Source organism: Pipistrellus hanaki, assembly GCF_964339955.1.
Source record: "Pipistrellus hanaki genome assembly, chromosome: 5".
NCBI lineage: Eukaryota > Metazoa > Chordata > Mammalia > Chiroptera > Vespertilionidae > Pipistrellus > Pipistrellus hanaki.
Window position 1 is genome coordinate 85,417,534 of NC_140507.1, and position 70,790 is coordinate 85,488,323.

At 50.0% G+C, this 70,790-nt stretch overlaps 1 protein-coding gene across 3 annotated transcripts; it reads left to right on the forward strand.

Annotated features, from left to right (window-relative positions):
• Positions 1-870: 870 nt before the first annotated feature.
• Positions 871-42,924, forward strand: SLC25A37 (solute carrier family 25 member 37). Of its 3 annotated transcripts, XM_084884461.1 has the most exons (4): positions 871-1,215; positions 36,521-36,749; positions 39,208-39,264; positions 41,464-42,924. In XM_084884461.1, the coding sequence occupies exons 1-4, from the start codon at positions 997-999 to the stop codon at positions 41,982-41,984; spliced, it is 1,026 nt and encodes a 341-aa protein (XP_084740587.1). In that variant the 5' UTR covers positions 871-996; the 3' UTR covers positions 41,985-42,924. The 3 variants fall into 3 exon arrangements, with proteins under 3 accessions (XP_084740587.1, XP_084740589.1, XP_084740588.1); XM_084884463.1 differs by lacking the exon at positions 36,521-36,749 and having other exon boundaries at positions 1,085-1,215; XM_084884462.1 differs by lacking the exons at positions 871-1,215; positions 36,521-36,749 and adding an exon at positions 36,756-37,235.
• The last annotated feature ends 27,866 nt before the right edge of the window (positions 42,925-70,790 follow it).

The window sequence follows — 70,790 nt, forward strand, 5'->3', positions numbered from 1 at the left end:
TGGGGAGTAGTTGGGACGATCAGGCAGGGAGGCAGAGGGATTTAGGGGCAGGCAGGCAGGCAGAGTGGTTAGGGGTAATCAGGCAGGCAAGCGGTGAGCAGTTAGGAGCCAGTGGCCCCAGATTGTGAGAGGGATGTCTGACTGCCAGTTTAGGCCCAATTCCACAGGGATCAGGCCAAAATTGGCAGTTGGGCATCCCACAAGGGGTCCCCGATTGGAGAGGGTGCAGGCTGGGCTGAGGGAGCCCTCCCATGCTGAATTTCATGCTCTGGGCCTCTAGTTTCAAATAAATGGGTATTCTCCCTACCAAGCAGCCTATCACAGGGCCTTGAGGTTCAACTCTGTCCCATGTGGAACATGCCCTCGTGTTGCACAAAAGTAGGTGCATCACTGCTATGGCACAGCATGTCCTCAATGCTCCAACTCCACTCCCTTTCCCATCCAGCCGCCACAATCGCTCCATAAGTGACACTTGCAGTCACCTCAAGGCCTGAGGAATGCCAAAGCTTGCTGAGCAGTAGTACCGTTTGCAAAACCTTGGGCTCTGGGGGCCAATTTCCCCTGAGCCTCTGTCCCTGCTCCCCCTGCAACCCCATGTCAGCACAGGCTGACCCCTCTCCAGGGACCGCCCACTCCCGCCCCCCTTGCCTGCCCCAGGGGAGGCAGCACACCCCTTTGAGGTGGTACAACTTCCCGGGACGCCCCAACGCCTCTCCTCGCCCCCTTCCGGTTGCTTGGAAATCTGCACTGGACAGTGACGTCACACAGGGAGGCGGGCCCTCACCGGCCCGCACACCAATGGCGCGGCGGCCGCCGGCCCCTTCTTTTCCCGTGATTGGTGCCCGGGGCCGCTCCGCTCCGCCCCAGCCCGCCATGGCGTCAGGCGCCGTGGCCCCGGGGAGGTGGTTCCCACTTTAAGAAGTGAAGTTTTTCACCCCCTCCCCCTCCCTCTCCCTGCCCACCGCCTGCAGCCTCCCGCGGCCGCGCAGCCGGCGGATGGAGCTGCGGCGCGGCGGCTTGGGCAGCCAGGCTGTGGGGGGGCGCAGGATGGATGGGGACGGCCGCGATGGCGGCGGCGGCGGCGGCAGCAAGGACGCCGGGGCGGAGGACTACGAGAACCTGCCGACCAGCGCCTCCTTGTCCACCCACATGACAGCCGGAGCGATGGCCGGGATCATGGAGCACATGGTCATGTACCCGGTGGACTCCGTGAAGGTGAGGCGCGCGGGGGCGGGAGGGACGCGCGGGCAGAGAAGGGAGAGCGCGCGCGCGTGCGGGGTCCCCCCGGGGAGGCGATCGGGGCCACTCTGCACGGTCCCCGCGCTGCCCGCGCCGTCCGGGGGCGTGAGAGCCCCGGCGCATCGCGGCTCCGGCCGGCGCGCCCGGCGGGGGTCCGGGGAGGAGCGCGCCGCCCGCGCGGGGGCCCCCGGCTGCCCACACGTGCGCCGCCTCCGCGGGAGCCCGCCGCCCGCAGCGCTGGCCACGCGCGCGCCTGGAAACGTGTCTCCCGCCGGGCCGTGTGCCTCCCCGTCCCGGCGCGTGGACATCCGCCGACCCCAGGTGCTTTGGGGATCTTGGGGGTGACAAGGGAGAAGTTCTCTTGGGTCTTCTTGGCGGCTCTCTTGGGGGTGCCCTGTTGAGATCCCCTTTCCTTAGTGTTTCTGCTTCCCTTCCCCTGGAGTTTGGGCAGCGGAGCAGCGGGGAGGCAGGGAGACCCGCAGTGACGTTTGCCTTCTCTTTTTGTCTCGGGGCGGCCGGCAGGTGGGGAGGAAGGAGGCTGCGCAGATCCTTGGCGGTGGGTTGTGCAATAGGCACCCAGGTAGTTTTTAAGGCGTTTCTGTAAGGAGGCGGCCGGAGCCAGGCAGACCCAGAGCTGCTGTCAGTGTGTTCAGGGCACTGCATGCCCAGGGGATAGACTGGCGCAGGAAGTCATGCTCCTCCTGACACATGGCATTGGTGCAGGCATAACTCATCCAGTTCGTACAGCAGCCCTGGCGATGAGCAGATGAGGAAACTGAGGCACAGAGCAAGGGGTGAACCGATTCACTTGCCCGCATTGAACCTCTGATTCCAGCCCCACTGTGTTCTGGGAGATGGGGGGCCCTCTCTCGCTGACAGTTACCTTGAATGGCAGGCCCACAGAGGTCCCCCTCACCCCCCTTCCCGGTGGCTGTATCTTATTGCTGCTGCTGGCCCCACGTGAGCCGTGTGAGGGCCAGAGTGTCTAACTCAGAGGGTTTCCCTGCCCTGGGCAGCGCTCAGAGCTGGCAGTCCCTGGCTGCAGAGGCACAAGTCCAGTGAGACATGGCATGGGTATTCGTGGTAAGGTGAGAGTCTGTCTGTGCCACTGGGTCTGAGCCATCACCGTCCTGTCCCTTCAGTGTCCCCGTGGGGAATTAGAGCAACGGTCCTTGCCTGCCAGGGTTACGGAGGGGGTTGGAGGTGGGGTGAGTCTTATCTCTTAGGTTTTCAGAGCTCCTCCAGGAAACACTCTGGACAGATACCAGGTGGCATTTGCAGCGGAAAGGATCCCTCCCATGTAATAAAATTCCCCATATTTGCAGCTGTAGTCCCAAGTGCCTTGGACAGAGTGGAGGGAAAGTTAGGAGCAGGGAGATGCCATCTGAGCAGGCAGCAGCCCTGCTGGGTCCGGGAGATGAATGTGGCAGCGAGGAGCCATGCCCCTTCGCAGGCCCTGGCTTCTGTGCTCGGAGTTTGGTTCAGAGCATCACGTTAGCTTACCTTGTAGGATCAGTGAAAATCAGTCCTGCCTTTTGAGCTTCCTTGGACCCTGGAAAGAGGCATTCGTGTTTAGTTTCCTCTATGCCCCTTAGCGGCTGGTATTTTGTGTAACTTTCTGTGGCGGTTCTCGCCAGTGGAGGGGTTAATACAGTGTGTGAAGCAGGATCTGGTTTGGCTATCCGTCACCTTATAGGGCCTGACTATAAAATGAAGGCCTGGGTCCGCTAATGAGGAAGGCCTTCTGGGTTCTGGGACGCTAACTCTGACCCTGAATGAATGACCCTCAGGGGTGCTTCTGTTTCTAAGCATGCAGGTTTGGTTTTAAGGCACCTTTATTTATTTTTATTATTTTTGGTACATTTTTGGCTTATTCTGTCCTGAGAAGAGGCGCAGAGAGAGTTAAGTGTGCGAGCGCCCCTTTGCAGGACCCCAGCGAGGCTGCGCAGAGCGCCAAGGTCGGCCGAGATCAGCCCTGTTGTCCATGTCCGTGAGTGATCAGGGCCCCTCCACACTTCCGTCATGGCAGAGCTTCCCTCGGAGAGACCTTGACCGTGCTTTTAAATGTTTTGGATCATGGAGGCTGTGAGTAATGGAGTCAGGAGCCCTGCCCCGAACTTGCTTCATGCCTCAGGCGCTGTTCTGTCTCTTAGTTCTGTCACTCGTAAGGAAAGTGGGGGCCGTGGACCCGTTCAATATTTCTCCCCGTTTTGAACCTTATCCCCCGTCTCTGTAAGCACAGAACACCCACTGCCCTCTTTGATGTTCCTTGAAATTTCAGATAACTATGTCAACTGAAGCCACATCCACATAAATTGCATCTTGGAAGAAAAATGTTCTTAATTTCTAAGGCATTTTCTTTGATTTTTCCCCCCTCACTTTGATGATGTGAAGTTAAATGAGTGGTGGGTGAGCCTGCTTTCTTTTTTCAATGTTTCTGACCTGGATAGTGTGGACTAGAGAGCTCAAGCACCCTGCTTGGTTTTCTGGTTATAGATGCCGAAAGCTAGCCTCGCCGATGCTTAAAATTATAATATTCAGTACTGTTTCCCATCCCACCCCTGTGTTTTTTTAAACTTTGGGCGGTGACCCATTAGCAGCATCAACATTTTAAAATGACAGATGGGTGAGAGTACAGGGTAGAAGCATTGCATGGCATGCAGTGAGGAAGTGTTGCTCCATGAAACGCTGGTTTCGTGTGTGTGTGTGTGTGTGTGTGTGTGTGTGTGTGTGAAGTGCTCTTTAGGCTGGGGGTTTTGGCCAAAATGGAGAGACCCTGAACCCGATGATCACTAATCCCTGAGCTCCCCGGACTAAATGGGTGTTGGACGACCTTTGACCTTCAGCAACTTTTCTGTCCCTTCCGTGTGGTCTCCTGGTTTCAGGGCGGTGGGGTGTGAGTGCCAGGCTCCTGTTTTCTCCTGTCAGCTCTGAGTCCCACGGTGGCACGAGGGAGAGCGAGTGGCCACTCCACTCCCTAGGGCTCCGGGCTTCTCCAGATGGTTATTAGCAAGCACTTGCTCCTCTCCTCGGGGGTTCGCAGCAGGTTTTCCAGGACCTTCTTCCTGGCGCTCCATAGGGACGAGTGCCCACGGGGCGAGTGGCCAGGGCGTCTGGCCCGGCACTTGGGGTGGCCGTGGGAACCCCTGGCCGGGAGTGCTCATGCCTGTGGGGAGAATGCCAGGTGGGTGGAGGAGGAAATTCCAACCGGATTAGGCACGCCACTGGTGGACCACGCTGCTGAGTCCCCGTGGTGGGGAAGGCAGGGGTGAGAGGAAACAGGAAAGATTCGAAGCGAGGGAACTTCCGCCGACCCCTTCAGCCCTTCTCTTGCTTGGCTGCCCTGAGCGCTGAGAGGAAGAGCCTTCCTTCCCAGCAGGGAGCAGAGGGGTGGGGGGCAGTGTTCTTTCCAGGGGCTGTGGGTGCCGAGCCGCTTGGAAGCCTTGGGTTGGTCTGGGCTGTAGCCGGCCGAGCTCAGCTCTGAGCAGCCCTGAGCCAGGCAGGTGCCAGGGCGGCCCAGCATCCCTCCGCGGCCCAGTCTGGGGTTGGCTGATAGGAAGGGTGCTCAGGGCGGGGAAGGCAGCTGTCAGAGTCCCCTCCCACCCACTGCATTGCTTTCCAAACAAAGTACAGTGGGGTGGGCGCCCTTGAACTTCAAAAGGGTGTGAGATTCCCAGACCGCTGTAGTTCTTGCCATAACATGACGGCGATTTTCCTGTCTTCTCTTCCCCGGCCTTGTCTTCTTCAGGTTCCTCCTCTCCTTCTCTGTCTGTCCTTCAGTGGGCCGTGCTTCTCTAAAAGGTGGATGTTGGAGGGGTGTGGAGTCAGAAAAGGAGCATTCTAGAACTTTTGTCTTAGTCTGTGTGTCATGAACTCGAAGGCTGTGGGCTGGTACCCAGTGTGGCCCCTAAGCCCTACAGGCCTGCTGCTGAAGTAGTGGGGGTGGGCATCTTACGGGGGGGGGGGTGGGGGGGGAGCTTACAGGGCCACTCTCCTGCCTGCTGCTGGCTCCCTCTGCCTGCAAATGGGGGAGGGGAGGCCGGGGCAGAGGGCTTGGAGGGAAGCCCCTAGCATTTCAGTGGCCAGCGAACTGGCCGCTGAAATATATATTCAGTACTGAAAAATATATTCAGTACTGTTTCCCATCCCACCCCTGAGTTTTTTTTTTTTAAACTTTGGGCGGTGACCCTTTAGCAGCATCATCATTTTAAAATGACAGATGGGTGAGAGTACAGGGTAGAAGCATTGCATGGCATGCAGTGAGGAAGTGTTGCTCCATGAAACGCTGGTGTGTGTGTGTGTGTGTGTGTGTGTGTATGTGTATGTGTGTGTATGTGTGTGTGTGTATGCGAACGTGGTCTCAGGTGACTTCAGCTCATCTATCCATGGGGAGAGGCACTTGGGCTTAAGGGGGGGGGGGTTAAGGGCCTGCGACCACGCCAGGGTGTGCACGTGGACGTTGGGGGTTGTCACGTGGACGGAGAGTGGTGCTCTGTGCCAGTCCTCCCCATCCCTCTCCTGGTTTCCACTTGGGCACCTTTTAGCCCCCGTGGCCTCTCCTCCACGCACTGCTCTTTGGAGCAGCGACCGGTCTCAGGACTCCAGTCCCACTCCCTCGCCTGTGTTGAAGACTGTGAATGTCTTTTGAACTTGTTGGCTTGTGTTGTATGAAGACTGTGAATGTCTTTTGAACCCTAGCATGGCCTGGGGCTTTTTCTTTCCCTCTCAGAGACTTCTCTGCGTGTGTGTTCTGCATCTTCCGCCAGTGCTGGTCCCGTGGGTGCTGACCACAGACGTGTTTGCTGGAGCACTGCTGGCCGCTGGGGAGGCCTGCTCCTCCCACATCCCGCCTGCCCGCCCCTCCCCACCTCCTCCTTGAATGCTCACCGAGGACATTCTTCCTGGGGGTGTGGGGTGTGTGTGGCTAATCACCTTCTCCTCGTGGAACTGTAATCCTTCCCTCTAGCGCCCTCAGAGCTGAGATTTCTCACCCTCGGAGAACTACCTTGGGGCCCACCTTTGACTTCCTGGTCAGGCGGGACACCCGAGCGTTCCTGAGATCTGATTCCCTTCCCTGTAAAGTTTTCTTCCTGCTTTCTCTCCCCGGACCCAAGGTGCCCTTTGCTTCCTTCTTCCTTTGTTTTCCACTGTACCTGTGGGAGTTCCTGTGACCAGCTCCCTTCCGCCTCCCTGTCCCGATAGGAATCCAACTAAAGGTGGTTCCCATAAACTCAAACCCAGGCACTTTCAGGTCTCGGACGGGGGTGGGGTCACTTCCTTCTCTCCCGTGCACCTCTCCTTCCCCCGGAGGCTCCCGCCACCCACTTTCTCCAGCATCAGCCACTCTTCTCTCTCTTGTCATCTACTTCCCCCGAGACTCCAGCCGGCTTTCTCATGCTGAGGGGCAGGGTAGTAGAATGGTTAGAGCAAGGCCCCTGGGTCATAGACCGGACCCCGACCCCGTTCCCACTTAGGTTTCTTCACCTCTCTGTGCCCAGTTTTCCCATCTGGGAAAGGGGGAAAAGAGAGCGCTGCTGTCCCAGGGTGGCTGTGAGGGTCACGTCCTGACAGCCCTTAGCACAGGGCCTGCTGAATGTGTCATCATCATCTTCATCATCTGCGTTGTCACCTTCGCCATCATCGATGGGCAGTCACGCTTCCTCATTCTCTGCGGACGTTGGTGTTGGCTCACAGGCTGCTTCTCCCCAAATCCCGGCCTCGCCCTGAGAACGTGACCTCTTGTTCACCACCTGACCACCGTGCACATCTCTCTGTTCTTGACACCCCTCAGCCTGATGGTCTTTACCTCCCGGGGCCTGGCCCTCATTCAGAGCCTTCTGCCTCTGGAATCCTAAATTGGGACATCTCACAGGCTGGCCATGACGCTCTCACGGTCATGCTAGGTCTTCCCCCCTCATCCTGCGCTGTCCTCCTCACTCTCGCCGGGACCCTGGCTCATCACTGCTGCCACTGGGCCTTCAGCGTCTTTGTCTTTGCTTCCTGGCCTGCCCCAACTGGCCGGTCCTGGACAGTCTGGCCGGCTACTGGGCGGTGAGAAAGCCATGACCACAGTGACTCTCCGTGTGTCCATGCCTCTGGGCCTGCAGCCTGTCCTTTGTCCTTCCAAGCGTGTGGTCAGCCTATTTCCATCCTCCCAGGCTCTGCTCGGTAAGCGGCCCCTACCCCTCCGCTTTTTCAGCCCCTGCGTGGCATCTTGCTTCCTCATTCACAGAGGAACCAGGACCGCAATCAAAGTCACCTTCCTGTGTCTGCCTCCCAACTCGCCCTCTGTCCCCTGCCCTCCTCCGAAAGGCGGAGAGGGTCCTCCCTGCCTCTTGGCTGACTCAGGGCGGGCAGGGCAGGGCGCTGTGCGGGAGCCACCCTCACACCTGGAATTGAATCCTGGCCATGCACCTGGGGCAGCCTGCGCGACCTCTCCGAGCTCAGCTTTCTCGTGTGCGGAGCGGGTCGTGAACACCAGCACCCGCAGTCCGGTGCTGGGAGAGCCGCCTGCGGCGGGTGCAGAGCTCTGGCCGCAGTGCTGGAGCCCCCACTCGGCGGAGGGCCGCAGCGGAGTTATTTTGGTCACCTCTCTCTCTCTTGAGTAACCCAGTTCCAGGATCTTCAGCTTCCCCCGCATCGGTTCCTTCGTGAAATCATTTACCCGGGTCCAAGCCTGTCCCGTGATAATTTCACAAACAGACCATAGACATCTTACCTTAGCCCCATGGGCCCCAAGGGCCGCCCTCTTTCTTCCTGGAAACAGACAAACTCTTGTGTCTGTCTGTCTCTCTCTGTCTCTGACTGTCTCTCTCTCTCTCTCTCCTTAAAATAATAGATGTTAAAAAGGATCATTGACACTTGGTCTCTACTCCCTGACTTTGTCACCCCCTCCCAGTGGCTTTTGAGCCCCCCATCCCACTGACACCTCAGGAGGCCGCTAGCGATCTCCAGGATTGCTGCCAGCTCCTGCACAGCCTTCTCTCTGTGGAGGTGCCTGGTGACCCTGTGACCCCTGAGCTCTTGGTATCCCCTTTGGGTCGCCGCTGGTCTTCGGCAGAATGCTGCCCTCCACTCTCTTTTCTCCCCCAGGACACGGTTCAGTTTTCGCCCGGGTCCTGATAACTCGCAGATCCGTGTCTGTGGCCCAGTGTCTCCAGGAGCTGGGTATCCAGTTGCCTTGCAGACATGTCCACTTGGCTGCCTCATGGGCCCCTTGGCCTTGGTGTGTTCAGTGTGGACACACCTCCTCTCGGCCCAGGTCCCACATGGTGTTCCTCTTCATTTTCTCTCTGTCCCCTGCCCCCTTCCTTCTCCCCACCGCAGGCTGCCTAGACCCAGCCATTCCTGCATCCTGTAACGCCTCTTCAGTTTGTTGTCGTCTCCCTGTCCCTCTGCTATGACCTCGGTTCGGGGGACACTGTGGTCTCCTTTTCATTGACAACTTCCCATTGAGGCCGCTGCCCCTCACCCACACTTCCCTAGGGTCTGGCCCTGCTTTTATCTTCTCAACAGCATTTATTACCTTCTGTAATATGGTACCTTTACACACACACACACACATATATATATACATATACATATATATATATATATATATATATATATATATTTTTTTTTTTTTTTTAAAATATATTTTATTGATTTTTTTACAGAGAGGAAAGGAGAGAGATAGAGAATTAAAAACACCGATGAGAGAGAAACATCGATCAGCTGCCTCCTGCACACTCCCTACTGGGTGTGTGTCCGCAACTAAAGTACATGCCCTTGACCAGAATTGAACCTGGCACCCTTGAGTCCACAGGCCGACGCTCTATCTACTGAGCCAAACCGGTTAGGGCACCTTTTACTTATATTTAGTATTGATATTGCTTATGCGTTTGATTGATGTTTATGTAACTTCCATGTTTTATTTATACCTGTCATATTGTTTATATTGTTCATGGCCTGTCTCCCCTCATTCACATGTAAGCTCTCTTTGGGCAGGGGTTTTGTGCTCTCTTGCTCTCATTGCCAGAAGCGGGCGCGGGCACATAGCACGTTGCGCAGTGAGGTGTTTGTATACTGAGTTACTACAGGGCCTCGTGGCCAGCCCTGCTCACGCCCGCCTCGCAGCCATCCAGCTTCCCGGAGGCCTGCAGTTTTCTCTTCTATTTAAGGGTGGAACAGTGGTTTTCAATTGGTGTGCGCAGGAATTTTTAAAATGTGCACTACCTGACTGTTTAGCCAGGGGCACTGACCTCTTTTCCCTTAGATTGTCAGATAAAAAAAATGACAACAGCCAATACAACAATAACTGTCAGGTATGAATGAGTCAAAAGTATACCTATTTTTTTTTTTTTTTGTCAGATTGGCAAAAACTATTATTTTTGGCTGTGCTGCAGAACTTTAGTAATTACCGTATTTTTCGGACCATAAGACGCACCAGACCATAAGACGCACCAGTTTTTAGAGAAGGGAAATGAAGAAAAAAAGATTCTGAAACAAATAGTGTCCTAAAATATTTTATGTGCATTAAAACCCAACATCACAGTCATAAACACATGTAATCAACCCTGTAAAGTAAACAGCAGCATTTTGAACCATTTTAGAGCCGGGCAAGCACACAGAGACCACACAGAGCCGGGCAAGTAAAAAAACTTTTTTTTTTACAGTATATGTGTAGGCTATATTTGGACCATAAGACGCAGGGACTTTTCCCCCCCACTTCTGGGGGGAAAAAAGTGCGTCTTATGGTCCGAAAAATAAGGTAGTTTATATGTGCCAGAGATGAAAAAGGTTAGACATTTCTGGGGTAGATTAACAATGCTTTATCCTGCCCATTTTCTGCATCTAGGGAAAAGTGAACAAACCTCTCTTCTGTTTAAAAAGTATAAGGGCCTGGCCCATGTGGCTCAGTGGTTGAGTGTTGACCTATGAACCAGGAGGTTACAGTTTGATTCCTCATCAGGGCACAGGCCCGGGTTGCAGGCTCCATCCTCAGTAGAGGGCGTGCAAGAGGTGGCCCATCACTGATTGTTTCTCATCGTTGATGTTTCCATCTCTCTTTCCTTCTCCCTTCCTTGCTGAAATCAATAAAAATATATCTATATATATAAAAAGCCAGTGTCCATGATGACCAGCATGACCAAATGACCGGTCATCATAAGGTGCGTTGAGCACCTCTTGGTCCCTCCTCTGCAGCCCACAGGCTCCGATTGCAGCAAGGCGGGTGGCGGGCAGGCTGGGCAGCAAGCAGTGGTGGACTCCTGTGTGTGATATTGCGCGCTGGGCCTTTAGTGTTGAAATAAAAGTATAAGGCTCTGTGTAGGTGCCAGTTCATGGTGTTTATGACCAAACTGGGATCCTGCTCACGGAAAATCCAGGCCCTTTCTCAGGGTGTAGCAGAGCCTGGGACGGGGGGCCATGGAGCAACTCCGCATCTGCAGTTCACAGCGGGTGGGGTCCCCTCTAATATTCCCCTAGCTATCCCTGCTGCCTTTGTAATAAATCCTGAACTACCTCACATGGTGCTCACAGAGACCCAGACACCCCCGTACACACACAGACACAGCTTGTCCACCGGAGCGAGACACAGGGACCCGTGGGTGGTGGGTGAATGAGTGAAGATGCTGTAGTTTTCAAGGGATGTGAAGGAGAGAGCCGTTAAAACTGCTGTTAGACAGATGCTCCCTCTTATTTTGTTTGGGTTGTTTCTGTTGATTTCATAAGGTGTCTTGGCCACAGAAAGACTTTCTCTGCTCTTTCGTTTGTCCTCCAAGTCACAGTTACATCCCGATGAGACTGTGGGTTCACCTGGCCACCCACTTCACTCATCCACACGTGCCGGGGCCCCTCCCTGCAGGCTCTGGGCTGGACGCCAGGCAACAAAGATAGGTCCCTGTCCCCAGAGCGTGCTGCTCCCTATAATTAGACCCTTTAAAGCAGCGGCTCTCAACCTTCCTAATGCCGCCACCCTTCAATGCAGTTCCTCATGGTGTGGTGACCCCCAACCATCACATCATTTTCTTTTTCTTTTTTAAATATACTTTATTGGTTTCTTACAGAGAGGAAGGAAAGGGATAGAGAGTCAGAAACATCAATGAGAGAGAAACATCGACCAGCTGCCTCCTGCACACCCCCTACTGGGGATGTATCTGCAACCCGGGTGCATGCCCTTGACCAGAATCGAACCTGGGACCCTTCAGTTCGCAGGCCGACGCTCTGTCCACTGAGCCAAACCAGTTTTGGCGATAGCATTATTTTGGTTGCTACTTCATAACTCTAATTTTGCTACTGTTATGATTCATAATGTAAATGCCTGTGTTTTCCGATGGTCTTAGGCTCTACAGCAGTGGTTCTCAACCTGTGGGTCACAACCAGGTTGAGAACCACTAGCAGGGTCGCCTAAGACCATCGGAAAATACAGATATTTGCTTTACGATTCATAACAGTAGCAAAGTTACAGTTACGAAGTAGCAACGAAAATAATTTTATGGTTGGGGGGTCACCGCCACATGAGGAACTGTATTAAAGGGCCGCGGCATTAAAAAGTTGAGAACCGCTGCTCTAGAGAGAAGATTGGCCCAAAAAGTGATCTTCACTTTCCAATGGGCACAAGGTCTGGGGTGCCTGGCTTCGGGGTGCTCAGGCTGCCTTCCTGACGGTCCGGAGCCTGTCAGGAGCATCCCTCCGGGCTTCTCTGCCGGCCACGCTGGAGCTGGCTCCTGGCCCCGTAATGAACAGTGGCCCTCAGTTGTGCACCCTCCCTGCCCCCCCCCCCCCCATCCTCCCTCCTGAGGTGATTAGTCATCCTGGAAGCCACAATTGGCTCATAGAAGACGGCTTTGCAAACATTCCCTAGCCTACCAGTAAGCCCAGACAAGTGGGAAGGGCCGTTGTCTGGTTCCTGCAAGGTGTTACGGCCTCACACTCATGCTTCCTCTCCGAAGAGAAAACAGAACGTGTTGAAATTGGGAGAAATCCCAGCAGATGGTTGCGTAACAGGTTTAGGGAACGTCTGGCCATCATGGGTCCGGTTGGGGGGCTGCAGCTTCTTGTCACTGAGAGGACTCCTCTGGGGCCGCCAGCCTCTGGATCTGTTGGACACGTCCCGTGGGAAACCCAGAAGCTGTGGTACCCATGGTCTGGCTGGCTAAAGCCCCTGACCTGATGGCTCGTGGTAGTCACAGTTACCCTGGCATGGTCACAAGGCTAATTGGAGATGCTCCTGTGAGCAAGGGCAGGGGAGGGTGTGTGAGTATCGGGCTATGCTGGTGTGGAGGCCTGTAGAAAGGGCTCCAAAGTGGGGGAGTGGGGAGAAAGCCCATGGTGGTCCAAGTTCCACCATGAACCAGTTTTGAATCCTTGGATGAGGTCGTTCTCTGGGCTCCTGTCTCCTAGAATAACGTCATTTGTTTACCTACTTGTTGAGAAGCTCAGGTTGGATTACGTATGTGGGTGGCTGTTGTAAACCTTAACATGCCCAGCGAATGACTGATAGTATCAGAGGCATTATGCTTATCTATATATATAAAAGTCTAAGTGACCGTTTCACCAGGAGCTATGACGGGCACTGACTGCCTGGCATAGAAACATGGAACAGACTGATGGGTCTCAGAGGGAAGAGGGAGGGGTAGGATGGGAAGAGATTAACCAAAGATCTTATATGCATTCTAGAGGCCCAGTGCCATACAGGGATCCGGCCGAAACCGGCAGTCCGACATCCTCTGAGAGGTCCCAATTGCAAGAGGGCACAGGCCAGGTGGAGGGACCCCACTGGTGCACAAATTCATGCATCGGTCCTCTAATCAATTAAGAAAAGGACAGCTCAGGTTAGCAGCCTCAGGTGCTGGGGCCAGACTGCCTGGAGCGGCACCTGGTCAAATTACTGAAATCTCTCTGTGCCTTATTTTTCTCATCTGTGAAATAGGGATAATAACAGTACCCCCCCTGTTGCTATGGGAATTAATTATGGCACACCTAGGATGTTAAGAATAGTGGCAGATACATGGTAAGCACTCAAATAATATTAGCTTCTATCATTTCTAAAAGTCTTATTACTTGGATGCCCGAGTTTGCTTCTATGTTGCTGTTGCAATTGTATATTGCAATACTTTTGTATTGTTTCAACTTATACTGCCATTCGATCCTCTCAGTTCTCCTTTGCAGGTGGGAAACGGCATGTATTGTGCCTCATTGCATAGATGAGAAAACTGAGCTTCAGCATAACAACATGCTCTGGGATTCAGGCCTCTTTCTGCTATCCCAGTGCTGAAGGGGGAGTATCGAGGAAGGGAATTAGGTGGGAGCACGCGAGTGAGGTGCTGGGGTGCCAAGACAGATATTCATGACGGCAGAGCCCTGGCTCTGGGTTCTGAGGGAGAAGATAATGGGGCCCCCCAGCTGCATTCTTGAGAGGGAGGATCTGGAGTGGAGGGAGTGCCAGCAGGAAATCAGAGGAGGGCATGGAACTTAGGGCTCTCACATACAGGTAGGAGTTTCTTGGTCAGATACTTGACTATTGAGGGAGTGGAGCACGGCTGGTTTGCTCGATCTTGGCTTGGTTCACAGACATGTCTCCACTGAGGCAAAGGGATGATGACAAACAGTTATGGCCTCAGGCTGTTTTTGACCTTGTCTGGCTTCTTTGCAATGGCACCTTCTCAATTTGTCAGGGGTCAGCGTTGGACTCAGGATAGTGGTTTGAGTTTGGACTGGCTTGAGGATTCCTTTCCAGATCACAGCAGAGAAATGACCTTTTGGGAAGAGCACCTCTAAATCGAGTTCCTGTTAGGGCTGCAGTTTCTCTTCTTAAATAGGGAAGAGTAACAGTGCCTGTCTTGCCCACCTCTCAGGGCCACGCACTGAATCCAGGAGGAAATTGCAACCAGGTTTGCGGAGAACACAGTTTAAAAGTTATAAAGCTCCCTGTAGGGGCCAGCTCACGGTATTTATTATCCGAGTGGATCCTGTTAGAGGGGCGAGGTTAGCTCGTTGGAATGGAAAGTACAGGCTCCCGGCCCGGGAGACTGTAGGATCCACTGCAGCTGCGCAGCCTCGGGTGCTTCCCCTCTCTCCTTACACAGCGTCTCCCATCTGTTGGGTAAGGACCAGGGTGGCCGTCTGCCGCCGCCTCTTCAACTGGGTGATGAGCAAGAGCCAATCATACTGCGAGCGTGCTCAGAAATGCATTTGAAATTGATCATGCGGCGATCAGACTCTCAAACCTCAGAGGGAAGGTAGGGGAGGGTGGGGGTAAGGGGGAGAGATCAACCAAAGGACTTGTGTGCATGCATATAAGCCTAACCAGTGGCCATGAACAACAGGGTGGTGGAGGCATATGTAGGGAGGAGTTTGGGATGGGAATGGGGGGATGAGGACAGTTATGTGATACCATAATCAATCAATCAATCAATAAAAATAAAATTGATCATGTTGGCCGGGTGGCGGGAGGAGCTGCATACGGCCACTGTGATGGAGGCTGGTGAAGGACCAGGCTGCCCATTCGGGGGACAGCAGTGTGCCCAGGGCAGTTAGGGCTCAGTCATCTCTGTAGGGTTATTATTTCAAACGTGCACTTTTACCTTGTAAATGAGTCTGCCCTTTTGAGTGCCAGGCAGATGAGGCTGGGGACATTCCCACCATGGGCCCTCCCGTTTCGTCTGTTTTCCTTGTTTGCTCATGATGTCCTGACACAGTGAAGTAAGAGGGGAAGGAGGTCGGACACAGGGGCCTTTGTCTTGGGGTTCCCTGGCCTTCCTTTCCTCATGCTGCCCACGTGGAGGGTTTTTTTTGTTTTGTTTTGTTTTTTGTATTATTTTTGCTGGCCCCTGGCCTTGGCCCGAGCCTGGCAGAGGGCAAGAAAGGTGCAGGGAGGGTGTGGCAGCCTGCGGGCCAGCCAACTCACAGGGCCGGGCACACACTGGCACTGCTCCCTCCCCTGCAAAAGAGGATGCCCCACGTGTGACCGGGGCTGGCGGGAGCCGGATGGAAGGAGCCGTGGCTGGCTGGTGATCAGATCCGAGGAGTCGGGCCGGAAGGAAGGGGAAGCCTCTGCAGGAGGGAGGGTGCCCATGTGTGGGCAAGGGTGTGAGCGGGAGGGCGGGCCCAGGGTGCATGCCCTGAAGAACCACGACGGTCTCTCCTTAGCCGCTGTCCGCATGGCTGGCTTGGCAGATCTTGGCTTGTGTTAGCCTGGTTCACGGACATGTCTCCACCGAGGCCGAGAGGAAAGGTATTTGCAAAAATTGCAACCTGGGCCCTGGTCTTCATTGAATGACTCAGTTCATCAGGGAGTGGGGTTCCGTGGGGATGTGACCACATGTTCTGGACACGAGGGAGCCGGAAGGGTGACGCCTCTGAGGTCTCGCCTGTCCTCGGGGAACTGAACGGCGGGGGAAGGAGTCCGGGAAGGGCCCACTTCACCGTCCAGATCCAGACTGAACGAGGCGTCTGACTCTCTCTCTCCTCCTGAATGTCACGGTCTGTCCCCACGGTGCCCGGCTGGCGGCAGGGTAACGGCATTGCCCCTGACTGTCTGATTTTTGGGGTTCTGCCCTGATTCTCCTGACCTTGGAATCAGCTGAGAAAGATTTTGTGGTTTGGGGTCACCACACCGGGGCCTCCAGGTGGGACCTGCCCTCCTCTTCTGAAATTTCTTCTCCTACCCGTTCTGGAATGTTCATCTCCTGTTTGGCCACCAAACAGCTATCTGTGGCATCGAGGGAAGCCCGCCCCGTCCCTGGGCGGGAACTGCCACTGGTGGCCGAAGGCCAGAGGAGGACGAGGGGGGGGGAATGTTAGAGGCCTTGCTGCTCATAAATCATTCTTAATTAATGGGTGACATCAGTGGCTCATGGCAGCGGAGCAGCTGCCAGCTGAGTGGCTAAAAAAACTAAATGTAGCCATGTGACCTGTGGGGGGTTAGGTATTGCCTGGTGATCTTTACCAGCCCACGTCACAGGTTACAGGTTGAGGAGAGAGACTTTTGAGAGGAAGTGTAGGTGCCAGAGCTGGCTCTGGAGCGCACAGCACTGTTCTGGACACTCAGGTTTGTGTGACATTCCTTGTCACTTTTTAAAAATATATATATAATATTACTGATTTTTTTTACAGAGAGGAAGGGAGAGGGATAGAGAGTTAGAAACATTGATGAGAGGGAAACATCCATCAGCTGCCTCCTGCACACTCCCTCCTCGGTGCCCGCAACCAAGGTACATGCCCTTGACTGGAATCGAACCTGGGACCTTTCAGTCCACAGGCTGACGCTCTAGCCACTAAACCAAACCCTGGTAGGGCCCTTGTCACTTTTGAAAGGAATGTGCACCTGAGCGTTTTCCCCGCCCTCTCTTTCCTTTCCCCCCTCTCTCTGGTGGCACTTCCTATAGGATGCAGAGCTTCGGTTCCCTGGGCTTGTCCATCAGCCTCCACTGATTCTGATCAAGGGCCTGGAACTGGGCCTAAGATTTTTCTCCTGGTGTCTGTGTCCGTCCAGGGTTTGGACAGATGCTCCTGGGCCTGGCAGCTTCTGGAAGCTGAGTCCTGTTTCTCCAAACAGCCAGCCTGGTAACCAGTGCGACAGCTGGTGACCCCAAGGCCAGCCCCCTCGGTTGCTGTGCCCGTGGACTCCCCTGGCACAGGCGATCTTTGTTACCATGTTTGTGCGCTGGGTGTTTTCAGGAGGACATGTGTGGGCTTTTTCAGTGACATTAGACAATGCTGAGCTGTTCCCCAGACAAAACAGAGTACAAACAAAGATTTGGTCGGGTTTAAGTTACTCCCCAGAACACGCCCTGCAGCGGGGAGGGGCTGCCCGTGAAAGGGTGGAAAACCTAACGTGTATGTGAGACCGGAGAGCTCTCTCTTTTTAAAAAAAAGATATATTTTTTACAGAGAGGAAGGGAGAGGGATAGAGAGTTAGAAACACCAATCAGCTGCCTCCTGCATACCTCCTACTGGGAATGTGCCTGTAACCAAGGTACATGTCCTTGGCAGGAATCGAACCTGGGACCCTTCAGTCTGCAGGCTGATGCTCTGTCCACTGAGCCACACCAGTGGGAGAGCTCTCTTGTAGTGTAATTGGGTTTGAATTTTTTACCTCTTGGTGTTTTGGCTTGTCAATCACTGAATTAACGTACATTATTTATTACTCAGGCCAGGAAGGGTGATGCATGATACGAGCTTACTTAGAAAATGACTGACGATTTCTATTAGCCTTTAGTTAGCGCTTCGAGGACATCAGCCTCAGAAATGACTTTTGATTGTAAAAACAAAATGATAACAACTGGGAATATATCGACAAGTTGAAATGACTCTTAGTTCCTTCTTTGCTTTAAAAAAACCCACAAAACCAGCTTTCACGTTTTGAAGGAAGGCAGAGAAGACGTTGAAGCTGCAGCTTGTTGTGATGGGGTGCCGGTTGGCTCAGTTTTTGGTGGCGGCCGGGCCCATTTATCCTTGGAGTCAGTGTCCAGGCTTCTGAGAGAGGGCTGGCGGAGCGTTCCCTGAGCCTGGGAAAGAGTTGGAAGTTAACCAGCTTCCTTCCCTAGTGTCCCTTCCGAGGGCATTTGCATTTTCTGGCCATCCGGTTGTAAGAAAGCTTCTGAAATCCCCCTTCAGTTCCCAAAACCTCAAAGTTGCCACAGGTCAGACCCGGGCCTCTGTTGCCACATCTGTGGTCTCTGAGCAGCTGGGGTCTGAGGACAGAGAGAGAGGAGCTTTGTCAGCCCCGAATGGCCACGCTACGTGTTCCCGGTGAGGTGGGCAGGCAGCGGAACCGGCAGGAGCAAGGTCAGCGCGGGTTCTTTCCGCGTGTCCCCACACATGACGTTTGTGTTGGCCCTGAAGGGCGCGTCATCAGTAGGGTAAGGCCTCCAGAGGCCTGCCAGCTGAGTTTGTCTGCGCCTCCGTTTCTTTGTCTGTAGAATGGCAAGAGCGAATGGTCTCTTGGCAAGTCCTCAGTTCCAAAATTTCCACTCCTTATTTTCCCACGGGGCAGGGTAGCTCTGGTTCAGGAGATATAATATAGCCATCTTCCAGACATAATTACACCTTTGAATGTATAGTATATTACAAGCACTTTTTTTTTTTTTTTTTTTTTGAGGAGGAGGAGGAGGAGGAAGCTAGGAAGGTCCCTAGAATTCTACCCAGGGCTGAGGAGCAGGGAGAGGACCCAGGTGCCCATATACCATCTGGGGACCCTACACCCTAAGCGCCTGCCTAGAGGTTACAGTGTGTTTAGTTTTTTGAAACCTCCATTCATCCAGGCAATTCCAGCAATGCTGACTGGCCACAGCCCCACCCCGGGATCGAGGGGAGCGGGGAGCAGATGCTTCTGGGAGGCCGTTTATAGCTCCCTGGCTCGGTCCTGACGGGACCTTTTATAAGTTCGCTACCAGGAAGCTGAGTCACCAAGCGGGTCGGCGCATGGCCGAGGTGGCAGTGAAGCCAGCAGCACAGATGAGGTTAGCCCACAGGCCTGGGCATTGTGGGGTCGTGTTGGTGGGAGTGGAGGGGCGAGGGGAAGCTTGCAGCAGCCTCTTCCCCATGGTGACAGGGATGCTACTGCTCCTCATCGCCATGAGAACCCTCCTGTTTTATCCACTTCATTTCTTCCCCTCGCTTCCTTCTCCTCCATTCGTGAATTCATGGCAGGCGGGCAGGACCAGGCAGATAGCACACAGCTCGAAGGACCAGAATGACCCCGCTGTGCCATGGCGCTTGGCGTGGGCACTCATCCCCAGGTACTCGGCAGGCTGCCAGTGACGCCAGCCTTCCCAGGGCCTCTGTCTGTCCCACCTGCCACTGCCTGCACCCCAGGGAGCCCCTTTCCTCCTGTGCTTCACTTGCCCGGTCCCCCCAGCTCGCAGGTCTCCACTCCAGAGTCACCTCCTGGACCCAAATCTAACCTGTCTGGGTCCCCTCCTGCCTTTGCTGTCATAGCACCTTCACCTTCCACGTTGCTTCAGACGCAAGTGTTTATGTATTTGTATGATTTCCGGCGTACTCTTCCCGCCCCTGCTGGTCTAGAGACACTCCGTGAAGGCAAGGACCCTGTGCCTGCTCTGCTCCTCTGACATGTACGCAGCAGGGAGAACGTTCTGGCAGCACGGCCCTGTTGTACCAACTTGAGGCCGCTGCCGCCCGGCCATTCACGCGTGTTCCTGGCACTGGTCTCCTCTTCCTTCTGGAGACCCTGCCTCAGACGACTGCGCATTAAACCGCAGATCCGAGCTCTGGTTTCCAGGGCGAGGGTTAGGGTTAGGGTTAGGGTCGTTAGGGTTTGAGTCAGCACGAAATCTCACCCAGGATTGAGGGTTCCTGCCCTTCCCTCTGGCATCCAGTAAAACGTAGAAATGACTCCCCACAAAGCTCATGAGATAATTTGTACCTGCAAATATCTGTGCGGGCACCTGGATTCCAGAGGCTGAAAGGTAAGTCTCCGAGATGCTTCCTTTCGAGTCTTCCCCCTGCCCTCCCTCAAGACCCTGAGAACATCAGGCCTGATGTTTCCGGTATTTTTTAAAAAAAATATATATTTTATTGATTTTTTTAGAGAGAGAGAGATAGAGAGCTAGAAACATTGATGAGAGAAACATCGACCAGCTGCCTTCTGCACAGCCCCCACCGGGGATGCGCCCTCAATCAATATACATGCCCTTGACCAGAATCGAACCTGGGACCTTTCAGTCCGCAGACCTATGCTCTATCTACTGAGCCAAACCGGTTTTGGCTGTTTCTAGTATTTTCTCATCTTTCCTGTTATTGTCTGGTATGCAAGGTGTGTGAGGAAAGTGGGAGAATGTCCCCTCCAGCTGGGACCTGGCCCCGCCTACCTGTGAATTGTCCAGCGTTATGGAGCGAAGTGAGGAGTGGTGATGTGGGAAGGCTGGCTTCGGTAATGTTTGGAAAATTTACCCTGGACACCTCCTTAGACCCCCGTGCTCCCTGACTCTGGAGCTGGCTCTGAGCGGGGTTTTGTCCTTGGGGGGTAGACCCAGAACACGGGGAGGCGCATCCAGCTTTGGAACACAGATCCGCATCGGATCGGTAGCTGTTTGGAGAAGGGACTCGAGGTGCCTGCTTTGTGTTTGCCTGTGGGTGGACTTCAGTGCATGTCTGGGTCCTTGGCAATGGGAGGGGCGCCTGTGTTCGCCAAAGCACAGGGCGGGGGCCTCTGAGACCACGCATGGGGGGGGGGGGTAGCTGTCCTTCCTTTGTGTCTGTCTCTCAGACTTCAATGGGAGACAGGCCTGCAGACGCATCACCTGGCATAATTATAAGTAGAGGAATGAGCAATAGAAGGCTGGCGACAGGGCTGCTTTGAAAACTCTCTCTTCCCTGTGGCTCATAGGCTAATAAGGGGCATGCTTCAGAAGGTGCGGCTCCAGTGAAGGGCGTGGAAGCCAGTCTTGCAGAAGCTAAGCTGCAGGACCACACTTGACTTGGGAAGCAGCGGCGCGTAGGGCTTCTGAGGTGCCCAGTTCCCGGGCCTGTCTGGGGCGGATTCCAGGGCGCTGTCGTCCGTCCCGAGCAGCCAGCTCCTTGGATCGGGCAGCAAAGTGGTACCTTGGAGCGGAAGTCTCTCCATTTGGCTGGTTTTCGGCAGCCAGCTCCCGGCCTGAGCAGCCGGAGTCCTGGTTGTGGGACAATGCCTTTTGGGATGGTACAGGCCAGCGTGTTTCCTGGGGCCAGGGGTCAGTGTGTGGGAAAGGGCGAGGACCCAGAGTGCCTCTTCAGCGTTTCTGCTTTCCGTTAGCTTTGCCTTCCGACCGAGAGCCCCTGGGCTGACCTCCCAGGTGCTTCCTTCCGAGGAAGGCTCCGGAGCCAGGAACGCTCTGCGTCCGGGGATCACCCTGCACACTGGGGGCGCCTGGCTGCCTTCGCCAAAACAGACAAACAGAAGCTGAGGAGATAAAGGAAACCCGAGGGGGTTATTTGATTGGGGCGGGACTTCAGACTATGAAATGCGTCTGGAATAAGCTGTTGATTAGATTTAGGATTAAAAAATCATGATGAGCCCTGATCGGTATTGGCTCAGTGGGTAGAGCATCGGCCTGCGGACTGAAAGGTCCCAGGTTCGATTCCAGTTCAGGGCATGTACCTTGGTTGCGGGCACATCCCCAGTGGGGGGTGTTCAGGAGGCAGCTGATCGATGTTTCTAACTCTCTATCCCTCTCCCTTCCCCCCTGTAAAAAATCAATAAAATATATATTTAAAAAATCATGATGAAATACACTGTCTTCGCCTTTTCTAAGTATACATAGAGCAGTTGTGTTAAGTACATGTATGTTGTCGTGCATCTGCTCTCCAGAACTTTTTTATCTTCTCAAACTGAAACTCTGTGCCCCTTAAACAATAATTCCCTACCACCCCCCGCCCCCCAGTCCCTGGCAACCATCATTCTAACTTGCTATGCATTGGACTGTTCTATGTGCCTCATGTAAGTGGGATCATACAATCCTTGGCTTTGGGGATAATGTCTGCCTTTCTGCACAGTGTTCTCAAGGCTTATCGTCTTGTAGCATGTGTCAGAATTTCCCTCCTTTTTGAAGCTGAATAATAGTCCATTCTACATATATACCACATTTTATCCACTCACCCATGGAGGAACACACTTAGATTGCATTCACCTTTTTTTTTTTTTTTTTAAGATTTATTTATTTATTTATTTATTTATTTATTTATTTATTTTTACAGAGAGGAAAGGAGACGGATAGAGAGCTAGAAACATCGATGAGAGAGAAACATCAATCAGCTGCCTCCTGCATGCCCCCTACTGGGGATGTGCCTGCAACCAAGGCACGTGCCCTTGACCGGAATCAAACCTGGGACCTTTCAGTCCGCAGGCTGACACTATCCACTGTGCCAAATCGGTTTCAGCGGTTCCAATTTCTGCAGGAATTCTCATATATATATATATATATATATATATATATATATACATATACATATATGTTTTAAAATGGATATGTAGTTATGTAGGCTTACCTCCCCCCAAATAAAGCACATCCACAAACTTTTTCAGAGGATTCTTTTCCGGTTTCATAGGTTGAGAATGCTAGAGGTCAGAAAGGACCTTCTTGGAGACAGTCTGTTAACTCCATTTATTTATTCAGCACATATTTACCGTTGCCGGAGTTGGATAAACAAAACGGAAGAAGCCCCTGCCCTCTGGGGCTGACCTGCTGGTGGGAATCGGCTTGCTCCAGGTTCCATAGGGATTGGAGGCAGAGCTGACGGGAGTTTGGGGGGAGGTAGACTCTGAGAACAGGGCTCTCCGTCTGTCATGCTCACATGACAGGTGCATGTTTGGAGGATCATCCTGTTGGGAAAGGGATTCATTCACGCTTGGTGGGAACATATGTGGTTTGCGGTGCCCCAGGGGCCTGCAGGGGTGACTGGGGCGAGGGAAGGGAGCAGGATCCACAGAGGGCTGCCGTGCCTGGTCCTGGAGCTCAGCTTGGCCCCGCCTGGCTGTTTTCTGTGGTGTAGAGGCCAGTGAGTCCTTGAACAGCGGGGAGGGCCTTCTGCACGGCGGTGACCTTGTGGGAATGGGTGCCAGTCGGCAGTGTTGGGGAACCTTGATATTTAAGGTCCAGGCCGCAGCCTCAGACTTAGCACCAGTTCAAGGCCCTCAGAGCTGCCCTTGGCGCGGAGCAGTCAGACCAGGTGAGCAGCTTCTGTGGCCCTGTCATCTTGGACGCTTTGTGCCTGGGTAAACTTGACACTGGTGATTCCCCTGCCTCTCTAGCTCTCTAAGTTACCTGGTTACATAACCAGGATTAGCATGAGCACCGGGTCCTTTCATATGGAAATGGCGAGGGAAGAAAGGTGCCCCTGGGAGTGGGACGGAGTTCCTTCGAAAGTCCCTCTCTTTTCTGGGCCTCAGTTTCTCTTCGGTCAAAAGGGGGCAGGCAGACAGTGATGAGGTCGTCAGTCTGCGTGCAATGATTGCTGGTGGGTTTGCTCCCAACCAGGGCCGATTCTCAGGGAAGGAGAGTTTTATGAAGGAATTAGAGGAAGTGTGACATCGTCCTAGGAATTCATTGTTTGTTAAAAAAAACAAAATAAAACAAAACAAAAAAACCTTGAAGGAAAGCAACAGCAGCTGTATGCCAGCCCTCAGGCCAAGGGCCTTTCACTCATTATGGCCTTTAATCCTTGCTGAGACTTGAGGAGATGGCGCAGTTATGAGTTAACAGAGAAGAAAACAGGAAGATTGAATGACCTGGTGAGGTGACAGGGGGGAGGAGGAAGCAGCAGAGCTGGGATGGAGCTGAAGGCGAGGCCCCAGGGCCGGTTCTCTGTCCCTCTGAAGACTGGAGGCCTCCTGGCCTCTGTGGCCCAACCCCGTTCTGGTCAGAGGGAACGGGGTTCGGGGTTCGGTCTTGTTCCTGTCCCTTGTGATGTTGTAGGAACTGTGGCCTGAGGTCCCAAACAGCGCCCTGTGGCTGTAGCTTCCTTCTGGAGCCCTGGGGTCTGTTGTGCGGGGCATGGCCTGCCCTCTTCTGTATCCTAGTGACTCAGATCGATCCTGTCAGGAGACCCTTTGTGTCGAATGGCCACGTGTCAGCAGGCAGGGGAAGGCCCCCACACGTTCTAGGCAACATCAGGCTATGTTCGTGCTGGTTCTGAAGACTTCAAAGCCATTCGAATCACATAGGTGGTGGTTTAGGGGCCATACTCAGTCCTTCTAGAAAGAATCACAATGACGACGAGCATGTATTGAGCACCCACTGTACTGGACTAGGCCAGTGGTTGGCAAACTCATTAGTCAACAGAGCCAAATATCAACAGTGCAACGATTGAAATTTCTTTTGGGAGCCACATGTTTAAACGTAAACGTCTTCTAACCCCACTTCTTCAAAACAGACTCGCCCAGGCCGTGGTATTTTGTGGAAGAGCCACACTCAAGGGGCCAAACAGCCTCAGGTGGCTTGCGAGCCGCCGTTTCGGACCACGGTCCTAGGTGATGGATGTGCTTAAGTTTTCTCATTCATCCATCGCAGTTGGCGTGTGAGAGGGGAGTTCTTACAGGTGAAGGAGTGAAAGTTCAGAGTTCAGTTACTTCCCCAAGTGAATCCAGTTAAAAAATATAATAGGATTTTTATTGGGAGGCGGTGGAGGACAGGGGCCATGTTTGGGTCCTCAGGTCCTAAGCAGGCCTCTGGCATGGACTGGAAACTCAGTGTGTAGTTGCTGAGTGAATGGACGGGCTGCAGAGCCCAGGGACTGTGTCAGCATTGGAGGGATGGGTGGTTGAATGCGGTTTCTTCCGAGATTCCGTGATGGGGATTTTCAGAAAAATATGGTTGATGGTCTGGTGGGCTGAGTCTGGAAGATGGCGTGCTCCAGGATCCTGGCTCTGTGATCAGCACAGTTGGGGTGAAGGGGCTAGGAGGGTAGCAGAACCCTGAAATCAAACCAAAGCCTGTAGGGAGCCCTACCATGCAAGACAGATGGTGGCAGAGCTGCTGGGCTGAAGTAGGGAGCAGGGGCCGGAGATGCCGTGCAGAGTCTTGGAATATTCCTGGATTCTGTTCTGCATGTGGTAGGTCTTCTGGTGCGCGGTGCTGCATATGCTTCTAGGGCACTTCTGGGTGGCTTCTTGTGTTAAAAGTTTGCTTTTCTCTGCGGCGTTATGATGCTTTAGCGAGTTCACCTATATGCCAGGAAAATAAACTGTTTTGAGAATGAGTTGTTTCTCCAGTTCTGCCTCTGGCATCTCGTGCTTGCTTGTAGGTGAGGTGTTCACAAGCCAATGGTATGGACAAGGTGGTCGAGTCAGGGAGGCCCCGGGAGGCCAGGTGGCTAGCAGTGAGTTAAAGCAGCCGGGCTGTTGAAATCCTCGGTCTTGGCCTTTGAATCCCGATGGAGGGCCAGGCTTTCATCGATGGGCAGAAGGTCTCAGTCTGGGTGGGCCAGTGGTTCAAGCACCTTGGAAGGAGAGAGAAGAGAGAATGGGTTTGTGTTAGAACCAGCCAGTTCCGTTTGGGACCAAGCGCCAGGCCCACGACCAGGATTGGGAACCCGGGGAGCGGAGCGTGCTCCGTGGGGCTGCGCTTGTGACTGCCTGTGAGCGCACCTGCTGCAGAGCGGACATAGACCCCATCGGGAGCTGCATCCACTGCACCAGCGAGGAGTGGGGACTGACACAGCCAGGCCTGCTCCCTCTTCTACCGGGAGGTGGGGTATACGCGCCGTGGCATCTTAGAGGACGTTGGAGTTCACCGGTGAGCCCTTCCAGTCCACCCTGCGGTGAGAGGTGGTTGCCTTGTGGTTAAGGGCATGGCCCCTGGAGCCGGCCGCCTGGCTTCCAGTTCTGTCTGCATCTGTGACCTGGGAGGCAAGGAGCTCAGGGCCTCTGTGCTTCAGTTTCCTAGTTTGTCAATGGGGATTGTTGGCTGCTAACACGGCTGTTTTGTGTGTTTAAAAAATATATATTTTTTATTGATGTTTTACAGGCTGGAAGGGAGAGAGATAGAGAGCTAGAAACATCAATGAGAAACATCGACCAGCTGCCTCCTGCACGCCCCCTACTGGGGATGTGCCCGCAACCAATTTACATGCCCTTGACCGGAATCGAACCTGGGACCCCAGCCCCTGTCAGTCAGCAGACCAATGCTCTAGCCACAGAGCCAAACCAGTTTCGGCACGGCTGTTGTAATTATAACTGTTTTGTGAACAGAGGCATTGGGGCTCCGAGAAGCAAATGGGTTTGCCTCGGACCACGCCGCTTTGAGTTGCCAGGTGTGGGGCTCGAACCTGGGGCCCCAGCCCCTGCTCGTCTTGCTGGAAGCCAGGCAAGGTGGGTAGGCTTGCTGGCCGCTGGTTCCGGCCTCCCCTCCGGCCCAGTCCCTCCGCATGTCCTCTGGGCTCCCGGGGAGGTCACCCATCCCACCCAGGAAACACGAGCCCGTTGCCGGGGACCTTGGGTGCTTGGCCGCCTGTAGAGCAGAAATAATTTAATCCTTTGGGCGGGCCGCAACCGCAGTGTGTCCTGGGAGCACTGGGCCTGAGCCAGGCACAGCGTCTTTCATCCCTCCCTCCTCCTGCTGTAGAATGTTCTAGAGACGCGGAGGAGGAACCAGGTTTGGCTCCTCGGATAAAGGGATGCGGGAAAGGTTTGCCCATAGGCAGGGCGGTGAGCTGCTGGTGTCCCCGGGTGGGGATGCAGCCTGCAGTGGCCTGTGCCGTTACCGTGGCCGGGCAGGAGCCGCGGCTGTGGAGAGAGAGAGTGGGCAGCCTGAGCGGAGGCTTCTGCTGCAGAGGCGGCTGCCCGCTCCCCGGGGCAGGGAGCCCTCCGGTCTTGCCTCCTGTGCAGCTCTCCGTGGCTCCCAGGGTCCTTTGCAACACGTAACCGTGGGAAACACGTGGCTATAAAGTAAATTCCAGACGCCCTAGCCAGTTATGCAGGGCCTCCCATGGCCCAGCCCCAACCTGCCTTTCTTCCAGCAAATACGTATCGATCGCCTAATGCTCAGCCACCCGCCTGTGTCCGGGGCTCCCTGTCCGTCCGCACCGCACCTCTGCACCCCCTGCACATCCCTCCTTCAACCCTTTCCTGTTTCCCACGCCCCCCGGCACCTTCACAGCCCCCCTCAGCCCGAGTTGTTCTCTTCCCTTGTCTGGGCTCTAAAGGAACACATACACGTAGTCCAAAAAGCCAAGGGTATTTGATGGCAGCTCCGTTCCACCTCTGTTGACGGGTCTTCCCTCAGTGTAGGTGCAGCTCAAGTGGCCCCTCTGCTGCCCCCTCCTGGGCTGGCGGGGATGGGGTCTGACTCCTCCCACGGTGGCCTGGTCCCAGGGGGAGTGGTGTTTGGTGCTGGGCTGGGCTTCTTTCCTGGGGGATTTTAAGGAACTTGGTTTTGGTTGTCTTGATGGAATTTGTGTTTGGGTTTTTTGGTTTTTTTTCCTACTTTTTAAAAAATATATATTTTATTGATTTTTAAAAAATATATATATTTTATTGATTTTTTTACATAGAGGAAGGGAGAGGGATAGAAAGCTAGAAACATTGATGAGAGAGAAACATCGATCAGCTGCCTCTTGCACACTCCCCACTGGGGATGTGCCCACAACCAAGGTACATGCCCTTGACCGGAATCAAACCTGGGACCTTTCAGTCCACAGGCCGATGCTCTATCCATTGAGCCAAACCAGTTTCGGCTATTTTATTGATTTTTTTTTTTTTTTTTTTTTTTTTTACAGAGAGGCAGGGAGAGGGATAGAGAGTTAGAAACAACTATCAGCTGCCTCCTGCACACCTCCTGTTGGGGATGTGCCCGCAACCAAGGTACATGCCCTTGTCTGGAATCAAACCTGGGACCTTTCAGTCCGCAGGCCGATGCTCTATCCACTGAGCCAAACCGGGTAGGGCGAATTTGTGTGTTGTTTTTTTTTTTTTTTTACCAAATTTGTGATGAAGACTCTCCACTTTGTCATTTTGCTCCTCGAGGCAGCACTGCCCTGATGCCTGCCCCTAGTGAGCCCTGACGGTTTCGGGATTGTGCGTGGAGTGTGTTCATGACGGTGTTCCCCCTGGCAGTGCAGGCCCGCACCTCGAGGGAGGCAGGGGACCGAACGTCGGAGTGGCCGGTCTGCTCAGAGGGCGGATGTGACTTCTGATGCTGGGCCCCGTGGGACACACGTGAAGAGGCTGCACAGCCTCGCTGGCTTGTTCTCACGTGTTGTGCCGCTGCCTCCCACTGTCGTCCGGACATCGGACACTGAGGGGTGTCTGGGCTTCCCAGAGGAGACAGGAAACTTGGTGCTGATGTGATTTAGCTGCCCACTGTCATCCTTTCTCTGTTCCAGTCTCCTGCCCAGTTTTCTCCGGAGCGGGCCCGTTGCTTGCTCTAAACCAGAGGTTCCCAAACTTGTTTGTGCCGTAGACCCCTTGCCATGTTTTTCGGTTTTGGGCAGACCCCCTACTTACCTGATATTGATTTTTTTATAAATTTCTAACTGTAGTGAAGTTTAGTGTTAAAATTTAATAAAAAATAATGTACCTACTTTTCTCCGGCATTCTCAAACAAAATAACACTGATTCACTATAATTTGTATGATAAACTACCAGTTTATATTTTTTAAAATATTTTCTCAGCACTTTCCTATTCAAGATTCAGGAAACGAATGAACGTATTTTTTTCACATTCATATTTATAGAGTGACGAATTGAACAAGTCGGTGCAAGTTCGCGAAGCTTTGAGACAAAAATTGGCAAGAATGTTTACTGCGCGTATGCTTGTAACAAGATGATACTGGTATATCATTATGTGCAGGTTTTTATCCTACAACTTACACAATTTTATAAACATATATAATAAATTTTTTACTTCATAGGTACTTTTATAAATAATTTATATGTTTTTATATTATAAGATAATATGATGTAAGTAAATAGGTACTATCAGTGTATGTTGAGATCCACTATCGTGGACCCCCATTTTCATTTCATGGACCCCCAAATTTTTTTTTCGCTGACGTAGACCCCTTGCAGGTTGTCATAGACCCCTGGGGGTCGATATAGACCACTTTGGGAATCACTGCTCTAAATCATGGTTCTCCACAGGGGCTTTCGGAAGGGCTAGGCCTGGAACTCCCGTGCACACCTGCTACCTGCTTCCAAACTCTAACCACCACACCCCTCCCCCTTTTAATGGAGCGGGGAGGAGAGGCAAGGACTGCTTTCGATGAGTAATTCTTTTCTCTCGCTGATTCCTGAACTTCAAGAGGATCAAGTTTTCCTCTTGATTAAAGGAAAGAAAGAGGCAAAGTGTGTTTTCTTTGCACACGTTTTTGCCGGTTTGGGAGACGTAAGGAGATGTGATTGGAAATTTGAGCTGGTGAGTACGCTTTGATGAGCCTCCGGTGCCGTGAGGGCCTGGCTCCCTGCGAGGGCGCCTGCACGAGCGTGTGTGTGTGTGTGTGTGTGTGTGTGTGTGTGTGGATGGTGCGCCGATGCCTCATTTTGGATGGCTTCTGCATGTGTTTCCGAAGAGCTGGGCGTGAAATCTCTCTGGCAGATTTGAGCTCGGAGCGAGTGCTGAGAGTTTTACTGTGCCTGGTTCTCCCCGGTGTGGTGTGTGGGCCTCCGAGGATTCTGGGACGCGAGACAAGGCTTCCCAAGCCCTCAGGGAGGCCTGTGGCTTTATTCCGGAAGGCGGTCCTCTTCCCACAAATCACTGTGCCCCAGATGCCTCTTCCTCCCCGCTTAGCTGTGATCCATGGGCGGCATCTCAGCCAGCGAGGCCTGCGTGGGAATGCGCTCTCGGGCCCAGCACTCTCTGTCCTTGGTGGTGGTGGGTGGGCGCTGGGGTGCCATCAGTAGACTGCAGAGCAGCGAGCACCCCGAGCTGTGGTGAATGGGCCACCGGGGAGCTGCCAGCCACGGGGTTATGGGTGAGGCCTGTGACCGTGGGAAGGAGGCTGGGGGTTGGGCCTGCTGTTGGCTTAGACATTTTACTGTGGTTCAGCTTAGTGACAGTGCTCCTTGGGGATGGTGGGCAGATGGGGTAGGCGTCAACTTAGCCATTGGATTTCTCCTTCTGAAGCAGACACTGGGTGGCAGATGCTACCGTTAGTTGGCGCTTCTCTAGCACTTTCTAGCTTCCTGCACCTGCATTCCTCTCTCTGGGAGAAAGCCTGGGACAGAAATCCTGGCTGGCTTCCGGAGGGCAGCCCTGGCCCCTGGGTGGGAGCCGGGAGCCCCGACCCCTGCCCGTCTCCCCATTCACCTCCCCAGAGTGAGATCTCAGCAGGTGCTTTGGGATGGATCAGTGGGCAGGTGCTGTATTATCTTCTCCTGGCCCTTTAAGGGCCCCGTGTACTCGCGGCATGGGGAGTTTCTTATGTTATTACTTCTTTATTTTGAGAGGTTGAGGAAGGAGGGGTGGGAATCCCCCGCTGTGTCCAGGGGAGGAGTGGACAGTGGCCGGGTGAGGCTGCAGGGGCTGGGGCGGTCGGGCCTATTCTCGGCCGGGATGCTCAGAGAGGTGAGGTCTCCCTGCCAGGCTCAGCTCCTTCCTTCGCTTTTGTTTGCTGGTCCTGGCCCGAGTCCCAGATGATTCCAGACCCCAGATCCGGGCCTCTGTGTCCGTATGCTCCTGGTCGGGGGCTTTCCCGCTCGGGTCCCAGTGTCCCATCGGAACAGGCAGGCGCTGAGCTAGATGTGCTCTGTGCCCAGGGCCCTCGCAGCTCCCGTCATCTGATCCTGCCAGCTCGCCTGGGACAGCAGCGTATTTTCCACTCTCCCTGTTCCCCCACTTGTGGCCCGCCTTCCCCCCCACTCCCGCCCTCCGTCAGCAAGACTACGGGCCAGCAAGGCCGGCTGGTCCTGTTCTGTCTTCTTGGGGGAGTTACTGAGCGAGGGGCCCGACCAGCCCTCACTCCCTTCGGGCCAGGCCAGTGCCGGTCCAGAGTTTGTGTCATTGACGTGGCACCTCCTGTAGCATCGCCAGAGGGGCTTGCTCAGGCCACACAGTGAGTGGCGGAACCAGGCCGGAGTCCCCGGTTTCCTGGTTTCTGGGCAAAGGCACGTTTCTCCACCTGCCCCTTTCGGGCAGGCAGCAGGCATGCAGTGTGCGGAGCAGCATGACAGCACGCAGCAGGGGGCAGGCATGCAGTGTGCCGAGTACTGTGATAACCTGCAGCAGAGGGCTCTCCTCTATGTCCACTGCCCTTCCCGGGCCCTGTCCCCCGGCTGCCCCGCTGCCCACGCTGCAAGGGCCTCCGGGGTCCTCTGCCACCTGCAGCTGGTGGCGCACTTCCTGCTTCCAGGCCCGTTGGCCACAGCCTGTGTTGTCCAGTGCGCTCTGCAGGGCAGAACTGGTTCTTCCGAGAGCCAGGGCTTCCATCGCCACAGATAGGCGTGGAAGGAGTGCCTTGTGGAACCAGTTTCAGCGGCGGCTCTCCTGCAGGACGTCCAGGGCCTCTAACCCGGTGGTGCGCATCCCGCGTTTGTCAGGAGGGAGACCGAGTTTGTCAGGAGGGAGAATGAAAGTGCAGAGTGGGAGTCTCTGCGGAGGAAACGGAGAGCCATGGAGCAAGGCCTGAGCAGGAACTGAAACGCAGGCCCGGAAAGGCGGATTGTGAAATTCTCCGGCTCCGTTGCTTCTGGTGTGTCATCGTGTTGTTGTTTTTGAAGCTCTGCCCTCCCTCCGTGCATCCTACTTCATTCATTTTAGTTTTTCCTTTGCTCACCTCCTCCCTGAGTTTTTGAAAAACGGTGGTAAAATGCACATAGTAGCACAGGAGCCGTCGTAACCATTTTGAAGTGTGCAGGTCAGTGGCCCTACGTATACATTCACAGGGCTGGGCTGCCATCGCCACCATCCATCGGTAGAGCTCTACAAGTTGCAAAACCAAAAATGTTTCCTTTAAATAAAAAAAAAAAGTTATTGATTGATTTTAAGAGAGAGAGAGACAGAGAGAGAGAGAGAGAAAGAGAGAGCGAGCGCAAGAAGTATTGATTGGTCGTTTCACTTACTTATACATTATTGGTTGATTCTTGTATGTGCCCCAATCAGGGATCAAAGTCACAACCTTGGTGTATTGGGATGATATGATGCTTTAACAAACTCATTAGTCAACAGAACCAAATATCAACAGTACAACGATTGAAATTTCTTTTGAGAGCCATTTTTTTTTTTTTAAACTTAAACTTCTTCTAATGCCACTTCTTCAAAATAGACTTGCCCAGGCCGTGGTATTTTGTGGAAGAGCCACACTCAAGGGGCCAAAGAGCCGCAGGTGGCTCGCGAGCCGCAGTTTGCTGACCATGGCTCTAAACAACTGAGACAGCTGTGCCCCCTTGAAACACTAACTGCCCTCACCTCCTCCCCTTCATCCCTGGTAACCACCGTCCTCCTCTTTGTCCGGATGGATTTGACTATGGGTACCTCCTGAGTGGGATCATACAGCATTTGCGTGTTGTTGCTGGCTTATTTCACGTAGCATCAGGCCCTCCCAGCTCACCCATGTTTAGCAGGTGTCAGACGGGCCTTCCTTTCCCAGGCTGAGTAATAGTCATTGGTACGCATGGACCACATGTTGCTGATCCATTTGTCCATCCATTGACGAGCACTTGGGTTGTCTCTAAGCCACTGTAACTTTTTCTTCGTCGCTGGTGCACAGGTGTGTTCTTTTCCTGGTCTCTGGTCTCAGTTGGTGTGTTTTACTGGCCGAGTCATTATCAGGAGAAAGAGAAACTGAACGGATGACTTCCTTTCTGTCTCCGCCTCTTCTGCCTCACTGCTTCCCTGGCCACCCCCAGCCTCTCTCAGCCTCGCCGCTGATAGGCACCATGATTGTCATGGTCCACCTGGTCTCTGAGCTCCGTTTGGGCACCTGAGCAGTCTGTGCCATTCCCCGTTTTCACACACGTTCCTTGTTTCCCATTGACTGGCTTTTCCTCTCCGTGTCCTGGTGCCCGACCAGCGTGGGTGCTCCCTGCTGGTGGGTTGAAGAAATAAAGGTGCTGTAGGCTCTGCCCTCAGACCTGGCCACCATGGCTGTGATGGGCCCAGAGGGGCCTTGCCTGGGTCTCTCTCTGCTCTAGGCATGTGTCATTCCATGTGCCCCCCCCCTCCTCCGGAGGATGGAGAGGTCCACGGAGTGTGCTGAGACGCCCAGGTTTTCGCCTCTTTCCCATAGGGGCATGGCACGTTTCTGTTCAATAATATTTACTCCTCCCACTGCCTCGCCCCTCCTTTTACAAAGGGGCGGTGAGAAATGAATTGGGAATTTCCTCTGTAAGTTGATTTGAGCAGCTTTGTAAGGGAGAGAGAGTTCTTCACATCCCTGAAGGCGGAGTGGGGGGGGGGGGGCTGGGGTAGGAGAGGTTCGGGCATTGTTGATGCCCATCCACAGCAGGTGTTTCCCAGAGCTGGAATTCAGATAGATGGCGTTGGCTTGGCTGGCTCTGGAGCCTTGGCACAATGTGCTCCACCGCTTTCTGCCTCCTTTCTCTCCACACTGCCCTCCCCATGCACCCCCGCCACTTCCTCCTCCTCCTCACATAACCAGAGGTGACACTCTCATTCACAGGCCAGATGGAGGTCATTGCTAGAAAGTGCTAGGTCTGGGAGCGGTCTTTATTTAGTGGTTCTCTAAAAGAACCACTCTTTCCGTCTCTTTCATTCTCTGAAAGAGACTGGCAGGTCCAGAATCTGCAGGGCAGGTTGGCCGGAGACCCAGGGGAGAGTTGATGTTGCAGCTCAAGTCCAAGGACTGTCTGGCGGCAGAATTCTTTCTTCCTTGCGGGGAGGGGAGGGGGCATCAGTATTTTTCTCTTCAGGCCTTCGATGGATTAGATGAGGCCCACCCACGCTCTGGAGTTTTTCTCCAAGTCTACTGATTTTCATGTTAAGCTCATCTAAAAAGTACCTTCACAGCCACACCTCGCCTAGTGTTTGACCATATCTGGTGCCAGTGCGGTGACATGGCCTCACCAGGTTGTGGGATAAGATTAACCATCGCGTCCACTGGGGGGCCTGGGAAGGCACTAACAGAGATGGGAGAGCCGGGTCTCTGCCTCAAGGAGTCCAGACTGCATGTTAAAGACATAGGAACAACTCCGCTTATATTTACGTGCTATCTTATAAGGATGTCATGTAAAAGGATGAAATGTGAGAAGAGATGAGGGGGGTTCTAGGTGCTTTCACCATAAGCATTTTCGCCTTAAGGCCATTTCACTGTCAAAGATAAAAATGACACCATCCAGAACTGAAATATCATTGCTGTCATGTACACATAAGGAACTGTTTGACATTGAAATTGGGACTCAAAAGACCTGTTGGCCCAGAAAGAAACTCACTACAGACTGATTCATTTGCCTCTCAGCATAACCATTATGGCTTGTCTCATTTTCGGTTCTTGTAAGTGTATTGCTAGTAACACATGATCTCACTCATCTAGGGGAAATAATGAACATCATAAACTGATGAACAAAAACAGACCCGGAGACAGGGAAGCATCGATAAGATTGTCAACCCTCAGAGGGAAGGTAGGGGAGGGCAGGGGTTAGGGGGAGAGATCAACCAAAGGACTTGCATGCATGCATGCATATCAGCCTAACCAGTGGTCACGGACAACAGGGGGGTGGGGGAGGGGTTTGGGATGGGAATGGGGGAATGAGGACAAATATGTGATACCTTAATCAATAAAGAAATAAAAAAGAATGACTAGTTGGTAGTTTGGCTTACAATTTGGCAGGCATCATGTGTTTAACCTAGATGTGAGTTTGATTTCATTTCTCCACGGACCAAGTTCTCACAGTTACCCCCCTTTGTGTATTACATGTAATCTCAGCCCTTGTAATGGTCTGTATGGTGACGAGTAGTCGTGGTGGCCTTAAAGTAGTGGATGATGACAAGTATGTAGAAAGCAGATTACAAAACAGCCTGGGAAGCCAGATTTCATCCTGTTATAGAAAAGGATCACGCATCAGTGTACAAATCCTTTGGGAGCCACACTCAGCCCTCACACCCATCAGCACCAACAGTTATTCAAGCTCTGCAAATACCAGGGAGGTGGCTGCTGATTCACAGCAGTCTTCGAGGGCATCACCGGTTCTTTAGCTGGAAACAGACCTCTCTTAACGAAGGAAGAAATTGTGGCGGAAAGAGGAAAAGTGTGATGCTCTACGAGGAGACGAATCAACAAGCAAATGAACTTGGAAGACGTGGAAGACGGTTATTTTCATTTTGTGCAATAAAGTCCTTTTAATTTTTCATGTTTCATTGTGTCCCTTTTTATGCCCCTCTTTAATCTTTTATTATTTTTTGCAGCAAAATTGCCTTGTGGCCAATTAGCTGTGCTGTAAAAATGATTGTGGCAAAGATGTTTACAGCAAAATGTGTGTGGCAAAAAGGCCAGGCGGGCTCTGGAATCCAGGGAGATTTCGTGGTAGGGATTGGACAGGAGCTTTCAGAACAGGGAGGTCTCAGATAAGTGAAGACACAGAAGACTAGAACTGGAGTGGGAACAATAGGGTGATAATAATAATGGTACTTAGTTTCTTTAAAAACATGTTTTTATTGATTTTAGATAGAGGGGAAGAGAGAGAAGGAAAACATCGATTGGCTGCCTCCTATACGCCCCTCCTGGGGATCGAGCCCACAACCCAGGCATGTGCTCTGACCAGGAATCGAACCAGTGACCTTTCGGTGCCTGGGAGAATGCCCAACCGAACCACGCCTGCCAGGGCAATACCCAGTTCTCATGTGCCACTAGGTCTCTGAGTTTATTGAGGATTTTCACATGCATTGTTTCACGTGATGGTCATGAAAACCCTGTTTTGTTTTTAACTTATCATTGCAGTTGGCATTCAATATGATATCAGTTTCAGGTATACAGGGTAGTGATTAGGTAGTGATTATATAATTTATGAATTGATCCCCCTAATAACTTTAGTACCCACTTCACACCTTATGTAGTTATTACAATATTATTATTATTATTATTATTATTTAAAGCATATATTTTTATTGATTTCAGAACGAGGGGAGGAAAGGAAGAGAGGTATAGAAACATCAATGTTGAGAGAGAAAAGTTATTGATCAGTTGCTTCCTGCATGACCCCTACTGGGGATTGAGCCCACAACTGGGCATGTGCCTGACCAGGAATCAAATCGTTCATAGATTGACACTCAACCACTGAGCCACGCCGGCTGGGCTGTCATTACAGTATTATTGACTCTGTTTCCTATGCTGTACTTTATATGACTGTTTTAAAAATAATATTTTTAAATTTATTTTAGAGAGGGAGGAAGGGAGGGGCAGAGAGAGAAACATTGATGAGAGAGAAACATCAATTGACTCCCTATTGGGGATCGAGCTGGGAGCAACCCTGGCATGTGCCCTGATGGGGAATTGATCCAGCGACCTCTCCGTGCATGGGATGACAGGATGATGCTCAGCCAACTGAGCCACACCGGCCAGGGCTTTTTTTTTTTTTTTTTTTTTTTTTTTTAATAAAGTATTCTCAAGGCCCAGAGAGGTTAAGGGACACATCAAAGGTCACACAGCTTGCCAGTGGCAGGCCTTCCTACTCTAAATCCTGTGTCTCATCCTTACCACCATGGCTGGGTATAATGGAATCCATGTGAATGTGCGTGTGTCTGGGAGGGAGGAGAGACGAGCAGTGAGCAATCCAGGAAGGCGAGAACCATGCTTTCTTCATCAAGGAATCCTGTGACACGATGAAAATGGACTGTTTTCTCTCCCTCTCTCCGGGTCCCTCTTTACCGCCTCACTAACGCCCCTCTCTTCTTGTCTTGTTGCCCTCCCACAGACACGGATGCAGAGTTTGAATCCAGACCCCAAAGCCCAGTACACAAGCATCTACGGAGCCCTCAAGAAAATCGTCCGGACTGAAGGCTTCTGGAGGCCCTTGCGGGGGATCAACGTGATGGTCATGGGCGCGGGGCCGGCCCACGCCATGTACTTTGCCTGCTATGAGAAAATGAAAAGGACTTTAAATGCCGTTTTCCACCACCACGGAAACAGCCACATAGCCAATGGTATTTGAAAGCGTTTGTCTGCAGTTAGAAAGTTCTGTCCTCAACAGACCCTTCCCCCAGCAGCCTGATGCCTCGTCTCCGCCACGCTTGCTTATGAATAAAGAACTCTAGCGCCGCGTGTGTGTGCGCACACACCCCCAGACACATGCACATGCACACACACATGCTTTTTCCCCGTTCCCCTTCTTCGCTCTCTGAAGGCCGGGGAGATTGGTGACAGAGGTGTTTCCGTTTTCATTGTATGGGTTTTTCACTTTTCCTTTTGTTTTTGTGTCTTTTTTTTTCCATGTTTTTTTTTACACATTCAAAAGCCATTAATGATCAGATCTAGGAAAACCACCCTGAATAGACACAAAACTTTTGAATGCTGGATTCCAAAAAAAAAAAAAAAAAAAAAAAAGTTGTCTGGACAGCTTCTTTGAGACTATTTAAAAAAACTGGTTCAACAGGTCTCTACAACGTCAAGATGTAACTAAGCTTTAAAAGGTCAAGAAGTTTTATGGCTGACAAAGGATTTGCTCCAGCTGCAGACGGCCTTCCCGCCTTAAGCTCCTGGGGGTTTGGGAACGTCACCCCCAATCTCTTCTGTTTGTTTGCATTGCATCTCTCTGCGATCCAGGGCTGCAGTGGTTCTGTTGTTCGGGAGCTGGGTGGGAGGGAAACTCTTACCTAGATGTGCCTTCCTGAGCCCACTGGGTTGGGGGGGCGGGGGGGGGTTTGCTTGTCCTGTGGGGTTTGGCTTTTTTGGTTTCTGTGGGTGTGGAACGGGGCTGTGGATGGCAGTGTGCGGTGCTCTCATTTTCACAAAATGGATTGTTCAACAATGGAGAGGTAGAGGTGACCAGCGACAGTTTCTTTTTTCCCTTCTCTTTTCTGTGCAGAACCCAAAAGTGTCCTTCCCGCCAGCCGAATTGGTAGTAATAGCTCCGTCTGGCTGGTGTGTAGACATCTGTTTTGCTTTTCATTTTTTAAAAATATATTTTATTGATTTTTTACAGAGAGGAAGAGAGAGAGATAGTTAGAAACATCGATGAGAGAGAATCATCGGTCAGCTGCCTCCTGCACACCTCCTACTGGGGATGTGCCCAACCAAGGTACATGCCCTTGACCGGAATCGAACCCGGGACCTTTCAGTCTGCAGGCCGACGCTCTATCCACTGAGCCAAACCAGTTTCGGCTGTTTTGCTTTTTAAAAACCTGGCATGAATTGCATTTATTGAGATGGTCACTGAGAGCCTCCTCTGAGGCCATCCCTGAGTTCGAGGCTCTCCTTTTGCTGAAACTGCCTTACGTAATGAATGGTTTAGCTCCTTGGTCACTGGACCCCTTGACTGCACTGTTTGGTGCCTGGTTGATGCCAAGTTATGCCAAATGGTGCCCAGTGTAGGCCAGGATCTGCCAGCTGTGCCCGCTTCCCTGTGGTGTGTGCTCTGGTTGACTGCCCTTTGACCTTTCTGGGGAGCCATCAGTGTGTGTGGAGGGAGGGGGTGGATGGATATATATACTGCTGGAGCCTTATCCTGGGGTCCCTGGTTCCTTTCACCTTCCAGAAGTCATCTTAATTACCGGGCATGCGAGCCACAGGGGGAAGAGACCCAAATCCCAAAGGGAAACCCCGGGCCTGAGCCAGGATGCTGAAACTCCTGGTGTTTGAAGCCAGGTGGTTGGCCCTAGACAAGTCATGTCTTGGCAAATTAGCCCTGAACAGCTACCAGGTGCAGGTCTTCCTGGCCTCTTCCCATGCCTTAGTAGTGCCTAGATCAGTGGTTGGCAAACCGCGGCTTGCGAGCCACATGCGGCTCTCTGGCCCCTTGAGTGTGGCTCTTCCACAAAATACCACGACCTGGGCGAGTCTACTATGTTGAAGAAGTGGCGTTAGAAGAAGTTTAAGTTTAAAAAATGTGGCTCTCCAAAGAAATGTCAACTGTTGTACTGTTGATATTTGGCTCTGTGGATTAATGAGTTTGCCGACCACTGGCCTAGGTCTTACCAAGACATTTTCTTAAAGATTTCTTTCCCGGTGTTTTCTCCCTCTCAGCCGTGTGCACGGTGTCACTGCCTCTGATTGCCTCCGTGTAAGTGCAGAGCGAGTTCATGGGGTAGACCCAGGCGAGGGACACGCTAGCATTAAGACCTAGACTGGGAAAAGCCACACGGTGTGTTTTCTGGGTACCATCCAGCGTTAGCAGGTCTAACCTTTGCCCAGGGTTGACTGCCAGAGAGAAAATGAGGTTTCCCCAAGACGAAAACGTGGGTACCTGGGCCTCTTCCCGTCCCCATTGTCCTCTGGTATGTCCATGATTGCTTCAGGGTTTAGGAGTCGGCGCGCACCTGGGTGGAGTTGGCAGTGGATTTGCTGCTTAGGAAGCTGTGCCCAGGGTTCCGTCTGACTGTAGGTCCCGGAACTTTCTCCGAGCGCCCGGTCCCAGAGGGTAATTTTCTGGAGTTTGTTTTGCAGGCATAGCTGGGAGTATGGCCACCCTGCTCCACGATGCAGTGATGAACCCGGCAGAAGGTAATGTTCCCGGCCCAGGGGGCGGCAGGGGGAGGTCAGAGGGCAGGAACGGCGGTGGCGGGGGTGGGGGACGGAAGGTCTGGCAAGAGAACTCCTGGTCCGCAGGCAGAATAAGCAACAGACTTTTTTTTTTTTTTTTTAAACCACATTTTATTAAAGGGCTCAAGAAGGGGCACTAGTATTTGAGCTTCTGGTATTCCTGTTCTCTTAAGCAGAGTTATTCAGGGTGTGATCTGGGGACTAGTAGCCACCAGCATCTCCTGGGAGCATATTAGAAAGGCACATTTAAAAAAATTTTTTTTAAAATATATTTTATTGATTTCTTTTTTACAGAGAGGAAGGGAGAGAGAGAGCTAGAAACGTCGATGAGAGAGAAACATCGACCAGCTGCCTCCTGCACACCCCCTACCGGGGATGTGCCCGCAACCAATGTACATGCCCTTGACCGGAATCGAACCTGGGACCTTTCAGTCCGCAAACCGACGCTCTACCACTGAGCCAAACCGGTTTCGGCAGAAAGGCACATTTTTAGATCCCACCCGGGTCTACTCAATCAGAACCTGGGTTGGGGGTGGGCAGAGATGGGGCAGGGAATGTGTTTTCACACGCCCTCCTGGTGAATCTTTTGCACTAGTCTGAAATCGTGGTACACACACACATATACACACACACCTCTGGCCCTTGTCAACCTTTCTCAGCCTTAGACACATTTGGGGGGGACACACATGTCAAAGACAGTTCATGGAGGCTTATGTTCAATTTGCTTTTTTTTTTTTAAATGTGTGTTTGTTTTTTTTTAATTTCAGAAAGGAAGGGAAAGGAAGAGAGAGAGAGAGAAACATCAATGATGAGAAGGAATCATTGATTGGCTGCCCTTCTGGGACTGAGCCCACAACCCAGGCATGTGCCCATGATGGGAATCGAACCCAGGACCCTTGAGTCCACAGGCCGATGCGCTATACACGGAGCCAAACCAGCTAGGGCTCAATTTGCTTTTTGTAAAAGGAAGTTGAAATCATCATGGAACATTTCAAACATGAGTAGAGATGAGCATATTCTGAATCCCCGTCGGCATTGCTCTATTCCTAAGCGAACATCTGGCCGTTTTGTTTAGCTGTCTCCTCCCACGTTACCTGTGGGTTTGGGGAGCACTGAGGAACAGCTCCCGGCGGTGCAGACTCCCCCCCGGGGCTTTTCCTGTGTCCCAGTGGCTCGCCCACTGTCTGAGCCCGAGGAGCTGGTGCTGGGCCTGCTCCTGCCGGGTTAGGCTCTGTGAGAGGAGGGCCCCCCTCCACCTCTCCCCCAGAAAACGACCCCTTTCCAGAGGGAGACTTAGAGGCAAAACTGTCCACATTTTAGATCTTGGCTGACAAGTTTGTTTCCTAAGGTTAAAATGTCTTATTTGTAATCAGCTGCCTCCCAGGCCCCAGCACACGGGGGACTTGTTCTGTCCGTCAGGGACGTGACGGGCCCGACTGGGAGGCGGGTTTCTCTGTGTGCGAGTTTAAGGCGATTCATAAGGGGGCCTGGCCAGTGACCAGTTAGCGCATACCCACCAGGTGAGAACTGTGTTTGCTTCTCAAAGGAGCAGAAATCCAGTGTCCACCCCCACCTCTTCTTGACATCGTGTTGACTGACAGACTTCATTCCTTTAAAAAAAAAAAAAAAAATACTGTGTGTTCACTTGGGCAGTGGGTGGGGATGGCTCCAACTCCCACGAGGGACCACTGTGGCCCTCATCTGCCTCGTGGCCCCTGACCCACCGTTACTTTTGTATGAACAAAGCAGGGGTCTTCCCTGGAGTTTGTCAGTGAAGTGGGCTGGCATAATTTTAGCGTCTCCCCAGAGCACTGTGACACAGAAGCTAATGACACAGACAGATAGGCAGACAGACCAGGAAAGGAAAGAGGGGACACGTGTCCAGGAGGGGAGGACAGGAGGGACAGGGGCAGGATTCAGATTTGGGGTGGGAGCGGGGCCAGCCTGGAGCTGGCCCTCTGTGGTCTCCGGCTGGGGCTGCGTGTGCGTGCTCTGACCCGTTGCCAGCGTGTCTAAACTTGCTTGTTTTTCTTTATGGCCTGGCTTCCCATTGCACTCTGACCCGGGGTGGGGCCAAACCAACCCACTGCCCCCTGCCTGCGGTTCCACCGTGCCCTGTGGTTCCACCGTGCCCTGCTGTTCCACCGTGCCCACCTGCAGTTGTGAAACAGCGCATGCAGATGTACAACTCGCCGCACCTGTCGGCCCTCGGCTGCATCCGCTCAGTCTGGAGGACCGAGGGCCCGCGGGCCTTCTACCGGAGCTACACCACGCAGCTGACCATGAACGTTCCCTTCCAGTCCATCCACTTCATCACCTACGAGTTCCTGCAGGAGCAGCTCAACCCCCACCGGGGCTACAACCCACAGTCCCACATCGTCTCCGGCGGGCTGGCCGGGGCCCTGGCCGCGGCCGCCACCACCCCCCTGGACGTCTGCAAGACCCTCCTCAACACTCAGGAGAACATGGCCCTCAACCTGGCCAACGTCAGCGGCCGGCTCACGGGCATGGCCAACGCCTTCCGGACGGTGTACCGGCTCAACGGCCTGCCCGGCTACTTCAAGGGCATGCAGGCCCGCGTCATCTACCAGATGCCCTCCACTGCCATCTCCTGGTCGGTCTACGAGTTCTTCAAGTACTTCCTCACCAAGCACAAGCTGGAGAGTCGGGCTCCCTACTAAAGCAGCGGGCTGTGGGCCGTGACTCCAGAATCTTGTATTTCTAAAAGGGTTTTCCCTGCCTGCTCCCCTTCCCGCGCCCTCCCAGCGGGATTGTTTTTGCAGGGAGTTCTCAGGGGTGGCCTTCCGTTCCCCCGACTGACGCCTTGGAGAGAGGAGAGGATGGGACAGCCGCCTAGCAGAGGCTGCCCACCTACCAGAGGCCTATCGAGGTGGTAGGAGGGGGTGCGGGGGGAAGGCTTTGGAAGGAGAGCAAGAAGTGGCTTTCGCTGTCCTCCCCTAAGAGGGGTGTAGCTCTCCCGCCTCCCCGTGGCAGGCCCCGCCCGCCTGCCCCCCCTGGGGTCATAGGTCACGCAGAGGGGGAGAAAGTGTGCATGGCTGAGAACCATGAGAGCGAAAAGAGCACATTATGTATATAAAAGTTCTAGGACACAGTATCAAATGGATGGATAATGTTTTATTCTTTATTTTTCTACGTAGAGGTTTTGGATTTGTGTGTGTGTGTGTGTGTGTGTGTGTGTGTGTGCCTGTGTGTGTACGGATAAGTGTGACAGCTAGGGATGCAAAGCTGATTTTAAAAAAAGAGAGGGCTGAAGTCTTCCATTGGGTTAGGGCTATGGTCGGCAAACTGTGGCTCGAGAGCCACCTGCGGCTCTTTGGCCCTTGAGTTTTTAGCAAAGGCCAGCTTAGGAGGACCTTAATTAAGTTAATAACAATGTACCTACCTATGTAGTTTAAGTTTAAAAAAATTGGTCTCTCAAAAGTAATTTCAGTCGTTGCACTGTTGATATTTGGCTCTGTTGACTAATGAGTTTGCCGACCACTGGGTCAGGGGAAAAGGCACCAAAGTAATAAATTGCTAAATGTGGCCTAAAGTTGCGTTGAGCCCCCAAATGGGAGTTTCACTTGAATGTAAAATAATAAATATGTTTATATTTTTGAATTTCTCTTTTTATGGAGTTTGGGGGGAAGGTACATTGGAAAAAAAAAACCACACCAACAAACACTATGGATCTCACAGCTACTTTTTTTTTCTTCTTTCATTCATTCAGTTACCTTCATGTGCCTTTAGCCTTTGTCTTTCCTTAAAATTCTGGGACCAGAGACCTGGGCCTGAGACATTCTCTTCTGCTGTGGGCACACACATACATGCTGGGTCACCCGGAAGGACATGGCCCCAGCAGGATTGGAATGACGAGGCTCACGCCTGCGAGACCATCTCCTTCCCGGGGACAGAACATGCTCGGGAAAATGGAAGCCCGTGAAATGCCAGCGTCTGGCTACTGGCTGGCATCAGTCCTGCCATTTCCTAGGACTTCTTTCCACATCCAACTTCTTACCCAGGCGCCTCAGGAGTTCCTGTTTGTGTGTGCTTTGGCTAAATCTCCTGACCTGTTTCCCTGGGCAGGGTTAGGGATTTGAAAACACATAGCAAGTACATGGTATTTGCCTCTCCCCGCAGTGACAGGCGGCAGGCCCTCCAGCCGGGCCCAGACCTCATGCACAGATCAGGGTGCCTCTGGAGCCTCGCTCAGCCCCCATTGGTCCTCATCAGTGGAGAACATGGGCCTAACGCCCTGGTTCTCTGAGATGGTGAGTCTGAGCCAGGCTATCACGGAGAGAGGGCTGGCTTGTTCCTCTGGCCACAGCTTTCCATTGGCTGCCAGACTTTCAAGGGATGACCTAATGGCCTCCTTTCAGAGCCCGGCTTTTTTTTTTTCTTTCTTTTTTCTTAAAGGAGCAGAGCACAGTGTGCTTCATTCCTGCAGGCCTGGTCCAGCCTTGGCCCTTGGCCCTTGGCCCTTGGCCTCAGGCAGTCAGTGCTGAGCTGTGCACTGAGGCTCAGACCTGGCTCCTATAACTTCCTGGGAAGAAGCCAAGTGGCACTGGGACAGTTTTCATCTTGGGATCCTGCTTGTGTGGGGAGTCTCAGATGACTGTGCCTGTGAGCTGGGCCATCCCCCTGGGTGAAGGTCAGCTGCTGGCCTGTCCCAGCTCATGGGTTCACCCCCCGGGGACACCACTTCCCGCCAGCATCTGCCCCCACTGGCGTGCAAAAGCCCTTGGAGACCATGTTGCTATGGCAAGTGTTTACGACTCTAAACACGTCCTGTGTTTGGGTTGAATTCTGTGAATGGAAAAAACATCGAATTCTGAAATAATTACCCAACCACCCCTTTGGTCCACTTAGACTCGCCACCTTGTTGCACCATGTTGCTTACTTCTTGCAGGCTTTGGTGTTTGCTGTTATTCAGAGAAGAGGCTGCTGGCTTCTCTGGGGAAACCCTCTAGAGTGGGCGAGGCCAGAAGCAGAAGGAGGGGGTGGCGTGCAGAGCTCTGGGCTCAGGTGGGGGGTCTGAGCCCCACGGTGCAGTGGATGGCATAGATGTGGGGATGAAGCCACCTGCCCTGCCATCCCCAGCGGGTCTCCCTGGGGCTGCATGAGCACTAAACAAATGCCAGTGATCGCTTATTTTTGTGGGAATTGATTGCCCCCCTTCCCTGCTCGTCCTGAGCTCCAAAGTTTGCGCTGTTGCCTTGTGCCGACTGTGGTCCCTTTGTTGGTTGTGACTTTGTGGTTGTGAAGCAGTGACTAGGAGAGAGTCCTCCCGCCCCAGGGACGGCCACTCGGCACAGCTGGCGTGCCCTGGGTGGGTAGCGTCGTCGGAGTGACCTCTGCAGGCAGCCAGAGCCTCCTGAGTGCAATGCACACCTCTGAGCGCGTGTGTGCATGTGCGTGTCAGATGTGATTGGAGAGTCACCCACTTGCTCATCATCAGTTGTTTTTTTTAATAAAACTGATTTTTTTTTTTTCAATCCAGTCCATGGCTATATTTTTTAAATTCTGGATTAAATCTAGCTCTTTCCTGGCCCACATCCTTTTGTATGGTTTCTCTTTCTTTTTTCTTATTTTTTAAATGCTGATGTCTTATTCCCATCCCTGTGCCATGAAGCTGCATCTCCAGTAACTTTATTTAAGGACGATTGTGCCTGTTAAAGGCAAAGGCACTGCTGCTTCCTGCCGGCCAGACACACAGTGAATGTTATAAGGGTGGTGTTTCTGCCTCAATCGTCGCCCGCAGTTTGAAGGGGAGACACGTGTGTTCATGTGGCGGGGGCTGGGGGTGGGGGAGAGGTGGTGGTTCTGATGTGCTGCTGCCGCTGTAACGCTGGAGCCAGAGATGAATAAAGCCTTGGTGTTTGAAGTGCTGTGGGCTCGGTGTGGGAATCCTGAGGGTGAGGAACGCGGGTGGAGAGCAGAGACGCACCTGTGGGGCATGCCCATGCCAGTCTCGTGCACCAAGGACCGGGGCCTGTGGTGCTGACGGAAAGGTCCCTTTCCACCCTTTTGTCCAGAAGGAAGCAGAGTGTCCTGGCGGCCAGCCCGAGGTCACCCTGCAGGGAGGGCAGCAGCTGTTCTCGTGTGGGAGCATGAGTGTGACAGGCCCCGGTGCACAGAATGCTCATGCCCGTTCCTCTCACATGCACACCGATGACGCCTCGGGAGGGTCTGAGTCCCTCTGTGTGGAAGGCCCAGGGGTGGCCGGATCCACACACACTTTCTAAAGGTCACCGCAAACACCAGAGAACCGACCCTTTTCTGGGGAGAGTGGGGCAGGGGCTGGGGGCGTCTCAGACCCCTCGGGGAAGCCAGGATGACTCTCAATTCTTCATGTGTTCTGGAGGCCGGAGCACCCACTTCACGGAGGGCCTCGGCACCCATGGCCAGGTGCCCGGAGGTGGGACGGGGGCCGATCGGAGGGTGAGGAAGGCTGGAGCTACACTTCCCACCTGGCAGTTACCAAAGACCAAGCTTGTGCTTCTCAAAGCTGACTCGGGGCTTGCAGCTGCTTCTGTAGGGGGGTGGGAGGGTGGGGGGGGGCAGATGTGGGAGGGCCCGCCTGCTCCCAGCGAATGTGGATGCATTCAGCATGTGGTCCCCGCCTGCCCCACGGAGTCAGTCTGCCACCAAACTCAGGGCCTCCCGTGAGCCGGGCGAGGGGCCGGCGTTGTGGGGAAAGAGGCAAGTGTAAGGTGGGGTTCTCCCCCTCCCAGGCCTGTGGCCAGACACAAGGCCATCTGGGAAGACCAGACTTCCTTGAGGCAATCAAACCTCGCCCACCAAGATGCCATGGATACCATGGAAGTGCCAGCTGAAACTTAGTGTTCACAAGGTGTTTCCTCACCAAGGGGAAAAAGCAAGGGATGCAACCCAGTGCATGCAGACCTGGCAAGCCACGGGCACACCTGGTGTATGGGCCACGATGGAGGGGTGTTTAGCCATGGGAAAGGGAAGTTCAGGGAAGGGAAGTTAGAACCAGAGAGACTCCACGTGGGCATAGAGCTCCTGGAGAGTTCTCGGAGGCCCAGCCCTTCCCATCAAACCTCCGGGCGGATTGTGTTTTCTTAAGTTCCAGTTAGTCTTTATCAGAAGTAGACCAGTGACGTGATCCTGTTGACATGCTTGCCCATCCGTTCGTGGCTCTGTCCCACCAGTGGCGGGCTGGAGCCATGCCTGCACAGCCCCTGGAGCGGCCAGTCCGCATCCCTCCCCAGCTTCGCATCCAGTCACGTGCTGCTGTCAGGAAACCAGCAAACGTGGGCATCTATACCCTGAAATAGACAAGTGCCAGCATCAGGGCTCTTTGGAAGCCAGTATTGCACGAGAGAGAGACGACCACTGGGAGGCGGTAGAGCTGGGCTAGTCCTGCGCCCAGGGAAAGGAGACTTGTCTCGGTGATGGTGAGGAGCTGAGGTGAAAGCTGGGCTGCCCTCACAGGAGTTTGACCAATAGGCAACGGGGAGTCCCTGGGGCCTCCCTGCAGAGGACGTCCTGACTGGGGCTCAGCTTCAGGAAGGCCGTCTGGCAGAGCAGACAGGGCGGAGTGGAGAGGGATGCAGAGGAAGCCAGGTGTTCGGTGTCACAGCGGGATTGTCCAGAAGAAGGATGACTAGGGGAAAGGCAAGGGACACTGGAACAGATTAAGTGCAACCAATGAGTGCAGAGGTGGGGTCAGCATGGATTGGCGGGGGCCTGAGGGTAGGGCGGGATGACAGCAGGCTGGCTGGGAGGCGTGGCAGGTGGTGCCTTGTCTGCAGACCCTAATCCCCGCCCCTTGTCCCCCCTAGTCCTCATTCTTTCTGGGCAGGTGCAGCCTGGGAGCTCCCGCTCTTGCTCTCTTCCTTGGTTTCCATTTCTCTGCCCTCCAGGCTGCCCATGGGGACTCCCTTTGGCTCCCCCCACCAGCTGCATTTCCTTCCTGGTCACCGCAGGGCGGCTGCTTGGGAAGGTCCCGCCCTTGTACCTGCTGTCATCCCACCTCTTGGTGCTGATCTGTCCTCACAGCTTCCACTGGAAAGATGATTCCTAGACGTGGATGTAGCACTCCATCTTCTCTCCTGGGCTCCCATCTAAATGTCTAGGTGCCTGCTTGAGATCACCCAGATCTCCACTTCTGTCTCTCCCCACCTCCCCCCCCAAAACACACACCCAACCCCAGACTCCTGCCCGTAAGCTTCCAGGGGCTTACCATGTTGCTCACTGGCTCAAAATATTTAAGGGCTCCTCATTGTCCATCGAATTTGGGAATAGGCTTCCCTACCTAAGCCAGTGCCCAATTTAGTTCCACGAGTGACAGAATAAAAGAGCAACAGTATGAAAGTGAAGGGAGGAAAAGATCCTATGAAAATGTAAAAGAAAAGAAGGCTGGTATCAGAAAAAAAAATAGACTTTAAAACAGACTGTGATAAAAGATAAAGAAAGGCAGTACATGATGGTAAAGGTTTCAATCATAAATACATAAGCACCTAACATAGGAACACCAAAATACAGGAAGCAAATATTAACGAATCTGAAGGGGGGAAATTAACAGCAATACAACGGTGCTGGAACAATTGGACATCCACATGTCAAATAATCTAGACACTAACCTTACCCCCTTCACCAAAATAAAGTCTAAATGGATCACAGCCTAAATGTAAAATGCAAAACTATAAAACTAGAAGATAACAATGGATGAAATCTGGATGGCCAATCTTGGTTTTGGCGATGAATGACTTTGTAGATACGACATCAAAGGCATGATCTATGGAAGAAATAATTGATTAGCTGGACTTCATTAAAACAAATAATTTCTGCTCTACAAAGGACACTGTCATGGGAAGGAAAAGATAAGCCACAGACCGGGCTTATCATATATACATATATATATGTATATATATATATATATATATATATATATATTTTTTTTTTTTTTTTCACAAAGCCCCTAGCATATACAGGACTATTATTCAAAATATACAAAGAACCATTAAAACTCAGCAAGAAGAAAATAATCTGATTTTGAGATTGGCCAAAGGCCTTCCCAGATGCCTCTCCCAGAAGATGCACAGATGGCAGATAAGCCCATGGAAAGATGCTCCACATCATATGTCACCAGGATAACACAAACTGAAAGAATGAGATGTCACTCCACACTTACTAGAATGGCCCCAACCCGGATCATCACACCACAAGCGCCGGCGAGGACGTGGAGCGGCGGGAGCTGGCTCTCATGGCCGGTGGAATAGAAATGGTGCAGCCACTCCGGGAGACAATTTGACGTTTTCTTACAACACCAACATGTTCTCATCCTATGATCCAGTGACCACATGCCTTTCAACCCAGAGGAGTTGAAAACTATGTTTATAGAAGCTTTACTCATAGTCGCCAAAATTGGAAGCTACCAAGATGTCTTTCATAGGCAAGTGGGTACATAAACTGTGGGACATCCAGACAGTGGGATATACACTGAGTGGCCAGATTATTATGATCTCTGAACGCATAACAATCTGGCCATTCGGTGTGTGTGTGTGTGTGTGTGTGTGTGTGTGTGACCACCTCATCAGTGCTTCGCTGGGCCATGAATTCGTGCATGGGTGGGTCCAGCCAGCCTGGCCATGGGGAGGGGACATGAGTGGTTGGCCAGCCCGACTGCTGGTGGAACTCCTGGTCGAGGGGAGTTATTTGCATGTTAGCCTTTTATTATATAGAATATACACTGAGTGGCCAGATTATTATGCGTTCAGAGATCATAATAATCTGGCCACTCAGTGTATCTCAGCACTAAGAGGAGATGAGCTCGCAAGCCATGAAAAGCAGAGAGGAACTTTAAATGCATATTACTACATGAAAGAAGCCAATCTAATAGGCTCCATACAGTATGATTCTGTCTATGTGGCATTCCGGAAAAGTCAGAACTCTGGAGAGAGCAAATCAAACCATGGTTGCCAGGAGTCAGAGGGAGGGATGAATAGATATAGACACATGGGTGCAATAGATACAATCAAGGAAAGGGAGCACCGAGGGTTTGGGGGCCAACGAAACTGCCCTGCATGGTTCTAGGATGCTGGACACAGGTCACTCACTCACATAATAAAATGTATTACACAGTGAACCCTGATGTAAACTATGGATGCTAGGTGATAATGTTGTGTTCATCAGTTATAACAAGTGTACCACTCTGGTGGGGGATGTGATAATGGGGGAACCTATGCTTGGGTGGGGGAGGTGGAAACTCTCTGTACCTCCTCTCAATGTTACTGTGAACCAAAAACTGTTCTTAAAAATAAGCCATATTTATAGCTTAGGCATATAGACTCTCCTATTAAAAGTGACACAGAAAAGCCACAGGTGATCACCCTGAAAGTAAGGGCCTTGTTGCCATCACACCTCCCAGCTTCAGGCACTCAGTCTGGCCGGTTTTCTTTCAGGCATTGTGCTGGGCCTGATTTCAACCCAGGACAACAGGTCTCATTCCAAATTTAGGCAGAGATGTAGCAACTACAAACCTATTAAAAGGGTGAGAAATCCACTCATATCCATAATTTTCCTCAATCAACCTCCTGGAGTTTTATATTTTACTAGAGGCCCAGTGCATGAATTTGTGCAGGGGTGGGGTCCCTCGCCTGGCCAGGGATCAGGGCCCATCAGGAGGAGGGACTGTAGGAGGTTGGCCGGCCAGCCCTGATCAAGGCTGATGGGGGCTGGCCAGCCTGGGGGAGGGACCAGGGAAGGTTAGCCAGCCATGGGAGGTTGGCTGTGGGGGCGTACTGACCATCAGGGGCAGCTCTTGTGGCATCTTCCCCCCTGGTGGTCAGTGCATGTCATAGCAAATGGTCAACCTGTCATAATGGTTGCTTAGGCTTTTATATACAGTAATTCCTCAGGTTACATCGGAGATTCGTTCCTACGGTGTGACGTAATTAACAGGATTTTCACTGTGAGTCAGAATTTACCTACATAAGCACCTATGTTACTCACAGGAAGCACATACACAGCAGTAATGAAGTGAAACAGTAAAAAACAAACAAACAAACAAACAAACAAACAAAAACCCAAACAAACAAAAAACCAAATTAAAAGAAAGATAAACAATTCCTGACCTTCACTTGTGGCAAATAAATAATAAAAAACATAAAGCTCATATGTACATACATCAAAATGATGAAGCTTTTTAAAAATAAATAAATGGGAATGATGATGTCATCATGAAATGATGTATGGTGAGTCCCATGTAACCGGAGAACTGCCTGTATAGATTTATAGAGTTGTTTAGGAAGTGAGTGAAGCACAGTGAGTGATTCTTTGTGGCGGGCAGGCTGAAAGGTTGTGAAGATCCTCTCCCTAACCTCAGGTACAAAGCATGTGCAGCTGCCTTAGTGACTGACTGAGACTGGATAGGAGTTATCCTGGGGGTTCCAAGGACTAGCACAGGCCCTCTGGCCCAACCCTTTCGCTTTACAGATGAGTGTTGGAAGCCGCCCATTGTCCTCACTAGCAGAGAGGTGTGGACCAGGAACCCGAAGGCTGGTCAACCTTGAAGCTCTGAAAGGTCAGAGCCAACCACCCACTGTTTAGTTGAGACAATAGTAGCTAAAGCAACTTCCACCTTTTAGTTTTATGTAAATCCTTGCTGATGGGCTATCCTTGGAATTGCCTGCCTAAAGGCTATGGGTGTATCCCACAGTCTTAATAAAAAGAATAGCAAGGCCAGAGTGGGGTGGAGTCCTTCCCTTTGAGTTAGGCTTCCGCCTGGCCCCTATATTTCCATATTAATATTTTCTAGTCTCTTTCATTTGTGTGTGGCCTCCTCCAGAGCTCTAACCCTGAACCTGCACCCTGAACCACACAGGACATGGAGGGACACTGGCAACTGGCAGCCCAATGTGGGGCACTCACAGATGAGGAAACCTTAAACCAGAGAGATGAAGAGATATGCCCAAAACCATTCAGGATTGCCCAACCAGCTTGTGGCCTGCAGGGCTAATGCCCCAGCCCCTGGGCACGCTGACTTATCCACTGTGTGCTCAGTGGGTTATGTGGACCAGAGAAAAACTACCACTAAACCAACTACAAAAAGCTGGTCCTTGTGTTGGTATTCACAGAGGTATGCTTTGCAGAGTTCAGAAACTTGCTGATCTTAAAAGAATTGTTATAGAGGCCAAGGTGAAAATTCAAGATAGCATCAATACACAGAGGTTGTTGTTTATCTAAGTTAATGTCAAAATAATCTCTTGGACATAGACAGTTGGATCCGACCAATCATAACAGTAAAAAAGCAAGACATGCTTTTGGTTACCTTACACTGGGACACTACAAGCCTTACAACCTCAAGCTCCATTTTGTGTGAAGGCTTAAGATTTGGTCCAGTCTTTCCATTCAAAACATTATTTAAAATATATATATATATATATATTGATTTCAGAAAGAGGGAGGGAGGGGGAAAGAGAGATAGAAACATCAATGCTTCCTGCACCCCCCCCTCCCCCCCACTGGGGATCGAGCCCACAGCCTGGGCATGTGGCCTGACTGGGAATTGAATCATGACCTCCTGCTTCATAGGAGTGTTGTGGGGTTGAACCCTGGGTTCAAAATAAGACCACCAGAGGCTGATCATTTATTAAAAAAAAGCAGGCAAAGATTTATTGAAATATCTGGCCAGGACAGCCACAAGAGCACCACATACAGGCAGACTCCACACAACTACACCGTTTCAGGGGAAGGTAGTTCTTTTTAAAGGTTCTGAGAAGGAAAACCCCTATTTTGCAACAAACTGTTGTTTGGAATTTTCTGCTGTTCTTCCTAGATAAAATGTTGCTTTAGCTCGTTTGAAGAATGATGAAGATAAACTTAGCTGCCTGACCTTGTAGGCCAGAAACCAAATATGCCCACAGTCTCAATACCATGCCAGGTGCACTTTTTCAATTGGATAGAACTATTATTTTCAAGGCCAGCATCGAGATAACCACTAAGTGCACATAGGGCTGGCTCTTTAATTAAAAAAAAAAAAAAAGGAAGTTCTGCCTGTAACCTTGCTTAGAATTTGAACTCATCCTCCCTAAGCCCATCGCACGATGAACAAAGCAATTCTCTCCAAACTCTCCCCCTGCACCGTCCGACTGCTCGGGAACTCTGCAACAGTTCAAACCACAGGAATTTTCCTTTGTTCTAAATTCTAAATCCTAAAGACTATATTCTAAAAACTGGGGGCAGCCTGCAGGGTCGTTGGAATGTGGCCCTATCTTGCAGAAGCAGAACTCAGTGGTTAATCTCCAAAGGTTATGGTCCCTGGCACAGGAAAACTGCCTTAGCAGGTTTAAAATTCAAACAGCAGTTTTTACCCAAGTATGATTGCTACCATATTTCGAGGATGCCCAACCACTGAGCCCCGCCGGCCAGGCTGCTCCTCCCTGTAGAATTGCCTACTCAGTACCATTAAAGGGACCCTCTTTCTCAGGTTTTACTCATGTCATGAGCTTTAGGGGACACCCGAGAGGGAGTCATACAGGGCAATTGTCCCTCAGACCCTGTGCCCTGCCTAAAGATTGTGAACTGACCACAGAGCGTCATTATTATGCTCACAAATTAAACTATGTTTACGATGACTCGTTGTACTAGAGAATAAGGAAGAACCGCAAGAAGCTGCCACCCTTTAGGTCTGAAGCTCCCAGGGGGCTGCTGGTGCTTTCAGTCTTGGGCCCCAGGCTGTTGAAATTTGGACCTTGCCCGGGTCCTCAGGGGTTTCTGTTGTCCAGGACTTTCATTATAGCGAATGCTCACCACAAAGCTGCACCCATTAAAACCTTGGGAAGGCCCGTGCTTTGTGAACATGTTCACATCATTTTATTCCGCATTTTACACAGACACAATCAGGAAGAGGGAGAGGATTCGCTGCAACGTTGACTCACCGGGTTGCTTTCAGCTGAAAGTATGAATCTTGGGACGTGTATTTGTCACCTGTCAACCCAAACAGACAATACCTGCAGTAAGGCATGGTTATGTTTACATTGACCTTTTCTGTTGAGTACGTCTTAGTCTGAGGGAAATTCTGAGCTTTCCAGTACTCTCAAAATGCAAACAGCTTTAAAACATCATAAAATAGAAATGTTTAATTTATAGACCATCAGAAAGTGTAAATATTACAAATTATAAAATATTTTAAATGACTTAATATAGACAACTTTCATCATTCGCTTGTCTCTAAAAATTTCTGTGCTTATGTAAAGAAATTGTGTTTCACCTAATATCTTTGAAAATATCTGTGATGCCGTCTCCATGGCTGGTGTGGCGCAGTAGTGAGAGCATCACCCCATGTACCGAAGGGTCATGGGTCAATTCCCAGTCCAGGTACGTGCCTGGGTTGTGGTTTGATCCCCGGCCCTGATCAGGGATCAACCAAGCAATGTGTCTTTCATATTGATATTTTCCTCTCTTTCTCTCTCCTTCTCCCTTTCTCCCTTCTATCCACTCTAAAAATCGATGGGAAAAAATATCCTCAGGTGAGGATTAACAAAAAAGTTATTTTTTTCCAGAGAGTTTTTCAGAGGTTAATAATCAGCACTGGATTTAGGGTGAGGTGATAGCCTAGCCTATGGATTAGAGAAGGCAGGCTTTAGGCGGTTTGTGTCACGGATTATGTCTGTAAGGACATCATAGGTTAGAGAAAATAAGTGTTTTGAGGGTAAATGTGGAAATACACTGTCCCCGCTGGGCTGGAGCATGGATTTTGTGGAAGGTTATTCTGTGATTGATTCCCAGAGCAATGAATTCTTTTGCCTAGCTAAATTCCTGCATTTCTACTTCTGGCCACAAGGTGGCATCTGATTTTCATTAATACACAAGCCGCACACTTCCTCTCTCACCCTTCAAACTGGAAACCCACGTCTGCCTCAGCTTCTGGATCCTTATTGCACCAGATTGTTCTTCTCAAATGGAGACGTTTCCAGAATAACGTGCATTAACTTGTGTTGGTCTAAGAGCCTTCTTAAACTAAACCTCTTGTGCCTGTCAGTCATCAAGGTGCATGTGGTTGTGCACTTTTAATGTTTAAGTTGATCGTTTTGTTGAACATCTTTCATAGTTTTGGATCTTTCCTCACGTATTTTCTTTTTGTCCTACAGCCAAGAGAGGAGGCATACACTATTTTGACATAAGCTTCTTACATGCCACGTGCCATTTTGCTTGTGAGTGGGCAGGTGCAAAGAGCCTCACTCGAAGATTTAGCTTTCGAGCTGCGTCTGGCCAAGGCATGTGGGTGAAATAAAGGAAACACTCACATGGCAAACTGTCTGCGTTCCAGATCATTATTACCAGGAAGAGCCTAGTTCTCTGAGGGAGGGGGTCAGCTCTGATAGGCTCACCATTGTGGCCCCTGCACCGTGCACAGTGCTGGCCGGCACTCGCAGACTCTGAGGACCTGCACTGCTTATGGGATGCCTGTGGGAAGGGGCCTGTGAAGGGTGTCATAGGAGAGTGGAGTGAAGCTGACACTAAACGGAGAAAGTCTAACTGGGAGCGTGTTGCAAGGTGGGGGGCAGCACTCAGAGGGTGCGGGGAGCAGTGTGAGCAGGCCAGGGGGCTGAGAGGGAGGGCAGCAGGTCAGCGCTGGTACAGCCAGGTCTCAGCCATGCCGGGCCCTGAGTGTTGAGCCCAGGAGCCCGTGGTTTCTCCAGGGAGACGTTGAGAACCACCTTGGTGAACTGTAGCAATGCAACATGCAAGGCGCTGCGGTCAGTGGGGGACCGCAGAAAAGACACGTGGTGTCTGTGTAAATAGCAATACAGGACAATACGGGGACGTGCCCTTAGGAGGTGTAAAACCTAAGCTGGACGTTAGAGAAGGGAGCGATCTGTCTGTCTGGGCACACCAGGCGAGGCAGCCATAGCCAGGCCTGCTGTGATCATGGCTGGTGTCTGAACAGCTTTTTCCTGTTTACCAAGCATCCTTTCAAACTCCGGCATGTTTATGCTCAGATGGCCCTGTGATGCCAGCACAGTTACTGTCTCTGCTTTCTAGGCTGGGGAGTGGGGGCTCAGAGAGGTGAGGCCCTGCTTGCTGAAGGACCCACTGGACAAGAGTAAGATTTCCCCGCTCATACTTCTATTGTTGCAGCCCAGGGATGTGACAGGCAAAGGGACACAGTGTGTGTTTTTTGGGGCTTATTTCCTCATCTGATGTGTTTGCCATGTAAATGGTCTGAGGGTTTTCGTTTTCAACGAGAGCGTCGGGGGAAGGGGTGGATGCAATGCCATCAAGTTAAAACAACACAGAGCAGAGGAGCTCAAGGTTTTAGGCAAAATCATGCTAAGCTGCAATGAAAACCATTGGCACTGCTTTGTTCCCCTTCTTTTGTGATCTTTGCCCTGAAGGAGCTTAGAGTCTCTTGCACAGAGAAAGCACACAGGTGCTCACAGCCCAGCCTTGCGATTCGTGTGTGTGCGTGTGCGTGCGTGCGTGTGTGTGTGTGTGTGTGTGTGCGTGTGTGTGTGGGTGCGCGCACACGCGTGCACGTTTCATCAAAGCAACAGCCCTTGCTTCGTCGGGGCTTTCTCTGAAGCTGAAGGAGGCCACTGGGCTGTGTCAGGTGTGACCTGAAAGTACCCCCCCCCCGGGGGGGGCAATCATAACCCATGGGGCAGGCCTGCGTGGCCAGATACCCCGTCTCCTGTTCAGGTAGGGCACTGCCCAGGAGTGTGCCTGGTGGGTTTGAGGCCCTCTTCCTGGCTCTTGCTCAGGCGGGGAGGTGACACTGAGGGGTGATGCTGGAGAAGGACCTCCGTGTGGGAGGTTCCTGAGCCTTTGGAGAAGGTAACCCTCCGATGGCCCACCCTGGCCTCGTGGGGGCAGCTCCAGAGCGTGTTCTGCCCGCATGGGAGTGGGGGCAGCCCGCAGTTCTGAGCAGGAGGCCTAATGGGTGTGGGTAAATGGAACACTTGTTATTTGATGCAGGAGGAAGGTGTAGGGACTCGGACCTGTGCAGTCCTTCGGCAGTTCTGCTTCTGGGGCTGGTGCCTTTGTGGAGTCCTCGAGGCTGAGCCGCTGGGCCTGCCGAAGGAGGCAGGTCTGGGCTAGTTATCATCAATCCGCTGACCTGCAGTTCCTCCTGCAGGCAGGCCAGGTAGCGCAGCGAGCGCTCCGGGAGAAGGAGGGAGGGACTGAGCCGGTGCTGTGGCTCTTCCTTACTGGTGACACTCTTAGGCTTGTCAGTTAATCATTTCAATCTGACTGACTCTTGCCTTTGCACATTTAGCAGTGTTAATGGGTCCCTCCCAGCGGAAGTGAGAACTCCAGAGTAAAGGTGCATTTGGGCAATGTGAGAGGACATTCATATTGCAATCTACACTGAGTGGCCAGATTATGATGATCTCTGAACGCATAATACTCTGGCCACTTGGTGTATATCCTATATAATAAAAGGCCGATATGCAAATTGTCCCCTCGACCAGGGGAGTTTGACCAGCAGGCAGGCTGGCCAACCACCCATGTCCCCTCCCCCTGGCCAGGCTGGCCGGACTTACCCATGCATGAATTCATGCACTGGGCCTCATATATATATATAGGCCAGATTATTATGCATTCAGAGATCATAATAATCTGACCACTCAGTATATTTCTCCTTATTCACTAAAAGCACGCTTTTCCAAGTCTACCCCCCTTGTGTTGAATTATGGCACCGCCCTCTTCTGTGCCAGCCGCTGGGCGGAGCTGGGAGCGAGAGCAGAGGCAGCTGAGCCCAGAGAGAAGAAAGAAGAGGACACTCCCTGCCAGGAGATCAGAGCTCCCAGCAGTGGCTTTGCTCTCCAGCACCCAGTTCCAGTCATGCCTCCTGGGATCCCTGCCGCCCAGCCCAGGCGATTGCAGGAACCAGGAGCGTGACTCCTGCCCTGCTCCCCAGACAAAAGCCCGCCCTGTACAGTGAGGTGTTAGTAGCTGGAGAAACTGGCAAATGCATGCATGTGTGTGTGTGTGTGTGTGTGTGCGTGTGAGATGGGACCGGAGGATTAGCGCCTTTACAAACGCAGACTTCAGTGTGTGGAAGGGGCTTGCTTCGTAGGGAACTCCCTAAGCATTTATTAGGCTCCGTGACTGGTAACCATGAGATTGGCACCCCTTGTGTTTTCAGGAAGCTACTGAGCAAAGGAGGAACACCTCGCTAGGAGGGGCGAAAGCAGAGCTGTCTGATTTTTTTTGAAAGACTACTGACCCTGAAACAGCTCGGGAAAGTGAGGCCTGGGGAAAGGTGACCAGGATGTGCAAACGGGCGGGCAGAGCACCTGAGCTAACTGTGCCGCCAGAACAAGGCACACAGCGCTCGCCCTGCTTGTTGAACAGGTGTCATCTCTGACACACATCACTGAGCACGAGGCTGAGACAAAGGCAGCTTCCTCCTTCTCGAGGTGCTGCTGTTTGCCTTGACATCGCCGAGTTCTGGGGCCCAAGCCTGTGGCCTCGGGCCCAACAGGGTGTGGGCCCCAGTGACCTTTCACTGCCCGCACTGCCGAACCAAGGGCATGCCCTTGTGCACTCAGTTGCCTCAGCCCCGCCTCCCCATGTCCTCTTCTCTCCGAATCAGAGAACTTTCTCCATTGGCAGGTTCAGGGCGCTCAAACTGCCCAGGAATCTCTGACTCTTTGTCTTCCAGTCATGGCACTGGAAAGGCTGGGGAATAACTTCTACCTACTCTGGGTCAGAGCTGTCAAACAAACAAACAAAAAGCCAAAAAAAGAATATCCTGAAAAATCATCAGAGTGGCATATTTACTTTATCTCAGACAGTTGAAATTCAAAACTCCATGTTACATGGACAATAGCAAGTGTCAGCTGCACTCACCAAGTTTACTTTGCAAAAGAACTCACAGTCCGATTCCTTTTAACAGCAAGCTCCCTTGGTAAATTTTTAAATATTTAAATTTAAGAGAGTCCAACTTGCATTCAGCTTCTACCTTTAGATGATTATGAATAAAGCTTCTCTAAACATCTGCATACAAGTTTTGTATAAACTTAAGTTTTCATTTATCTAAGGATATATGTTTAGAAATGGGATTGCTGGGTTATAGGGTAAGTATATGTTTAACTTTATAAGAACCTGCCAAATAGTTTTCTAAAATGGCTATGTCATTTTGCATTCCCACCAGCAATGTACGATAATTCCAGTTGCACTAAACGAAATAAAACACTTTCTGCTCTCCGTGACCAGACATAACTTAAAGAACTTGAGACCAGAAAAAATTATCTATTATTTTAATCCAGATTTTTACTTTTCTATTGCTCATCGCCTTTCTTTATTCTAAAGTCCTAGGTTTCCCTTTGCTGTCATTTCCTTTCAGCTTAAAGAACTTCCTTTAATATTTTCTTTAGAGCAGAAAAATTATTAGTGTTTCTTAATCTGAAAATGTCTCTATTTTGCCTTGACTATATTGAAAGGATATAAAGCTTGGGGTAAAAATTCTCTTTCAGCATCTTAGAGGTTCTGTCCATTGTCTTCTAGCCTCCATGGTTCCTGATGAGAAGTCTGCTGTCATTTACTAGTGTCTCATATATGTCATGTGTCATTTTTTTCTAAATGTTTTCAAGATTTTTGTCATTTTGATTATGATTTGTTGAGTTTTTCTTGTTTGGGGCTCACCAATATTTTTTAATTTGTAAATCTATGTCTTGCACAAAATTTGGAAGTTCTTCACCTTAATTTCTTCAATTATTGTTTCTGTACCAATCTCATCTCAATCAGAGACTTCAATGACATGAATGGTAGAACTTTTGATATCATTCCAGAAGTCCTTAAAACTTAATTTATTTGTTCCAAATTTTTTCTCTCTCTGTTTTTCAGACTGGAAAATTACTATTGATCTACCTTCAGGTTTGCTCACTTTTTTCTTTTTGACATTGTCATTCTTCTTTTGAACACATCTAGTAAATTCTTTATTTCAGATATTATATTTTTTAGTTCTATATTTTTAGCTTTTATAAAATCATTTTTCTCTTAGAACATCTATCTTTACATTCTTGTCAAAAATGTATACATATTTCACATGGAGTTTGGTTATAATATTGTTTTAAAGTCTTTATCTAATCATTTCAACATCTAGGTTATCACAGTGTTGGCATCTTTTAAATATATATTTTTGAATATTTGGCTACCTTTGCCAGGTTGGTGTTGCTCAGTGGTTAAGCACCAACCCATGAACCAGGAGTCACGGTTCCATTCCTCGTCAGAGCATATACCAGGGTTGTGGAATTGGTCCCCAGTAGGGGGCATGCAGGAGACAGCTGATTGATGGTTCTCTCTCCTCACTGATGTTTCTATTTCTCCCTCATTTTTTCTCTCTGAAATCAATAAAAACATAAAAAATAATTGGTCACACTTTCCTAGTTGTTAGAATGTTGAGTAATTTTAGTTTGTATCCTGAACACATTGAATATTATGTTGTGAGAATCCAAGTCTTATTAAAACCCACTGGACAATGTGTATTTATTTTTTTGTTATAGCTGGCAAGCAACCTGATTATGTTCAGATTGCAAGTTCTATTTCACCTACTGTGGGTGGGCCGGACCAATGCGGTTTGGTGTCCAAAGCCTTTGCAATGCTGTGTAAATTGGCCCCATACAGGGTGTAGTCTGGGACATGGTAAGTAGTTTATATCACAGTTTGGTTCTCACAGATGTTACTGGACTTCTTTGGGTCCATTCCACACTCATGGGGTTTAATGGTGACCGTGGGATTTGTGTTGGTTCATACCAAAATTATTATGGCCACTTCTCCCGGTCTCTGCTCTTCAGAATTACCCACCCCTCACTCTCTGATTCCATGGGCATCTGTTCTTCATCGGAAAGCACAGATACTTACATTATGACTCATTAACAGTAGCAAAATTATAGTTATGAAGTAGCAACAAAAATAATTTTGTGGCCGAAACCGGTCTGGCTCAGTGGATAGAGCGTCGGTCTGCGGACTGAAAGGTCCCAGGTTCAATTCCGGTCAGGGGCATGTACATTGGTTGCGGGCACACCCTTGGTGGGGGGTGTGCAGGAGGCAGCGGGTCGATGTTTCTCTCTCATCGACGTTTCTAGCTCTCTATCCCTCTCCCTTCCTTTCTGTGGAAAATCAATAAAATATATTAAAAAATAATAATAATTTTGTGATTGGGGTCACCACAACATGAGGAACTGTATTAAAGGGTCGCAGCATTAGAAAGGTTGAGAACCACTGATCTAGACCATCTTTCTTTTTCCCTCCTAACTGCTTATCTCTGCATTTAGGGGTGAACTTGAGACATATGGGAACCCAAGCAGGTCAGTAAACTGACAGTCCTTTAAACCATTTTAAAAAAAATGTTTACCATTTATTTAGGGGAGTGGCTGATGGCTCCATAGGATAAGATCAGAGAAGAGGAATGGTGGTAGCCCCCAACCGCTTTAACATCTTTGACAAGTCGGCTCTCACCCCAAACCCTCATCCTGCAGTCCTGCCCCCTCAGAGGGAAGTTAAGTGGCCATGTGTTATCATTTGAGCAGGCACCTTTTAGGCTTTCTCCTCACAGTTCATCAGAGTTTTACTTCCATTCATGTCTCATACTATCCTGAAGAGAAGTATGGACACACACAACCAGACAATTACCCATTTGGTTACATTTCTGGTGATATTTTGGTGCCTCTTAAAACTGGCAATTTAGATAGCTGCTCAGATTTCATTTTTCTTAATCTGGTCTCTATTTGTTGTGTTCTCTCTCTTATATATTGGATTTTGTCACCCTGCTTTATGTCAATACCTTAATTACTTGGCACTTTCTTAGAAAAGCCTTTCCTCGGAACCCAAGCCCACAGCATCCTGTGCTCCTCTGCATGCACACCCCTTCTCAGGTGTGATAATTATGACATTCACTTGCCATCCAGCCATCTGTGTGTCAGTTCAACAAACAGCTAATTGGACCATGATTGCTGGTGGGTATTGAAGACACTCAAATGAAGGAGACAGTGGGTCTACCTTCAAGAATTTTATAAATTACTAGAGGCCCAGTGCATGATATTTGTGCATGGGTAGGGTCCCTAGGTCTGGACGGCAATCAGCGGGGTGATTGGGGAGCCCCCACTGACACCCGCCTTGGCCGTCCCGGCGCTGCTTCCTCGCTGGCCCCGCCCCCCGCCACTGCCACCAGTCACGTTCCTCTGCTGGGCCCCTGCTGGCGCCCATCTTGGCCGGCCTGGAACCTGTGAGCTGGGGCCAGCTCCTGCATTGAGCATCTGCCCCCTGGTAGTCAGTGCGTATAATAGTGACCTGTCATTCTGCAGTTTGGTCGATTTGCATATTAGACTTTTATTATATAGGATAACCTGTCTTATACTGCTATTATTTATTTCTGTGAATATACTTTGTTGTTTTAGTTAAATTGTGTCTTGAAATCCTGAATCTTGACCAGTGTTGTAAATTGGGTTCCCTGGAAGCAGATGCTGAAGTTAGTGTGTAAGGAGATTTACTAGGTGGTATTTTGGGGAGAAGAAAGCACACCTGGGCCTATATATATATATATATATATATATATATATATATATATATATATGAATGAAATCTCTTAGTATTATCCCTAATATCACTGTAATAACATTTAAAATGTCTTTACTCTCACCCTAGTTGGTTTGGCTCATTAGATAGAGTGTCAACCTATGGACTGAAGGGTCCTGGGTTTGATTGTTTTCTAGGCACATGCCCGGGTTGTGGGCTCGATCCCTAGTGGGAGGCATACAGGAGGCAGCAGATCAGTGATTCTCTCTCATCATTGATGCTCCTCTCTCTCTCTCTCTCTCTCTCTCTCTCTCTCTCTCTCTCTCCCTTTCTCTCTGATATCAATAAAAATATATTTAAAAATAAAATAAAATGTCTCTACTCTCTGCCTTTTAAATCATACTTATCTTTTAAGACACAAGCTAAGTTCACTTTAAACAAATATTACTGAGTATTTACTATGTATTAACTACTGGCTGGGCCCTGGGGAAAGGTAATTTTGAGAGAGGTGCCATTCCCAACCTCAAACCTCAGGACAGGGAGGGAGGGACATAAATAGGTACAGAAGTAGTAGAAAGAAGAATTATATACATGGAATGACCATATCATTTATTGTCCTAATTTGGACTTTTTCTTTTTTTTTGAGGAAAAAGGAGAGAATCATTAAAAATAAGCAGGAATATCCAGCATAAACTGGGACTGTCCCAAGCAAGTTGAAATGTGGGGGTCATTGTATTAATTATTAAAGTGCCCCATGAACTTGAAAAACCGCATGAATTCAGTTTGAGAAGATGGAGAAAAGGCTAACCAGACAATGTTGCTTTTGAGCTGGAATTTAAATAAATAAGCTCATGGTAGCAAGATTGGACCTTTCCAAGAGCAGGCACACTGCTGGGCACACGTGGAAAACATGACTGTTCCATGTATGAATGTTCCAGAATGAATGTTCCACTGAGACCTGGATGCAAGGTATAAGGTAGCATACAGTGACAGGTGAGTTGGGGAAATTGGGTTGGGTCCTGATGGGGTAGTGTCTTAAATGTCTTACTAAAGTTTGGATTTAAAACTGCCAATAGCAAAGAGAATGAGCAAACAAGGTGGGTAAAAAATAAATTTGAAATGTTAAAGGCTGGAGTTAGAGAAGCCAGTCAGAATGCAGTTCAATAGTCTAATTAGGGTAAGGGCAGCGAGAATGGAAGGAGCATGGAATCTGACCTAGACTAGGAGTCTTGGCTCAGTCACATCATCTGAGGGACTGACGGAGAGGACTCTGGCCTGGCCAAAAAGCTTAGCGTTGCCGTGAGTTGAAGCAGTGAGCTTTGGAGGAGGAAGTTGTTGAGGCTGGAGGAGAGTGAGCTAGTGAATTGTGTTAGGTGTTAGGTGCTGGTGGGACAGAAGGTGACAGACAGCCCAGCTGTCACTGTGCAGTTTGCCTGGAGGCCCTGCTGGGAGCTACCCTCTGGTGTCATGCTAAGAGAGAGCGATGCAGCCCAGTCCCAGGGCCTGGACTTGGCTCCAACGAGCAGAGGCACGAGGATGAGGAGCTCAGGACCATCAGGAGAAAGGCCTTGTTGCAGGGAGTTGCTGCCAGCCCTTGGGCACTGCAGCTGAGGACAGCTACACACAGGATGATGGGAAAACCACGGTGACAGGGCCACAGCTGACAGGCCTCCAGGGGGAGCAGCCACAGGGACTGCTGAGGAAGCTCACTCTTGATCCACCCATCCTGGGCTCCCTCTGTCACCATGGCAGAGTCACCAAGGACATCTCATCTAAGACAGAAGTGGGTGGATTGCCCTCACGTACACACTGAGGAGCAAGATGTCTGATGGATTGGAGGCCTAGGAGCTGTGGAGTCTGAGCCAGGCCTAATGGCTTAGGGCTGTCCTTCCTTATCCACAACTAGTCTCCAAAATGATCAACAGTAAGACCTCGGCTGTTATAGCTGGGTTCCCAAGGACAGAGCCAAGGCCTGCCACTGAGTTAGCCTGAGAGTTCTCGGGCTGGCCACGCTAACGTAACCAGTATCTCTAGAGCAAGGGCTTAGCCCAGCGGTGACTTAATGGATGCTGTGTCCTCTGAGATGCAGAAGTGGCCAGTCCTTGTCCTCCTGAGTGAGGCAGGACATCGCCAGTCCGTTTGCCCCACACGCTGGTGTCTGATGTCTCCTTCATGTCTGCGTAAGAGGAAATCATGGCCTACTGGAAAACCTTCAATTAAGCACCAAAACCTGCTTTGAAGACTTGTGTCTTAGACAGCTCAGGCCGCCACAGCAAATACCACAGGCTGGGTGGCTTAAAAGGCAAACATTGATTTCTCACAGTTCTGAAGGCCAGCAAGTCTAAGATCAAGGAGCTTGGCAGATTGGGTTTTTGGTGATGGCCACCATCTCTCTGTGTCCTCACATGATGATGATGAGGAGAAGGAGAGAGAGGTCATCTCTCTCCTTCTAAGGGGCTGATCCCTTCATGACCTCATCTAACCCTGATCACTTCCCAAAGACACCGCCTCCAAATGCCATCACACTGGAGGTTAGGGCTCCAACATATGAATTTGGGGGTAGAGGGTGGACACAAGTATTCAGTTCACAGCACCTTGGCACCCCTTTTTGCCTTATTTTGTCACTTGCTAGAAGCAGCGAGGCAGCAGGGGTGAGGGTGCTGGAGAGTAAGGTTTCCACTGTGTACTCTCTCTTTAAAAAAGAACCCTAAACAGAATAATCAAGATTAATCCCCTTCTTAAGTGTGTCTCTTAATTGCACCAGAACACACTTTAAAATGGGCACGTCTTATCCCTGGAATGTACGTTTAGGATTACAATCAATTTTAGACATGTCATTCCTTTAGCTAAAGTGAAGGGAAAACAAATTTTATTTGATCTTCCATAAGATCTTTCCTCAGTGTCTTTTACTTCTTCTCCTGCCATCAAATTCTTACCATGACTGAAAAGCCATGTTGAGTGCAAGGCAAATTCCTTCCCTCTTTGCATAGAGATTAGCAATTCTGGTGATGGGAGAATGAGGCAGTTCAATTCTGCCAGGACAGGGTATGTGATCTTAGAAAATAGTTGCACTTTTTGGGCCTCAATCCTTTATCCCTGCAAATACAGGTCACCTTCATTATTGAAAATCACAGTTACAGAACCTGCTTGGGCCCAGCTGGTGTGGCTCAGTGGTTGAATGTCGACCTATGAACCAGGATGTCACAGTTCAATTCCTCATCAGGGCACATGCCCAGGTTGTGGGCTCAATCCCCAGTGTGGGGAGTGCAGCAGACAACCAATCAATGATTCTTCTTCATTGTTGATGTTTTTATATCTTTTTCTCTCTTCCTCTCTGAAATAAATAAAAAGTAATAACAAACAAAACAAAACAAAACAAAAAAACCCTGTTTGAAAATGGGAACAAAGGCCCAAATTAAAAACTGATAAGGGCTATATCTTGAAGAATCAAACTGAATCTCTTAAAAATAAGTTCATCTTATTTTGCGTAAGGAATATATATTTAAAATAAAACTGTGTTTCTTAAAAGGAACAGAGGATGACACAAATATTTCATCTCTTTAAGAGTGTGTGATTTTTTTTTTCTGGCAAAAGTGTATGTTGGCATAATACAGTCGCCACCATTTTTTGTTTGAGTTTCACTCTGCAATTACAAAAAGGATCCATTTTGGACAAATATTCAAGCACTTCATTGATTTGTTTTCAAGGTCTTCTCTAAATTTAAAGAAACCCAGACCATTCTTTTTGGAAAGAATTTTTATGCCACTATCCTTGCAATTTTCTTCCACTAGCCTTTTTCCCCCCAGCAGCTTTCATTTATGAATAGTTTGAATGTGATTGAATAGTTCTTCAACATCAATTTGACTGACTTTATCAATTCTTTCAGTTCAATTTGATTCGCAACCATTTTCAATTGTGCTGATGTTTAAAATGAAATGGGAATTGAAGTAAAAAAATAATATTCAGAGATCCAACAGCAGACTATAGGATCACAAGAATCAAGTAAAAGATTTGAAATACAAAGAAACAAAAAACACCCAATCGGAAAAGCAAAAAGTAAAAAGAATCCAAAAATATAAACATAGTGTAAGGAGCCTCTGGAACAACTTCAAGTGTACCAACATCAGAATTATGGGGGTGCCAGAAGAAGAGAGAGAGCAAGATACTGAAAACCTATTTGAAGAAATAATGACAGAAAACTTCCCCCAACTTGGTGAAAAAAATAGACTTACAAGTCCAGGAAGCACACAAAACCCCAAACAAAAGGAATCCAAAGAGGGCCACACCAAGACACATCATAATTAAAATGCCAAGAGCAAAAGACAAGGAGAGAATATTAAAAGCATCAAGAGAAAAACAGTTAATTACCTACTAATTACCATATGATTTCCAGCTTATTTCTCAACAGAAACAATGCAGGCCAGAAGGGAGTGGCAAGAAATATTCAAAGTGATGAGCAGCAAGAACCTACAACCTAGATTACTCTACCCAGCCAAGTTATCATTCAGAATTGAAGGGCAGATGAGCTTCACAGATAAGAAAAAGCTAAAGGAGTTCATCACCACCAAAGCAGTATTATATGAAATGCTGAAAGGTATTCTTTAAGAAGAGGAAAAAGAAGAAAAAGGTAAAGATAAAAATTTTGAACAACAAATACATATCTATCAACAAGTAAATCTAAAAATCAAGTGAATAAAAAATTTGATGAACAGAATGGACTGGTGAATATAATAGAATCAGGAGCATAGTAAGGGAGTGGACTGACAATTCTTGGGAGAAAGGGGGTATGAGGGATGCGAGAAGGAACTGGACAAAAATTGTACATGAGGATAGTGTGGGGGGTAAGGCAGAGGGTGGGGTGGGAACTGGGTGGAGGGAAGTTATGGAGGGGAAAAAGAGGAACAATTGTAATAATCTGAACAATAAAGTTTTATTGAAATGAAAAGAAAATGAAATGGGAAAGACTGACCAACAAAGATGTGATACCAACTGTGAAACTAAATACCAGCACTCATTTTTAAATGGAAATTCATTTAGTGAACATTTTCTTGTTCCTTACACAGTCTCACAGCTTAGCCACCTGGATAGTTCATATTGATATAAGAAGGATACTCTTTAGATCTTAATACCTGGAGCATATTATGGCCACCTCTGAAGTAGACTTGGTTGAGACAGACTTGGTTAAGTGAGAGTTGTGTGGGTAGCAAGTCTGGGGGTTTTCTTAACCAACAAAAGTGTTACATATTTTCCCAAGATCTAACTAGGAGTCATCAGCACCTACTCAAATATGAACTCTGAGAAGTTTTTACATCTTGGTAAATCAAACGTCAAGAACATGCAAGTCCCTGACATAAGTAAGATCTTCAACAAATGTTAGCTGAGTGTTCACGAAGGTGGAAGCGCGTAGGAACTCTCCCACTAATTAGTTATGTTATTTGTCGATCTCTTAATCTCTCAAAATCTCTCTCAGCTGTAAGTAAAGAAATGGGACTGAGTAATCTCCAAAGGCTGTATACAGCCAGAAAATTCTATGATTCGATTCTATCTTAGGTGTTTAGAAAAAAAATCACTTTTTACTGAAATTTCTAGAACCCCAGAGAAAGTTATAATCTTTGTGACTTGGAAAGAATCCTAGAGATATTAGAAGGCCAGCGAATGAGCAACGTTAGGGTGGAAATGTATTAACTTGCGGTTGCTTTTTAGACTTGATTTGTGTGATGAAAATAAAATTTAAGCTGCATGGAGTTAGATTTTCAAAACTAGAAACTACAGTAATAAATGAAAAGATCCCAAGGAATTGAAAATTCTTATGCCACCACACCACTTCCCAAAGAGAGAATGGGCTCAGCATCGGGGTGAAAGAGTTTGGCATTGAGTAGGGCATTTGGTACATATCTTGCTCAGATAAAGTGGACATTTAAAGAATCTCTGAGCACAAATATGCACGACTGCTTGTTTTTCTCAGGCTGTCCTTTGTTCTGGGAGAACAGTGAGGACTTAAAGTGCTCAAGGTGGGTGTGTGTTTTAGTATCTGCGCAAATGTGCAGGCCTACCTTTGAGTTTGTTTTGGCCACGACTCTGCAGAGGTGTCAAGCCATCTCTGAGCTGTAGTCAGAATACAGCCCTGCAACTTCGCGTAACCCAACTTGTTGGAAGGTTTGGTTGCATCACAGTTGATGGATTAAGAATCCTTGTGGCCAAAACCGGTTTGGCTCAGTGGACAGAGTGTCGGTCTGCGGACTGAGGGGTCCCAGGTTCGATTCTGGTCAGGGGCATGTACGTTGGTTGTGGGCACATCCCCGGTGGGGGGGGGGGGTGTAGGAGGCAGCTGGTCAATGTTTCTCTCTCATCAATGTTTCTAGCTCTCTATCCCTCTCTCTTCTTCTCTGAAAAAAAAAAATCAATAAAATATATATTTTTAAAAATTATCCTTGTGTTCCACCAGGTCTGTGGGTGTCACTGGTGCCAGAAACATTTCCTCACTGCTTGTCATTCAACTAGCAGGTCACTGAAAGAGAAAGTTTTGTTTTTTGGGCATTTTCTCACATTTGGGGCATAGTATCTTGGAGCATTTTTGAGGCAAAGATTTTGTAGGCTTTATTATCTATCCTTTGTAAATGCTCCATTTAGCACTTGGTTACACATAGTTTCACCCAGCTTTGCAATGACTTCAGCTACGTGGCTTTTGTCTCCTCTCACCAAGATTTCTTCCTGGACAGGGACTGGGTGCTCTACGTAGGTTCTGTACTCAAATAGCGCTTCCAAAGTCCAGGCCAATAGTCTTGTCAGGGTGGTGGGAACATGGGTCATTTTTGTTTTGTTTTGTTAGTTTTCTTTAATTTCCAAGGTGAAAAACTTGTTTTATTATCACAGTTATGCAAAGACAAATTTAATATATTCAATATTCTTGGTTTTTATCACTTTGGCACAGAGCCGCACATCAGCCATATAAAAGGTACGTAGCAGACTTGTTGACTTGTCCCAGAATTTTACAGAAGAATTAATCACAAACTGATACTTCCTTTTTTTCCATCCTAAAATTCTTTGTCGTAGAAAAGCATCCCATGAAAATATTCCTTTGGAAGTGCTTGAATTCTTTATTCCCTAATTCATATTTCTTACTGTATTTTTAAGCACCCTATTGCCTACTAAACTATAAAAAAATCATTACAAAGTTATGTTCCACCAAGACACTAAAAAGATGTAGTCGAAGACAACCATTTGATGAGGACATAGGAGAAAAGAGAAAATAAAAAAAATAATTAAACCCAACCTATATACTATTCATGTCAATATGATCAATCCTGAGCATAGGGAGCAAGAGCGTCTGGGAAGAGCACAGGGATGAAGACTATGGGAGTTTGGAATTCACTTTCCATGGGGTTGAAGAGAAACTGTCAGACATTTTCAGAAATCTGGACATTTCTAGGATTTCAGAAGTTTTAATTGTATAGGGAGGAGGAGTCATAACTTTTGGGCAGTCCAAGCATGTAATGAAGCTTTGAAAGAGACACAGGGACCCTGAGTCAATAACTAAAGTGCTTTATGAACTGCACAGGACACTAGCATCATTTATCAACTAACATTAACTGAGCACCAGCTATATGCCAGATTCTGGCTAGGCACTGGGGTCCTTTATCTATATATAATAGTTACATTCACGTGCAGCGGGTATCCTTAATCTCAAGGTACAGAGGAAGATGGTTGCAGGGGAGGCACAGAGAAATATATGACCTGACCTTCCCCTCACAGAATGATAGTTGAGTACACAATGTTTATACATATGAAACAGCTGCTAAATAAAATATACTACAGTAAACATTAGTTTTCCAGAACTGTCAAAGGGGGAGTCATTCTGGAGAATCCGTCCAGTTGTCTGCATATCTGAGAGGTTGTCCCTTAAAACATAGTGGAATTAATGAACGTTAGTGGTTGTACTTAGCTCCAGTATAGGAGTTCTCTCAGGACCTATTAAAGCTTGTGTAGAGGACAGTTTATTTCCTACACTAGAATTATTTCCAGTTTACTGTACCTAGGTTTTATGGTTTTTCTACCTCCTCGCTTGTAATCGGTTTGTCAGTGTACCTTTTAATTTGCTGATGATTATCTAGCATGGATTTAAGAACAACTAATTAATCTTATTGGATTGGATACAAAATACCTTCAAAATTAACCCTAAGCGAGCCTGTAGGGTTCTTCTTTTAAGGAAATTTTCCAGGCTTTAAACAGACTGCTCAGAGACCCTCTTCTCCTCCTTGTTTCAAAATGTCTTCTTATCTAATTCTTGGTTTTAGTCTGAAGAATTGAGAAATCAAGAGAACTAAGTGCTGGATGGACAGGTATTATTGTATATTATATCTTTTCAACTGAATATAATCAGGTATTAAAGTATTACAGATATGCTTTTTGAATTATAAGTAGATCACTTCTTGGCCTTTTGGCTAAGATCAAGTCAAGTTATGAGTAGAAAGCAAGTGAACAATTTTAAGCAATGAGAGAAGAGTAATATTTGAAAGGGAGTTTTTTTCTCTAGAAAGTAAGGCATCTGATTTTATTAGACCCATTGTATGAATTATTATTATTTTAAAAAATATATTTTATTGATTTTGTACAGAGAGGAAGGGAGAGAGATAGAGAGTTAGAAACATCGATGAGAGAGAGTCATCGATCAGTTGCCTCTTGCACACCCCCTACTGGGGATATACCGGCAACCAAGGTACATGCCCTTAACCGGAATCGAACCCGGGACCCTTCAGTTCCCAAGCCGACGCTCTATCCATTGAGCCAAACCGGCCTCGGCCCATTGTAGGAATTATTGATCTTCATTTTTTGAAGGATGATATTGAAACCAAGAGAAGTTAAACTACTTGTTCACTTCTTCAGGCTTGCACAGATGCAATTCTAAAATCTGTTCCTTGACTCCTAAATCGAGTTTTTGACAAATTTATTGTCACTGAGATATGAATACCTATTTCTGAATTGAACCAAAGTAT

What these genes read in the sequence shown, in the direction of transcription:
- SLC25A37 (XM_084884461.1), top strand. Translation starts at nt 997, where the DNA reads ATGGAGCTGCGGCGCGGCGGCTTGGGCAGCCAGGCTGTGGGGGGGCGC. An exon ending in ACCCGGTGGACTCCGTGAAG is followed by an intron (nt 1,216 to 36,520) that starts GTGAGGCGCGCG and finishes GCCCTCCCACAG; the next exon opens with ACACGGATGCAGAGTTTGAA. An exon ending in AGTGATGAACCCGGCAGAAG is followed by an intron (nt 39,265 to 41,463) that starts GTAATGTTCCCG and finishes GCCCACCTGCAG; the next exon opens with TTGTGAAACAGCGCATGCAG.